This window comes from Pholcus phalangioides, unplaced genomic scaffold, assembly GCF_987345545.1.
Source record: "Pholcus phalangioides strain wild (caught in Gottingen) unplaced genomic scaffold, Ppha-v1.0 ptg000015l_1, whole genome shotgun sequence".
Lineage (NCBI taxonomy): Eukaryota > Metazoa > Arthropoda > Arachnida > Araneae > Pholcidae > Pholcus > Pholcus phalangioides.
This window is the reverse complement of record NW_028301608.1, coordinates 34,121,884-34,192,397: the sequence shown is the minus strand read 5'-3', so window position 1 is coordinate 34,192,397 and position 70,514 is coordinate 34,121,884. Positions and strand designations below refer to the sequence as shown.

At 37.5% G+C, this 70,514-nt stretch overlaps 31 non-coding genes across 31 annotated transcripts; all 31 read left to right on the top strand.

The window, feature by feature from the left end:
• Positions 1-35,285: 35,285 nt before the first annotated feature.
• TRNAA-CGC (transfer RNA alanine (anticodon CGC)) lies at positions 35,286-35,361 on the top strand. Its single transcript has one exon. It is a non-coding gene; the product is annotated as a tRNA-Ala (tRNA).
• A 141-nt stretch (positions 35,362-35,502) lies between these two features.
• On the top strand, positions 35,503-35,575 carry TRNAT-CGU (transfer RNA threonine (anticodon CGU)). Its single transcript has one exon. It is a non-coding gene; the product is annotated as a tRNA-Thr (tRNA).
• A 141-nt stretch (positions 35,576-35,716) lies between these two features.
• TRNAT-CGU (transfer RNA threonine (anticodon CGU)) lies at positions 35,717-35,789 on the top strand. The gene has a single exon. It is a non-coding gene; the product is annotated as a tRNA-Thr (tRNA).
• Positions 35,790-35,930: 141 nt separating this feature from the next.
• Positions 35,931-36,003, top strand: TRNAT-CGU (transfer RNA threonine (anticodon CGU)). The gene has a single exon. It is a non-coding gene; the product is annotated as a tRNA-Thr (tRNA).
• Positions 36,004-36,144: 141 nt separating this feature from the next.
• On the top strand, positions 36,145-36,217 carry TRNAT-CGU (transfer RNA threonine (anticodon CGU)). Its single transcript has one exon. It is a non-coding gene; the product is annotated as a tRNA-Thr (tRNA).
• Positions 36,218-36,357: 140 nt separating this feature from the next.
• Positions 36,358-36,430, top strand: TRNAT-CGU (transfer RNA threonine (anticodon CGU)). The gene has a single exon. It is a non-coding gene; the product is annotated as a tRNA-Thr (tRNA).
• A 141-nt stretch (positions 36,431-36,571) lies between these two features.
• TRNAT-CGU (transfer RNA threonine (anticodon CGU)) lies at positions 36,572-36,644 on the top strand. The gene has a single exon. It is a non-coding gene; the product is annotated as a tRNA-Thr (tRNA).
• Positions 36,645-36,785: 141 nt separating this feature from the next.
• TRNAT-CGU (transfer RNA threonine (anticodon CGU)) lies at positions 36,786-36,858 on the top strand. The gene has a single exon. It is a non-coding gene; the product is annotated as a tRNA-Thr (tRNA).
• Positions 36,859-36,998: 140 nt separating this feature from the next.
• TRNAT-CGU (transfer RNA threonine (anticodon CGU)) lies at positions 36,999-37,071 on the top strand. Its single transcript has one exon. It is a non-coding gene; the product is annotated as a tRNA-Thr (tRNA).
• Positions 37,072-37,212: 141 nt separating this feature from the next.
• On the top strand, positions 37,213-37,285 carry TRNAT-CGU (transfer RNA threonine (anticodon CGU)). The gene has a single exon. It is a non-coding gene; the product is annotated as a tRNA-Thr (tRNA).
• Positions 37,286-37,426: 141 nt separating this feature from the next.
• TRNAT-CGU (transfer RNA threonine (anticodon CGU)) lies at positions 37,427-37,499 on the top strand. Its single transcript has one exon. It is a non-coding gene; the product is annotated as a tRNA-Thr (tRNA).
• A 141-nt stretch (positions 37,500-37,640) lies between these two features.
• TRNAT-CGU (transfer RNA threonine (anticodon CGU)) lies at positions 37,641-37,713 on the top strand. The gene has a single exon. It is a non-coding gene; the product is annotated as a tRNA-Thr (tRNA).
• Positions 37,714-37,855: 142 nt separating this feature from the next.
• Positions 37,856-37,928, top strand: TRNAT-CGU (transfer RNA threonine (anticodon CGU)). The gene has a single exon. It is a non-coding gene; the product is annotated as a tRNA-Thr (tRNA).
• A 141-nt stretch (positions 37,929-38,069) lies between these two features.
• TRNAT-CGU (transfer RNA threonine (anticodon CGU)) lies at positions 38,070-38,142 on the top strand. Its single transcript has one exon. It is a non-coding gene; the product is annotated as a tRNA-Thr (tRNA).
• Positions 38,143-38,283: 141 nt separating this feature from the next.
• TRNAT-CGU (transfer RNA threonine (anticodon CGU)) lies at positions 38,284-38,356 on the top strand. Its single transcript has one exon. It is a non-coding gene; the product is annotated as a tRNA-Thr (tRNA).
• Positions 38,357-38,497: 141 nt separating this feature from the next.
• Positions 38,498-38,570, top strand: TRNAT-CGU (transfer RNA threonine (anticodon CGU)). Its single transcript has one exon. It is a non-coding gene; the product is annotated as a tRNA-Thr (tRNA).
• Positions 38,571-38,711: 141 nt separating this feature from the next.
• Positions 38,712-38,784, top strand: TRNAT-CGU (transfer RNA threonine (anticodon CGU)). The gene has a single exon. It is a non-coding gene; the product is annotated as a tRNA-Thr (tRNA).
• A 141-nt stretch (positions 38,785-38,925) lies between these two features.
• TRNAT-CGU (transfer RNA threonine (anticodon CGU)) lies at positions 38,926-38,998 on the top strand. Its single transcript has one exon. It is a non-coding gene; the product is annotated as a tRNA-Thr (tRNA).
• A 140-nt stretch (positions 38,999-39,138) lies between these two features.
• Positions 39,139-39,211, top strand: TRNAT-CGU (transfer RNA threonine (anticodon CGU)). Its single transcript has one exon. It is a non-coding gene; the product is annotated as a tRNA-Thr (tRNA).
• Positions 39,212-39,352: 141 nt separating this feature from the next.
• TRNAT-CGU (transfer RNA threonine (anticodon CGU)) lies at positions 39,353-39,425 on the top strand. The gene has a single exon. It is a non-coding gene; the product is annotated as a tRNA-Thr (tRNA).
• A 141-nt stretch (positions 39,426-39,566) lies between these two features.
• TRNAT-CGU (transfer RNA threonine (anticodon CGU)) lies at positions 39,567-39,639 on the top strand. Its single transcript has one exon. It is a non-coding gene; the product is annotated as a tRNA-Thr (tRNA).
• Positions 39,640-39,779: 140 nt separating this feature from the next.
• On the top strand, positions 39,780-39,852 carry TRNAT-CGU (transfer RNA threonine (anticodon CGU)). Its single transcript has one exon. It is a non-coding gene; the product is annotated as a tRNA-Thr (tRNA).
• A 141-nt stretch (positions 39,853-39,993) lies between these two features.
• TRNAT-CGU (transfer RNA threonine (anticodon CGU)) lies at positions 39,994-40,066 on the top strand. Its single transcript has one exon. It is a non-coding gene; the product is annotated as a tRNA-Thr (tRNA).
• Positions 40,067-40,207: 141 nt separating this feature from the next.
• TRNAT-CGU (transfer RNA threonine (anticodon CGU)) lies at positions 40,208-40,280 on the top strand. The gene has a single exon. It is a non-coding gene; the product is annotated as a tRNA-Thr (tRNA).
• A 141-nt stretch (positions 40,281-40,421) lies between these two features.
• On the top strand, positions 40,422-40,494 carry TRNAT-CGU (transfer RNA threonine (anticodon CGU)). The gene has a single exon. It is a non-coding gene; the product is annotated as a tRNA-Thr (tRNA).
• A 142-nt stretch (positions 40,495-40,636) lies between these two features.
• On the top strand, positions 40,637-40,709 carry TRNAT-CGU (transfer RNA threonine (anticodon CGU)). The gene has a single exon. It is a non-coding gene; the product is annotated as a tRNA-Thr (tRNA).
• A 141-nt stretch (positions 40,710-40,850) lies between these two features.
• TRNAT-CGU (transfer RNA threonine (anticodon CGU)) lies at positions 40,851-40,923 on the top strand. Its single transcript has one exon. It is a non-coding gene; the product is annotated as a tRNA-Thr (tRNA).
• Positions 40,924-41,064: 141 nt separating this feature from the next.
• TRNAT-CGU (transfer RNA threonine (anticodon CGU)) lies at positions 41,065-41,137 on the top strand. The gene has a single exon. It is a non-coding gene; the product is annotated as a tRNA-Thr (tRNA).
• A 142-nt stretch (positions 41,138-41,279) lies between these two features.
• Positions 41,280-41,352, top strand: TRNAT-CGU (transfer RNA threonine (anticodon CGU)). Its single transcript has one exon. It is a non-coding gene; the product is annotated as a tRNA-Thr (tRNA).
• Positions 41,353-41,493: 141 nt separating this feature from the next.
• TRNAT-CGU (transfer RNA threonine (anticodon CGU)) lies at positions 41,494-41,566 on the top strand. The gene has a single exon. It is a non-coding gene; the product is annotated as a tRNA-Thr (tRNA).
• Positions 41,567-41,707: 141 nt separating this feature from the next.
• TRNAT-CGU (transfer RNA threonine (anticodon CGU)) lies at positions 41,708-41,780 on the top strand. Its single transcript has one exon. It is a non-coding gene; the product is annotated as a tRNA-Thr (tRNA).
• Positions 41,781-70,514: the final 28,734 nt, after the last annotated feature.

Sequence of the window (70,514 nt, the reverse complement as noted above, 5' to 3'; positions counted from 1 at the left end):
ACTTCCATATTTCGAAGTGTAAATAAGCAATATATTCACTTTAAAATATGGAAGACAGATGGCAGCACCAGTATAACATGAAACATGCACAACTCTGGCAACATAAATACATTAGGGCAACACATTCGCTCACAACACACGTTCCAGCATGCGTCAATTCGTTGGAAATTATATTGAGGAATTTGTACGAGGTGTACGTTCGGTCAAGTAGTAGTACATAATATGTGATATACAGGGTTTCCCGTAAGTGCTAATGCTGCTTTTATCTCATCAATCACCCGTCGTAATGGTATGATTCCAATTTAAAAAATGCTCTAAAGGCGTTGAAAATTTTTCCTGCACCAGTTTTGAGAGTGGAAAAACAGTGTGCCACAAAATAAAAAATATAAATGTTTATACGCTCCCTTGTCCTCTAACTTTCAATAAGAAAGTTGTTGCCCTGTATTACTGGTGCCAACAAAAAAAAATCTTGTCTCTAAGGGCAATATGCGTTAAAAAAATTCATTCAAAAATCGGAGAAAAATTGAAAAAGAACAGCATAAAACAACGCTCCTTTCCCTAATTTATGCTGCCCTTTCCTCAAAACTTTTTGACTTTATTACTCTTAGAAACTTGAAAGTTTTTGTTGGTTCCAGGGAAAACAGGCGAACAACTTTCAAATTGGAAGTTATGAGACAGGGGGACCGTATTAAAGTGTACACTTTTCATTTTGTGACACACTGTATTTTCACTCTGAAAACTGGTACAGGGTAATTTTTAGCGCCTTTTGAGCTTTTTTTTTTTAATTGAAACTATACCTCCACGACAGTCGGTTGATGAGATAAAGGTCACATTAGCATATACAGGACGCCCTGTATAATGCACTTTATCCATTTCAGACTCTGATGCCACAAATGTGTGGGTTGCTTTTTCTCACTGTAGAATTTTTTTCTTTTTACCTCAGGAAGTTAAAGACTGACTTATAAGATTGTGTAGGTTTTTGAGTTAGGAATATGGTGAATACAAACTTTGGGGGCTTTCATCAGAGGGCAGCACTTAAAGTTGAACTTTCAGAGGGATTTTTAAGATGACTTCCAGGAGAAAATGTTTTCCAGGAAAACTTGGTTCATTACGTAAAGTTTAGCAACAGGATTCTGGAAAAAGTTTTGCATGTGAAGATGAATATTAACTGCATCATCTTGGCTGAAAAAATTTGAACGAAGTGAATTATTCCTTCACAAAAAAATAAAAATTAACAATTGGAAATTTCAAAATAAAGAAGTGCTGACGCGTTTGTTTTTTCAATGCATTTTCTGAGTATCAAAAATGCACAAAAAAAGCATTTTGAAAATTTTTAAATAATGAATGCTGGGTTATGAAAGGGTTGTAAGAAATTCATCTTTTTTCAAGTTATAATCTATGAATTATACGCAGGAAAATACGACTCATAGATTTATAAAAATTTATATCGCCAATGGGGGATGACGAAAAATAAGGAATTGGGAATGATAAGAATTCATAGATAAACATCGAAATAATCAACAACTTTATATATGCAAATCATACCCTAATTTTTACATTAACAGGTATATACATTCCATTGCACTTCGATCCTGATTACACCTTTGGGTATAATTCTAAAAATAGAACCAATTTCATTTTCTGTACACTATATACACACACACACACACACACACGTCAAAAATTCAACGCATACTCTACGGGAAAGCCGATGATTCGTTATTTTTTCATGTAGGAGGAGAGACATATATTCAGATGTATGTATAAGTGCTTATAGAGCGAATGAGGAGCTCAGTGAGCCGAAATATAACAAGGAATGGGGGGGGAGAGAGAAAGAAAGATTATGATCTTTTCTCGGGAAAAGAAAATGATTGCTCAGCTCACAATGAATTCTGAACAAATCTATCTACACCATTTTTCTTTTACCTTTTCCTTCATTTTTCTTTCTTTCTTTTGGCTTCCTCTTTTATTCTATCTCCGGAAAGAAATTCTTTTATTCTCTTCCGAATTCCTCCTTTCGAAGCAAAGAATTGTTAGCTGATAAAAAACGAAGACACAGCGTCATTATTCTACATCCAGGACTAGAATGAGATTATATGAGATGAGACTTCAGTTCCTCCGGATGATAATGCCACGAAATATATTTATATTCGTGTATAAAAATGATCTGATAAAGTGATAAGGCAATGGATAAAAAGAAAATATAGGAATAAAAAAGAGGTACATATATCCTCGCCTCCGACAGCGTTCATTTCTACAATATGTCAGGTTGATTTAGATTAGGTGGGAGGCCATTTGTTCAGGCCTCACAGATAAGAACGCGATGTACCGCAATGAATGACTTCGCAGAACGAACTCGAATAGAATTTTATATTGCTTTACATTTATTTCTCTTATACGTGGTTTAACTTTATTTGAAAATTTATTGAGATTGAAAATGTTCATAGTTTTATAAGAGAAATCTTGGGAATACAGTCAGTTCACGATTAGTCGAACTCCGATTAGTCTAATATCTGCTTAAGTCGAAGTTTTTACTCAGTCCCAGAACTTTTTCTGTAATTTTGTGTTGAAATTCCCCCTTAATTCAAAGTGTTTTTCTTTCAATTCGAAGTTTTCAGGAATGAGAGAAATGAAAAAAAAAATAGAATTTACCAAAAGAATCTGGCATTTATACAAATACAAACACAAAGGCCACAAGAGGACAATTGCCCAACGAGGTGGCTGAAAAAAGATGCGCGTAAAAAATGTGAATGCCAAATATAACCAAAATACAGAAACTCAATATAAAGCTATATCACGATAGAAAAACTAATAATTAATACTATGTAATATACTGCCCTAAAAATTATTATGGTGGTCTTAATCCAGGTACGGATAGCTTCTCGATCTATCCCACTATGTTTATCGTATTTCTTTTTACACGTGCCAATTGTGTGAGAATTTACTACCCCCGGGTGTAAGCTGTTCCATTTATTAACAACCCTACTCCCTGCAACACCACAACCTGTAATTATCCTTACTAAACGATACTACTAAACCTGACATGCACCTCGTCCATACTCCTCTGCGGAACTTCTAATGAATTGGTACGAGTTGGAGTGTGTGTGTGCTTATCGTGAATCTTCCGTGAAGTTTGTTTCTGTGTAGTGTTTGTTATGTGTATAGTGCTACCATCTGCCATCAATTTCTCTAACTATGCATTACAAACTGATACTAGTGTCTCCATGTCGAGGAAGTTGATTGACGGTGGTACTAATAACTCGGCTACCATCCTCAGGTGTTGAGCATTTAGCAATAGAATTTAGCATCAGAATTGAGCATTTAGCAATATAGCCAAAAAAAAATAATCAAAGACAAGCAATGTTGCCATTTACAGCTAAAAAAGTTATCAAAGAGAAATAATGTTGTCGATTACAGCCAAAAAAATAGTCAATGGTAAGTAAGGTTGCCATTTACAGCCAAAAAATTGGTCGAAAGTCAGTAAAGCCATTTACAGCCAAAAAATTGGTCGAAAGTCAGTAAAGCCATTTACAGCCAAAAAATTGGTCGAAAGTCAGTAAAGCCATTTACAGCCAAAAAATTGGTCGAAAGTCAGTAAAGCCATTTACAGCCGAAAAAATGTCAAAAACAACGTTGCAAGTTACAGCCAAAAATATTCAATGGCAAGTAAAGTTGTCATTTACAGCAGAAAATCTATCAAAAGCCTGTAAAGTTGTCAGCCAAAAAAGTTGTCAGAGGTTAGTAAAGTTGTCATTTACAGTCATAAAAATTGTCAAAAGTCAGTAAAGTTTCCATTTACTGCAAAAAAATTTGTCAAGGACAAATACTGTTTGCCATTTACAGTCAAAACAAATTGTCAAAGACAAGTAAAGTTTCCATTTACAGACAAAAAATTGTCAAAGACAAGTTATGTTGCCAGCCAAAAAAGTTGTCCAAGGTAAGTAAAGTTGTCTATTACAGGCTCAAAAAAATCATCAAAAGCAAGTAAAGTTTTTAAATATCGTTAAAATGTCTGAGAAATTGTCAATCGAGTGAAATGATGGGTACTTCAGGTCAAAACTTGATTCGCCACAACAAAAGGAAAAGATTGCCAAATGTGCGAGAGAATATTTTTATTTATTTATTTAAATACCACGCTACACACAGAAAACAATCCACTTACAACAAGGTATGACATTGAAATGTAAATACAATAAAATCAAACAGGATAGAATGTAATACACAGATATAAAATACAAAAAACAGAAACAAACACTACTCAATAACAAATAAGTGAAATGAAGGCCTGTATAAAATCACCAGATCAATTAAAAATGAAAATAAATAAATAAATAAAAACACACGACGATTAAAAAATTAAAATGAAAAATAAATTTTAAACAAAAACGAAATATTTTCACAGCCAAATACAAGAAATCATCATTTAAATAAAAAAAATCGCTGACCAATCGGAGAGAAGAAGCTCTTTGAATTTACCAATAGGTGTTGCAAATACATCAAATTCGTCAGGTAATAAACTATTATACAAAATACAAAATCTGTTTATAGCACAAAACAGACCAAACAATATCCTGAAGTCAGCTATATGAAATAATTTATTTGACCTTGTGTTGTAGCGTGTGATCAAGAATTCTATTTTAGATAGCAGAAAAGAACAATCGATATTACCAGTAGCTAACCACCATAAAAATTTACAAAAGAATGAAATTTCTTCTCTTTTGGAGACTGGTAATTAAAAAAATTAGTCGCGGAGAAAAGTTGTTGAAATTGTAATGTCATATGTTCCAAATTTCTTAAAATACAAATATCGCATGAATGAATTTTGTATAATTTCAATATCATCAATAGCATTATTATGACATGAATGTCGCTCTCCACTTGTTAATACAAGATATACGGAAGACTGGATGTTGTGAAGATATTTATTATTTTAGATGTTAATTTTTTAAAGAAGGAAAAAACTCATCTCTGCCTCTACCGGGAGTCGAAGGACCCGATTGATCGAGGGACCCGGGTTCGACTCCCGGTAGAGGCAGAGATGAGTTTTTTCCTTCTTTAAAAAATTAACATCTAAAATAATAAATATCTTCACAACATCCAGTCTTCCGTATATCTTGTAATAGCATTATTGTAATGAGGATTCCAAACAACAGATGCATATTCAAGTTTTGATCGTATTATAGAGTTGAAAAGAACAATCATTGTATCCAAATTGGGGAAATCTTTAGTTATTCTTTTAAGCCAACCGAGTCTGCGATATGAATTACTACAAATGTCGTTAATATGATCACGAAAGGTAAAGTCAGAAGTGTAAATTACACCCACGTGTCCGTAGCAGAATATCTTCTCTGTAAAATATCAGTTCCAATATAATAAGAGTATGTGGTAGGATTTTTCCTACGGGTGTAAGACATAAATGATACATATACATAATTGTGATAATTGAAGTCTAATAATTAAAAGTATCCCGTCATATGGCCACCCTTTACGCACTAGTTTCCTGCCCGCGAGTGGCAGAAATACCATATAGCTGGCTCGCGAACTGAAAAGGTTGTGCCCTTTTGCTGGTAGAGAATCAAAGTACAAATACTGGCAGTAAAAAATGCAAACCATCGTGCATGGAGATTTTTTTAAGACACTTTATTTATATTTCATTAAAAAGAACAATAAGTGTGTTTCATGAGAATTTCTAAACATCGATGAATGCATGATTTGACTAATGAAAAAAAAAAGTGAATTTTTTTCTGTTTTATGGCAGGGTGATTATAATTAAATTTTCGATTTTAAAATAGTCTGAATTAAGATCTTGTCAAATGTTTTGAACTTTTGAGCAATGAAATTTTTTGGTGAAGGAAAAAAATTCAAATTTGCCACAGAGGGACAATCGGTACTTTGTCATCGTAGAGAACAAAGCGGTGAACTTAAACATCTACGTGTGAAACAATAAATGTCCAATATATGCTATCCTAAACATTCTAATACAAGCTGAAATCTGAGTGTTTCTGGAGAGATAGTGTCATTATGATGTATGGTGCTGTCTTCAAGTTTCGCGAAATTTGTGATGCGTTCGTTAAACGCGACACTCTCTGACCCCCGAAAGCTAGGGTCCATCACATGGATACAAGCAGCCTTGGTGAATCGAACAAGCTAACCGTGGTAGAGGCAGATGGAGGCTGATTATTTTATCATTTCCGAACTGACTGTGATAAAGCCGTTTATTGGCGTTTCAAAATTATGCTGTAGAACAGTATTTCCAAAAGTGGGGAATATCTTTCCACATGGGGACGATGGAATAGTCAAAGGGTGATTGAAGCTACTGGTATAACATTGGATCCTATGGGTTCACTTGAGTGGGGGCGATGAGAAAAAATTCTGAAAAGGGGGAAGAGATGGGAACAAAAAATTAGGAAATCATGATGCAAAGCATTTTTATTCTCCCATCACATAGTGACATTTTAGGAATGAAACGTCACTGAAGTACTGCATTTGAATATGCAATTTCACAATATCCCAGATTCTACAATTTCGCATTTTAATGGTATGGAAACACTTAGGTAAGTTGTTGTATCTCTCTCTCTCTCTCTCTCTCTCTCTCTTTAACATTTACTGTATCATTCGTGAATGTTTGATACTCTTATAATTCTTTTCATCGCGGTAAAGCATAAGCATACATTTATCCATAGAAGAGTTGATCCACTTTGCCCAAGAATATTTAGAAGACACCAACGAATAAGGCAAATACATAAAAAAATAATAAAAGTCCTAATGCATTTCAACAAAAATGGGTGCCGTCTTCAGAGGAATAATTTAACCACTAGTTTCGCTGACCGAGTTTCCCATTTGGGTTGAATACCAAATCTTCACGCTCGGTTGCTCAGCAGAAGAAGTACGTCTGTTCACTTCAAACGTCGTGGTCATTTCTGACCACGACGTCCTCTGAAGACGGCACCCATTGGTGTTGAAATGCATTAGGACTTTTATTATTTTTTTGTGTATTTGCCTTATTCGTTGGTGTCTTCTAAATACATTTATCCACTTGTGGCAAATTTTCATTTTCCAATAAACAAAATTTCATTATATTGCGAGTATATTTGTAAAAGTTTAAATTCGTTCCGACCCCAGTGGTTTCATTTCAGATTATTTTGAAATCGGAAAGGTGTTTTTTTTTTTGCTTGAAACACAGGGAATCACTCTATACCAGTGGTTCTTTACCAAGGGTGTGAGCAAACATTTTTAGAAGGGTGTGGAGATGGAGAAAAAAAATGGTAATATGCTGACTGATTATCAGTAAAATTGAAATGATGCAAAAAAATTAAATTTTCCATTAAAATATTATGTATATTATTACCTTTATTCTTTAGCACTACATTTTTTAGCCTTCTTTCGGAGAAATGAGTTGCTCGAGTTCCTGGCTTAGTGGATTTTTATGACCCCATCTGGGAAGACCCTGCAAATGAAGATTTCATCGTGATCCATTGCTCAAGAATCCCTGTCCGTAAGTGGATTCGTACGACCCTTCTCGGAAGCCCCTGTGAATCAATCTTGAGTCGGGATCTCAGCGTTCCTGGTTGTTAGTGGATTTGGACTGCTGGGATTTGGACAACGACGCATCTCGAAAGCCCCCGAGACCCATATAGGCTAAGAACCCTGTTATGCTCATTAAAAAATACCCATCGTCACCTGATGTATAGGTAGATGTTACTAGAGACAACATCAGTTATGCAAATGCTCTAATTACTACAATATTATTTGATAAGGAAGGGAAATATTAAAAAAAAAGAAAAAAATAATCAAGTGTTACCAGAAAAGGAGATTTTCAAAGAAACGACACAAACTTCGGTGCGATAACTCGGCGTTAACGAGATTACTTGTTATATAGTGAAGTAGAAAACTTCACACTTACGAGATGCAAAACGGGAACCTTATTATACCCATGTAATGCTATTACACCAAGAAAGTACCATGCCATTACTCTTCTCACGGGGAAAAGCTTTTTTTTTCCGTTTTTCTTTCAAAGGTGGAATTATTATCTGGTGCGAAAGAAGAATTTCCACAAAAAAAAAAGTATTTTCACTCTGACGACCGATTCGCGTGCGAAAAAAAATATTCCACCCTTGGCAGCGAAACCTTCGCTTTCTATCCTAAAAGGATTACGTATCGTATATGTATAATACAGGGCGAGTACAACATTGTAATACATTCGAGGGAAGCGGCCATTGTGTTGTATGAATAAACTAGATTGTTATTAAAGATCCCGAATAAATTAAAGCAGATATAGACAAACGAAATTAACCATTTAACGAATATGTTTCCAATTGGGAACATTTTAGTTTTATTAATTACAATTTTTTTCTTTCTTTCCAAAAAAGCACTGGATTTTTATTCCCTATAAGATATGGGATTCTAAACTTAATTTAAGAAACAAAAATTTCATTCTTTTCAGCATTTATGAAATAAAATCAATTTTTTTTCAAAATCATCTATTTTTTATTTATCACACAACTACTTATAGTCAATATTTCTATAAACATGGGTGATTCCAGAAAACTAGGGCTGGTCTGATTAATCTCTCGATCAATTATTAATCGCAGTTGAAAATTTTGAGTAAATCGACTCGATTAATCCGATTAAAAGTAGAAGTTTTAATAAAAATTCATAATTTATTTTCATTTGTTCTACTGAACTGATTAGATGTCTTAAATTATAATTTTAGATGCAACATTTTAGGTGAGTGACCATACCTGAAAATATTTTAATCAATATTTTGATCGAATTTTTCGAAGAAATACAAGTCAATTCAAAAAAGTATTAGTGATGATTTCTGTTTTAAAGTGTTATTTTTTAGTTATTTTCAGTTTTAGAAGACAAGACTGAAGTTTGCTGTCTCCATCGTGAACAGAATTTTTCGTATTCGGGAAACATCAGAGTTCGCCCCCAGCACCCAGAATTTTATTTTCTGCAAGAATTTCAGATTCATAAATCCGTCAACAATAAAATTTCCGAAGAATTCCTATGAAAGTTCGGCTTCTATGTCTGTTTTGTGGAGTATCATATACTCGTACTACTTTCGTCTCCTCTAAGATTTACGTTTGGGATTTGACTATTATACAACTATAAGTATGGTGATCCTATAGAGTTACAGAGTAGATACTATCGATTGCCCAAAAATTACACACGTGATTGCTTGTAAAAAAACTAAACGGAGAAAAGTGTTTTCAGTTTTATGATTTGACCAATAATTATGGAGTTATAACGCATTAAGAACTGATGACGTCACTTTCGAATCCTGCTAAATTCAACTGGGCGTTTTTTAAATTGGTAGCGATTCTTTAATTCTGAGAGTAATCACGAGTTCAAGCTCTGAAAACCAGTTTTTAATTTCCTTGTCCTATCTCTCCAAAAAATGTAATTAACAGTGAAGGAAATAAGATTATCACATTTTGGTAATAATTTTTGTTTTTGGGAAAACAGTTTTTCCAATGGATTTCGTTTGTCTAACGCAATATCTCGTAAATAAATTTGTCATTATGGTGGCGTGATGTACTACGTAATAACAAAGTTAACATCACTCTAACCTTTTTTGTATATGTATATATATATAAGTGGTGGCAAGATATATACAATTGGTGTGAATAATAAACATGTAACTGGGTTGAAGGTGCTGTAACGCTTATGCGATATGGGAATATGAATCAACACATGTGAAACACAATACTGTACATCCTGCCAATGCAATGCATTAGCAATTGTCTAAATTTTTCTGAGCAAAAAGTTGGATATGTTATTTGACAGATTTTTTTCCTTTTTGTTTTTATTTAATTCATACATTCAGTTGATAAAGCGGAAGAGAAAAAATGAAAGTTATGTTTAAGCGAAAAAGTCTGAAGATGAAATTAAAAGTGAATCTCAATGTCTGCAATTGTTTTTAATCTCCATCGCCCCCCCCCCTCAACTCAATCTAACCCATAGGATCTTAGGTTACACCCGTAGCTTCTATCGCTCCCCCAGGGGGCGTTAACGCCCACGTTGGGAATCACTTTTCTACACGAAGAGGAAAAAGTGCCAATCGTGAAAGAAAATAATTAAACTTGGCTTCTAACGGGATTAAAATTTCAGTACATTTTCAATTAGCGGCAACCCACTGCATGGGGGCGGGGGGATTTTTTTCATGGGTATTTGGTGATTGACTCACCGTTAGAAAACGAAAGAGTAACAAAATTTCGAGACATTATACATTATAACTCCCTTAACACATTCGTCTGATCCTAAAATGGAAAACACTTCTCTATATTATTCTTTTTACACAAGGAATCGCGTGTGTTGAAAATACTTGAGACCCAATGCTTTTTTAAATTACTTTAACATCAAAATCTAACATTTTTTTTTTATAAAGTATTTTTTTTCGAAGAGTGCGTTATATGTAAAGTTTAACGCCATGTATCCGCCACCATATTTGAAGCATTAAGTCCAAAATTTGATCTAATACTATGTTCCAGAACTTGATAAATATCCTCTAGAATTTGAAATAATCAGCTTGATGGGAAAAGTTCAGTTTGAATGTTTCTAAAGAAAAAATTCTCTCTCAAAATACAACGACGGCAAATCAAATATCAAGTTGGGCTCAATTACTTGTATAAAAACATAAATGAAATCAACGACAAAATTATGAATAAAAAAACCTGATTTTTTTTTCAAATTCAATCAACATTTAGAAAAAAAAATGTAAGTGTCTTACTTTAATTTTTTTCCTCTACACCTACACAAATCTAGCTTCTTATAAATATTTATTTTGAATGGCGTTACCATAAATTCCATTACCTGCTACCGATGAAGATATCACCCAACGAGTGAGACACCTACTCTTAAACATGCCATGCAGTATTTACATTTCAAGTATTGAGATATTACATACTGCGATGCTTTCCGTAAAATATGAATATTTCAGATATTGTTTCATTTTAATAAATAGACTGAAATAAACCCTTACGATGACTTTTTTTTGCAGTTTACTTATTCCGAAAAATTTAATATATGGAATTAAGTTACGAAAAGATGTCAAAGCATATCCAAGTGACGAAATGAATTTGCGTTCGGACACGAAGGTTATCCAAAAGAGTAAAAACTTAATGAATGGTTCTGAAAATAAAGTAAAGTATTTAAAATTTTCCATCAAAAAGAGGGGTAAATAAGTTGTGAGAGCTTCTTCTTCGTAAAACTAAATTGAAGAAAACATTGAAATTAAAATTTTATACGTCCAATCAAAAAAAAAACCCCATTCACTGTTATAATTTCTATATTTCCTATATCTAATGTACCGAAAAAATTAATCCTGTAACGTGTGAATAAAAATTCAACGATATAGCGATGATCAAACTCTCAATTTTTATACTTTTTCTACGACTATCGTATTAGTTTTGAGACAGTCATATTTGCCATTAAAAAGTAAATCAAAAATTGCAATTATCGATATCTCGACGAGTTTTCATTAAAATGTTACAATATATCCACGGTTTCCGATAGAAATAAACGGAACACAAAGTTTGCCGAATAACATTTTTTTTTAATTGCAATACATATAAAAATTTTCAACTTCATATATTTTTCAATTATTATTTTATGATAATGAAACTATCACAGCTCCCAATCTCACAATTTCCTGCTTTTCTCTGAAAATATATTTTCCTACTAAGCACTAATATTGCAATACGCCATAGAGAATTTATATTTTTAATTATCTTCATGAAACTAACGGTTTGCGATTATTACAATGTTTCTAAAATATATATGATTTTATTCAAGATATTTAATTTAACTTTCGAATATCCATTTCATTTACCAGTGATTGAATATAATTCAATAAATATCGAGTACATAATTATCCTTTTTAGATGGTGATAGTTAAGGCTGGCTTAAATGATTGTGTAAGTTTTGAGTTAGAAATGTGGTGAATGTGAACTTTGGGGCAGCACTCCAAGTTGAGCGTTTAGGGGTTATTGGAATAAAATTCTGTAAATAATGTTTTATGTGAAGATGAGTATATATCATCTGCATCATGTTGCCTGAAAAAATTGGAAGAAGTGAATTATATTTCTTCACAAAGAACAATTGAAAATTTGAAGAAAAAAAAACAAAGGTGTTGAAAGAATAAAGATTTTCTCATATTTAATGCATTTTCTTTAATGCATTTTTGATACTCAAATATACAAAAAAAAAACATCTTGGAAATTCTGAAAGGGTTTCAAATTAATTCGCGATATTGGAAAGAAAACCTGATGAGATTCAATGTATGTCCATGATGTGTGTGTGTGTATCGATTTATTGTTTTTTTGTTTAAAAAAAGAAAAATTTCAAGTTGCATTCATTCGATTTCTGTAAGAAACTACCATTTTTAAGAATCAGAAGTTTTTAGTACGTATCATAAGTACTGGGAGTCCACAATTAAAAGACCCTATTTTAAAGTTGCCTACAGGCGAAACCAGTCATCAGAAAAGTGTGAAATTTTATGGAGGACTTTATGAAGTAATATGAATTTGTTTCAGGTAAAAAACAATTAGTTACACATGTTTCCACTAGAGGGCGTTTTTCTTTGAATACCTGTAATAAACGTAAATTTATGTAATGTCACGCAGCAGCTGGTACGAAACCTAAAAACAACATTCGGGGAGATCCCATTTCTCAATGTGTTTGCTGCTCACAATGACGATAAGTTTATGAAATCGCGCTTTCTTGATGAAATTGTTGTACCAAAACATTTCCGCAGTAACTGCTCTACGGAAATATCGGACTTGGAAGAGGATTCGAAAAGGTCCAATGAATGTTAAAAACCTTCGGAGTATGATAACGAAATTTGAAACCACAGGATCGTTGGCTGTCCGTCCTGGAAGAGGAAGAAAATTCGTTTCTATCACAGAGTAATAATACTATAGAGTGCGCGCGAGGGGTTACAATGTGAAGCAAAGATCCGGAGTCACGTGATTCCGGTCGAAAGGCTGGTCAGGGAATCTCGCTGGCAATGCTTTCCTTATGGCTACTCGTATGACGATCTACACGTGCTGTGTTATTTTTCATTAGAATGGTCTCCACGTGTGCAGCTTTCGGATGTTCTGAACGGTTTAGGAAAGGAGGAACATTATCCTTTCACAAGTGAGTACTTTTTTACTTATTCCCCTTCTTATAAATTAAAAATTGGAATATTAAATTGACGATGCAATGGATTTCTGACGTAATCTCAGTTTTTAACGACTCCATTTTGGATTTAATTCAGTTAAAGTTCCAAGTTTTGGTAAAATTCAAATGTCATGAATCATTATTAAATGTTTTAATAGAATTTTTGGCAATAAATGATTGAAATTGTGAGTTTTATGAAGTTTTAACTGAAATATACGTCTCCGCAAGATTTGGCGAGATTTGGCGAGCTAGTGAGTTCATTCGAGTTTTGCTCAACTTGGAAGAAAATATGCTTTTCAGAAGGAGAAATTTATGAAAAATATTCTATTTAAATAGAATGTGAGGAAAACTTCCCCCCCCCCCAGACATTGAAGTTTTGCATAAAAATGCATAACAACCTCTAAAAATAATAGTATTTTTACCCCTCTTCACACCTGAGATAAAACTATTACAGAAAAGAAATTTTTTTATTCATTAATTTATGTTTGTTGAATGTGAAATTGCCTCTTCAAACTAGAAAATTAATTATTCAATTGATTTTTTGAGTCAATATCTGTACTAAGACCTGAAGTCATATATTGTGCACCTCAGATGTTATCTTGAAAAATAATATATATATATATATATATATATATATATAAGTGTGTGTGTGTGACATGTGTAAATATTATATTATATATATGAAATATTATATCCTAAAATATTATATATATATATACGCACTTTAAATTATTAAATATATACTCTACATGGAATTTTAATTCTTATAATTTAGAGAAATTGATGATGAAATTCTGTAATTTTCTTGAGTAAAATCTATTTCAATCCTGAAATATTATGTAAGTGTTTACAGTTTTGTGTGATGAGGTTATAAAAGGTTTTTCAGGAATGTTAGCAATGAAACTTTTTCTTATTGTTTGAATATTATTTCATGACTGAATGGGCCTATGGTATGAGTGTGAATGTGTTACATTACATAACATAATATGATACATTATAATTAATTATGCATTAATTATGAGTATATAGAGTAATTGTAATGTTCTGGAAAGATATATTTTTGTTTTAATAACCCCTAGTATAAATAAATTTTCGAAATTAAAAGCGACAAAGTGAATGAAGAGAATATTTAAAAATATAAATGAATTAGGCTTTACAACATATACGATTTTCTAGCATTTATTTTTACTCCAACATGTTAAATAATAATAATTAATAATAATAAATAATAATTTTATTACACCAAACAAAGAAATAAATTTAAATGTATTGATACTATGAAAGAATAAGTGGAGTATAATTATAAACATAGTTCTTAGTTTTTTAATTGATTGAAGACTCAATTTTCATACCTCCACTTCCAGATTCCCTAAAGATCTGAAGAGAAGAGAAGTTTGGGAAAGAAATCTGCGACGACAGAATTTCAAAGTTACAGACCATACTTGCATCTGTTCACAGCATTTCACCAAAGATTCTTTCGACACAAGTAAATTAGGTGGGACTTGGCTGAAACAAGATGCAATCCCAACAATATTTGATTTCCCTTCGAGTTTTTTTAAAAAAGAAACAAAGCCGAGAAAAGAACCTAAGAAAAGAATGGAAGATGTTGCACCAACAGGTATGTAATATAATTATTTTGTGCCATCAATTAAAAGGAAATTATAATGAAAGGAAAAAGTTAAATCAGATATTGATGTGAGAGTGATATTATATAAGAGGGTAAATAATTGTAAACATGTAATTGAACCCATACTTTAATAATTCAATAATTTAATTGTATTTAAGGCAGATAAAATTATTGCCAGTACCCATATTAGTAACAAGTTTGCTAACATATATATATGCAGGGTATCCTGTCAGTACTAGGTGGACTTTTATCTCATCAACCCTTCATCATGGAGGTATGATTTTAATTTGAAAAATGCTCAGCAGGCCCTCACCCTGTTGAGCTGAGAAAATTACCCTGTACCGGTTTTGAGAGTGAAAATGCAGAGTGTGTAACAAAATAAAAAATTTAAATTTATATAGTCTCCCTGTGCTCTAGATACCCTGTGTATTTCGTTACATTTATATGGATATTTATTTCTTTATTGCAATTATATATATTATATATATTTCTTTATTGCAATATATCTTAAGTCTATGGTTTCTATAGACACAGTACAGTGGATGTTTCGCTTCAGGTAGAAGAGGACAGAGCTTCGAATTCTCGTGGTAGCACCAGTATCAGTCGTGTAGCATAGGCGTTGGATAGGCCACGTGCAACTGTCCATAAGATCATGCGGAATATCCTTTGATATTATCCGTACAAACTTCCACTTATGCAACGGTTGCTTTCACATGATTATGACGCTCGACTCCGGTTCTCACTATAGTTTCTAGCTCGCGTTGAGGTCGATCTCGCCTTGGAATATCTTCTGGACAGACGAAGCACTTGGATGGGGCAGTCAATACTCACATCTGTCAATACTCACATCTGTCAATACTCACATCTGTCAATACTCACATCTGTCAATACTCACATCTGTCAATACTCACATCTGTCAATACTCACATCTTACGTCATCTTAGAGGTTCCGCGGCATTCACCAAAAGTGACGGTATGGTGTGGATGTACTGCATCATTTATTCTCGGTCCTTACTTCTACGAGGAGTTACGTTCTACAAGTCCGGTGACATGTTTGATCACCGGGAAGCGATGTGCATTGCTGTTACAGAACGAAATTGTTCCTGCTCTGCAAGCACGTCACTGCCTTACAGGCATAATATTTATGCAAGACGGAGCTCCTAAACACATTGCAGTGTGTATTAAGAATTTTCTTAAAACATATTTTACTGAAAAACGTGTCATCAGTCGGCACTTCCCGCCTCCTATGGCCTCCTTGATCCCCGGATCTTAATCCATGCGATTTTTTGGCTTTGGGGGCATTTGAAACGTCTAGTATGTCGTGACAATCCAAGAACTTTCCCTGACCTTAAAGGCAGCATTTCACGCCACGTGCTGAACATTTCGTTCAGTTGTGGAACATGCCATATTGCGATTTCACATGGTATCTGAAAATGATGGACATCATGTGGAACATGTTTTGTTGCAGTAACAATTGTAAAAGTTTTTAACAATTGTTAAAATTGTAAACGTTTGCCTAAATGTGTCTTTTGTCATTTTTCAATAAAATCTTGTCATTTTTCAATAAAATGCCCTCTGGTGATGACATGGCAACTGATTTCTTTCCCCCGAAACAAATTCCCATCACTTCATGAAGTCCTCCACAATAATTCACAATTTTCTGATGACTGGTTTCGCCTGTAGGCTACTTTAAAATAGGGTCTTTTAATTATGGACGCCCTGTATTTTTTGAATTTATTTACAAATAAATTTAACTCATAGTAAAGTTCCCCTCTTCTTCTTATCGGTCGTAGGTCCTCGGCTGTACCTCCACTACGATTCCAGGGCGAAATAACTGGATTCTAGACTCCCAAAAGGAAGAAAACAACACTTTATTTAATTTATTATCCAACACCTCCACGAAACCGTCCTGTCTCTTCGGTACAGACTTTTACACTAACTCTCTTTTCGAATGTCTCTAATCGTTCTCGTTTCTCTCTCTCGCGACTCCTGTTTCTCCTCGGCCTTTTTCCAACCTCTTTTCTCCTGAACCTTACACGTCCCATCATCGAAAAGCACATCCATCATTTTTAATTGATGATGATGCTTCAAGAGCGTAACTCGGTTTCTCACGGCTACCGTGACAGGGCGTCGGCATTACCTTGTATATCCCCCTTCCGGGTCCGCCAGGCCAACGCATGACGCTATCCGGTAGGCGAGCGTTGTATCGTTCAGCAGCAACTACTTTGGCGGCCATACCATCCTTGAATGGCAAATAACGGTTGTTCATCCCAGAGTTCATGGGGTGGTGGTCACCACAGGCATAAGAGAAGGATGGCCTTTCCCTGTCTTGATTCCTGGGCACGCCGTTGTTGGCGATTGAAGATTTAGCCGGTTGGCTTCTGGTTTTCTCGGTCTTCGACTGCCGGTTCGTAGCTCTGTTGATTCCTTTGGCAAATGGACACGAAAACAATCGCCAGTTCGATTGCTTGGACGTTTCCTGCCTAGCCGGGAACCGGTTCGGTGCCGATCTCCTCCCTTTGACAGCATGATCATCGTCGTATCGTTTCGAGTTCATCTTCTTGAGCTGCGAGGCCTTGCCCTCGGATGCGGACGCGACCCGATTGGTCTTGCACTTGATGAGGGCGAACGTCTTCTTCACCATGTTCCCGTTGACGTAGAGACAGCGTCTCGTACAGACATCCGGTATCTTAGATCCTCGATTGACGACTGCCACGTCGACGACTTCTCCAGGTTCTGATATAAACTGCGACACTGACTCGGGTGTCATTTCCTCGAACGGCATGTTGCAGACCAGGATCATTTTTGCGCATCTGGTCTCGAAAGTCGGTACTGGCACAATCCGGCGCACTTTAGTGCCTCCTCCGTTGACTTGGAGTTTGTTCGAGTTCCTGAGACAGTACCGGATGACCCTCCAGTCCTTGGTCAGGGTCTTGACCTTCCTGAAAGATGATACCAACCTCAGGCTGATGTAGCCCTCCTTGTTTCTCTGGATTTGTTTCAGCAGAAAGTTGTTCTTCATGATGTTGAAGTCGGTGAAGTAGCTCTCGACTTGGGATATGATCCTCTCTTCAAGTTCTTCGTTAGGTATGCAAAAATCGTTGTTATTGCCGTCGTTGGCCTTCTGTTTGCCATCGGCAGATGAAGTACACACACCGTCCCTACGGCTTGGCTCATTGATCGGACTTGGAATTAGTACATTTCCCAAGAGTGCGTCGTACGCCGTCGGACATATTAACATTTCATTTATCAAGCGACTCGACACTGCGCAAGAAATCGGCACGTACCCGTGTTTGCCGTCGCTGATCTTCATCATACATATTTTCAGAGGGGCTATCTCACTTTCGCCAAATGCGGACTTGATCCTTATTCTGCCCTCGCCTTCACTGTCGTCGATCTCGACCAAATCCGATCTAACGACTGAGATCTGGGTCCCAGAATCGACCACGCCTCTTATTGTCTTCTGACCATATTTCAAACTCACGGTCTGCGGTGTGTCTATGTCCGCACCGACACCAGCTGCCGGCACAGTGATATGTGCTGTTAGGACTGTGGTTTCTTCAATCATGTCCCCCTCTTCTGTCTGGACAGAGTTCGCCTGGGCCCGACTCAAGGGCTCCTGCTAGACTCTTGCAGGACAAAACCTTGCTACATGGCCTTCTGCTCCACACGCATAACAAGTGACTGCTGCTCTCTCTCTGGTATTCGAACCCATCGTCGCTTTAGGTGGGAAGGACTCACCCTGAAGTCTCTGGTTCTCGCTGGCTTTCCATCTCGGATTTTGATGAACCGGTCTTGGGGTTCTCGTTCTGTCACTAGGGAAGGGTGTCTTCAGAGTCCTCTTCACATCATCGAACCTATCTAGTTTCTCCGATAGCTCACTTGGAGACACCATATCACTCCATTCGTCCAGATAGTGTTCCTTAAAATCTGCTGGGACGCGTTTTTTCATTTGATCGCTGATGATTAAATCTCTTAGTTGCTCATACGTCGTGACCTCCAAAGCCGCCGTCCATCCATCAAAATAGGTACACAGTTCATGGTAGAAGTCTCTCCAGGTGCCCTCTTGGTTCTTGTGGCACGAAGAAAACATCTGTCGGAACTTCTCTGGGGTGAGTTTGAATCTCCGCAATAACAATTCTTTAACTTGGTTATAGTCCTGTACTTGCTCTTCCGGCTCGCGGGCAATTAACTGGTTCATCTCGTAGGGAAGAAGTCCCAAGAGCTCAGCTAACCAATCTTCCCGTGCCAGGGTCGCGCGACGAGCTTGCCGCTCGAACAGCACCAGGTACAGACTTATGTCTTCTTCCATTCTGAACTTTTGCATCATGTTCTGGAAATCCCGGCTGGGGGTTCTGCCGCGCCCAGCTTGATTATTCTCCTCTCTTCTGGCTCCTGTCTCGATCCTCAGTCTTTCGAGTTCATGTTCCATCTCCTTTTCTCTACGCCGCTCCTCCATCTCCATCTCCTTCTCTCTACGCCTCTCCTCCATCTCTTTCTCTCTACGCCTCTCCTCCATCTCTTTCTCTCTACGCCTCTCCTCCATCTCCTCTCTACGCCTCTCCTCCATCTCCTTCTCTCTACGCCTCTCCTCCATCTCCTTCTCTCTACGCCTCTCCTCCATCTCCTTCTCTCTACGCCTCTCCTCCATCTCTTTCTCTCTACGCCTCTCCTCCATCTCTTCTCTTTCTTTCCTATTGCCTATGATCGTTTTCAGCATCTCTCTGCACGTCGCTTCGTTGTACAGTTCACTTTCCTGTATGGTACTCACTAGTTGCATTAAGTTGAACTCCGGTCGGACTTCTAACCCCAAGTTGGCGGCCATGGTCTCCAGATCCTCCTTGTTCCCCTTGGCCAAATACGCCATCTTTATTTATCGTCTCGATACCGCCGTACAACACTTGCGCCTTTTTGCCTGGGCAGGATTGCCCCTCTCAGCACCGGTTGTCGGGTTGACTTCACGAAAAAAAAACAAAACAGCGTGGGTGCTTGACGCTGCTACTATCCTTCTATACGAACCGGGTGGTTCCACCGTCGCTAGGACACTCTTCTTCGAATTCAGCTCGCAATCTTGAGTCGTTGAAGCTACGACCTCATCCTGCCGACTGCGCCAGTAAAGTTCCCCTCTTCTTCTTATCGGTCGTAGGTCCTCGGCTGTACCTCCACTACGATTCCAGGGCGAAATAACTGGATTCTAGACTCCCAAAAAGAAGAAAACAACACTTTATTTAATTTATTATCCAACACCTCCACGAAACCGTCCTGTCTCTTCGGTACAGACTTTTACACTAACTCTCTTTTCGAATGTCTCTAATCGTTCTCGTTTCCCTCTCTCGTGACTCCTGTTTCTCCTCGGCCTTTTTCCAACCTCTTTTCTCCTGAACCTTACACTCATCTAAAAATTAAATTTTCAAAAATTTTATTCTGATTTTTGATTTAGATTTTTTTCCTGTCTATGAATAGAAGTGTTTTATTATAAATAGAAAACGTAGCTTTTTTTCCATATGGTAATTTAAAAGGTTTCACGTCATTGTAATTACTAATTATTTTACTCGAATAAAAATATTTGGAAGGTTACATTAATAGAACAGACAGACATTAAAGCACTAAATTAATGTCTAATTTTAATTATTCTCAAATATGTTGTTCAAATAATCAGTAATCTTGTAATTGAAAATTTCCCAATGCTATCACAAATTGGAAGAGTAGTCAAAACGGATTTGTCGGCTTTGTCTAAATCAGTGTTTTTCAATCTTTTTTCTGCTGCAAACCAGTGAAAGCAGTTCAACACTTTTACTGACCGGATAAAATGAGAGAAATTATTTGAGGATCGCAAAAAAAATGAATAAACGGGAGAAATAATTTGCGGACACCAGCAAGAAATAGATGAATAAATAGGAGAAATAATTTGAATTTTGGCAAAAGTAAATAGGAGAAATCTGTGCTCAGATGGCAAAGTGTCATAAGCCATTTTTCCCCAAAAAATTGAATTGTTTGCATTCCGGAGTTTCGTTTGTTAAAAGTTTGGTAGGTGGCAAAATCTTATCTTTTTCTTTCAGCTTATGAATAAACAACGGAGGCAAACTGCAATAATTCAAAAAAAAAACCACAGTATCTCATATTGGCGAAATATTATTTACAAATTTGCCATCGTGAAATTTTTTGCTATCTGAGCACAGATGGCAAAAAATCGGTGGACCGTAAAAAATAACTACCGTAAATTATTTCTGTTAAGAAAGAGAAATAATTTGTGTGCCCGCCAAAGAATAAATGGGAGAAATAATTCGCATGACGGCAAATACAAAAATAAAAGGCTATATAGAGACGGTATAATATCTAAATTAAATTTTCAATATCATGTAGAGCTATGTGAATCGGTCGAAATATTTCGTGGACCTGCAGAAAATTCTCACGGACCGACCAGCGGTTCAAGATAACAATGATTTATATAAATCGATATTTGCTTCAAATTATTTGATGCAATCTGTTCAACTTTTGAAGGACATCGCAGAATCCCGTAGTCGTAATGGACCATGTTCTCGATTTGACTTGCGTCGGACCCGAACGCGTCTTGCTGCGTCTGGTCACGAACCACGTGTCGATTATGCTATGCAATTCGACATGCATTTGAGATTGTATATGTGCGTGCGCGCTTTGTTAAGTGGCTGGGAGCAATTAAAGGACTGCCTACCACAGTGTCTTCTTCTCGTTGCTGTAATGAGAGCGAATCCGTCTAATGACTCGCTCTATATGCGTGTAAGTGATTACATGTTTGGCAACGTGTAATTCCGGTGGTGAGAGGTTAATAGTAGTAGTAGTGGTAGAGAAGGGGAAGTTGAGCTAACGGACGGCTGAATATAATGATTGCTATATACCAACTGATCAAATGATCAGTTCGGTCATTTGGGTACGAAACGATTTGTAAAGGTTGTCCGTGCTGTTGAACAGGCTCGTACAAAGACAGAAAGAAGATAGAAATAGATTTTCGGATAATTTGAATAACTAATCAAACATTCCACTGATTCTTTACAAATGTGTGACGAATTACTGATGATCATGAACTCTTATTTACGATACTCAATGCAACTTAATGCTGTACTGCGCGGAAAAGGGTTTAGTATTATTCAAGTGGGCCAGCGTTTCTCAAATTTTTGACATGAATAGATGTTTTAAATCATCTGACGATACTGAGTGCATTCACTGGAACTTGTGTCACGAAATAATTTAAACGCCCTCAAGAAGTATTCAGAATATACCACAGTGTTTTTGATGTCTGTGGGCATATCTCGTTATTTATATGATGCTACTATTTAATAATAATTAATAATAACTATCCAATACCTCTTCCGATCTGGGCAGCAAGCTAATGGTGTCGTCTGATAGGCATTTTTGAGATAAATCCAATGATATCACTGGTTTTAATATCTTTTCTAGTCCTGGCACCAGACCCGCGCGGCCCGTATTCATAGTGGAATCGTTTTACGCTATATCTCGGGAGGTTCTCAACGCAAGTGAAAAACAATCGTATCGTCTGTTAGATATTTCAAAGATAAGTTCGATGATATACCCTACGTTTATTAATAAGTATTCCGGTATGAGCACCAGACTCGCTGCCTGCACAACGAAATTGCTTTACGTTTTATCTCAAAAAGTTCACAACACGAATAGATGAAATCGGTATTATCTGTTACCTATTCAGAAGACAAATCCTATGATACTAATTTCATTATGTCAGTACGCGATTCAAAGCACATCAAATTACAAAGAGCATCATCAAAACTTGTGGTCGTGTCTATAGCGCAGCTTGCCCGAAGTTTTTGAACTAGCGGGAAATTTGCAGCATATTACATCGAAGTAAAATCCTTCAACTAATATCCATGTTCTGGGATGTAGGGGAACGGCTCAAATAATATCTATGATCACGCAGAAACTATTCAAATATCCATAATATATATGCAGGAACTCTTCAAATAATATCCATGCTTATACATATCTCCTGCATAAATCATAAATTAGCCCCCCCCCCCGATGTAACGCTAGTTATGAAGTCCTCACTTTCTACGCAAATACTTTCAATTCTACTCTGCTAACCCTTTCTGCAACACCAGCCTATCTATCGCCATAAAGCCAATTTCCTACTGTTTTATCCTCGAAGTCAGAACTGTGTTGCCTTTGTCGAAACTAAAACTACAGAATCCATGTTTGAATCTTTGAGTTACGAATTTTTGCGCATAAATGTGTGTGTTCAAGAGATTCTGGTACCTACCTATCAAATTGGTAGTTAGAAACTGCCGAATAAAGTGAATATTCTTCTTCGTGTGATTCAATATCATGATCATTCTGCTCGTTATGCGATACTTCTTTGAAGTAAACACAGGCTCAAAATTTGCATCTTTATGCTCGAAATTCTTTTTTTCTGACTACAATATTTTCTCATTCAACACTTTTTCCTCCTGAAACACTGGCTAAGAAACACTGAAGACCATAGAATACAAAATCCATGTCCACAAAAAATATTTCGTTTTTATTAACCCCTACACGTACAGGCATTGGGCAATAAATTTGGACGATCTGGATTTGAAGTATCGGTGATAAATCTCGAAAAAATATTTCCTTGTTCGCATGCTGAAAATAGGAGGAAAGGTGAGTCAGAGAGTAGATTTCTCTATCGTAATTTTTTAGGGGAAAAAAATCGTCACGCAGAAAGAAGCACGGCTCCACAAAGAAAGACGATAAAACGGGGAAATTTTTTTGAGGAGAACGGGGAGGGGAAAAAAAACAACTTCACAGTTCATAAGGTTACAATGAAGCCCCGAAGATGAGAAAAAAAGATACTGAAAACGAGAGGGAGGTGGAATGAACTTATTTCATTTGCATTTTGGCGAGATATCTCGTTCCTGATCTTCGGAATGGCGTAAATTAAAATTAAATAAAATAATCATCGATTGGTTTTGAGTATGGTTATCTTTATTTGATAATTACATTTCGGCAATTTTTCTAATTAATTAATGTATCAATTTATTCTAGACTTAGGTATATTTTTCTCACTGCAAACAATTCACCTTATTTATTATATCTCTCTCGAGAATCAAACTGATCTTTACCTGCCTGAAATCATAAAAAGGAACTCCTTCGTTTGGAACTCCAATGCATATTTAATAGTTTTCAGTGATGCCCCTATTTAGAGAACTTAAATGTGTCTCTAGAGACTTGTTTTCAAATCTGTAGTAAGTTGAGACAGACGCTTCTTTATATACAGCAGCATGTAAGTTTGTTCGTGACATTCAGCATGAAAGAGGGTGTATCCTTTTATGAACTTAGTAGCAAAGCGGGTCTTCTGTTATATCCTACCCATCAAGAAACATGAATACGTATCTTTAGAGACTTCACAAACTTTCAAGTTTTAACGCGTCTCCGTTTTCAAGGATTCGTCTCGTAAAAGGGCCAGTGCGTCTTCGGTAATTCGTAGGTTGAGTTTAATGGCGGAGGCGAGTGTCTTTCCTCACCTTTCTTAGACGAGCCTGAATTAAGTATGCTACACTCAGAAGGAAATGAGATGTACTGTACTTTCACGTGTCTGGCTTTTAATATAGCTCCAATATACAGGCTGTTCTACCGTAATTGACCGAAAGGAATACAAATTCGTCTTAAAATTCAACAAAAATATGAGAAATGATCAGCAAAGAAAACGGAATTAATCTGTGACAGTTGTCCCCCTACCCACCCGAGAAGTCATTATTGGGGGAAATACAGAAATTAAAATTTGTATACGGCCTCTAACCTCAAAAATGTGAATTGGTAAATTTTGTGACTTTCTGTATCAATTTCAAGGAAATTTACCCCGTAAAATTTGGATCAAAATCCATCGACACATTGGAAGTCGAAACTTAAGATTTTTTTAGCGTTTTTCAAAAAAATGTCGATTTAGTCTTTGAGGAGCCGCTCCTAAGAATAATAACGCTATTAAAGAACTTTCCAACAGTAACAGGGAAATATCACCAAAGCAAGAGCCAATGAAACTTTCTCATAGTGGCATTCGTATTCATCAGGTCAAAATCGTTCGGGATTGTATATTTACATGTCAGAAGCACATAATTTCATTTTTGTCCAGTTATGTTATGAGCAGACCTACAACACGATACTGCCATAACATGGAAAATTCAAGTATTTCCATCTGTACTTTAGAAAATAAAAGACAGATGGAAGCACAAACACCGAACAAAAGCAACTGGACGACATAAATACATGAGTGTCACACACACACACATTCCGGCATGTGCCGATTCATTAGAAATTCTTTAAAGGAATGTGTACGAGGTACATATACGGTAAAGTAGTACTGGTGCTGTGTTATGCGCATTGATTCATGATTCAAGAAAAAAAGAATACAAATAATCAATAAATAACAAATTATTCATTTAAGTCAGAAAATCACTTTTTTCTCATTCATTCTACCGTAACAAAATTTATCAAAATAACAATAGCTCTCCTAGAATAGCGAGATCACCGACTTGAAAACCATTTGTGCATTCTAATGTTCTGGCCGCTATATTAAAATCAAATCCATCGAATATATTCCTGAACATTACAAAACCCCACAAAGCCATACTCACAAAAACAAAAAAAAAGTCATAAAATGAATTCATATCAACCATTATTCCAAATATTGGAAATCTTTTTCCTGTTCCAGATTCGCAATCTAAGGATAAAAAAAAAAATCTTCTAAACCAATATTCATGACTGAAATCCGGAACTCGTCTCGACTTCAAATAACAAATCGAACTCGACACAATACTATGTACGTACGCATATAACACACGAGACTATATAGATAATTTAACGATAAAAAAAGTAGAAGGAATCCCCCCTGATCGTAAAAACTTCTTATACAACAAAAAGATCCCTTACCATATTTTGAAGTCCTCGGAGTGAAAACGTTTTCATACGTCTTCATATTTTATACTCACGTATATGTTGTAGCAATTTTTATAGCTGAATTTCAGAGATATCTTCTCTTATGTCTCCCGACAGGAGGAGGAAAAGAAAATTTCGGGAAAATTCTCTAAAATCGGCTATTCCACGACCATATTTATACGTTATTTTTATCCAATTTCCACTATCGCTTTTTTTTTTTTTAGTGATCCTGTTGCTGTATATACTGATATGTATATATTGCTGTAAACTTTTATGACATTAGAAAGGCAGTTAGTTCACTGTATCCGTTTCCGATACACGAAGGAAGAGAACGAAAATAAATAAATAAATAAATAAGATAAAATCCATGAACACCAAAAAAATAAATAATATAAAAGAGAACGTGATATCTGTTGCCATTCCCCCTCTGGGTCAATATTCCGTTCAAGGAATGTATCGATCCGTTTGCATAATGTAGATTGGTATAGTCAACAGATGCCAGTGAAATTTCACATATAAAGTTCGAATATTTCGTTCTTCCCCCTCTTTTTTTTTTTCAAATATACATGTAAATATATTTGGTTTTCTCATGTTTTATGAAAGCAAATATATATACACGCTTTTCTTTGAAATTTCTACCGAAATTTTCTCGAATATATGTTTGCAGTGAAAGAGCAATCTTCAGTAGTTAATGTTTGGACAAGAAGATGGTAAAAGTAGAGTTAAGTTTAATGTTTGGGAAAAATTTTATTTTCTCGAGTGAAGGGGAATTTATCCAAAAAAAAAAAAAAATAAGGAATTTCGATATTTTTTTGGTTGGAATCCCAAACGTCTTTTATCGCCTTCACGACTTCTTTTGTCAATAATAAAATAATAAAAAGAGAGAGAGAGACTCTTCTTGTGAGAAAAGCTTCTTGGAAAGTGAAGTGACATAAATATGCTAAAGGGGAGGGGGGGGGGGAGAGAGAAACGCTGTTAACAGTATCTTTGAAAAGTCTTGTATTGGGGAAATGTTCAGGACTTTTTCTCCCAAGGAATTTTATATGTTTCTTTATTTTCTTTTATATACATATATTTTTTTTTTCTGTATGGAGCTACATAAAAGTATCGGGATACTCTTATCTCGAAAATTCGTTCAATATGGAATGTGTATGTGGATAATGCCTTTTGATCCGTGAAGATAATTACGTACAAACGGCTTGCATTTTTTAGTATTGAGAATTTGGTGGTTGTTTTTTTTTCCCCCCAGATATTACTCAATTTCTTTCTTCAATCCCCGTTTACGCGTATTATTTGAGATAAGTTAAAGAAAAGATGGTGTCATTTCCCAATTTTTCCATCAAACAAATCACGAAAACTGTACGAGAGGAATACAAATTGTGCGGTTGATTCGGAAATTGAAATAAGATGTGAGGACAATATTTCAAATAAAGAAAATTAAGTTGTTATTTTTACTCCCGTTCAATGATAACACTGGACGTGAACAATATCGTGCGCGATATGAAAATATAAAATTCCAAATGGGTTTAACCTGCTGAACACGAATATCACCATGAAAAAGTTTTATTGTCTTTATTTTGCAAATATTACCATTTTAACAGTTAAAAAGTACTTTTCAAGTGTTATTATAAGGTTAAAAAGGGCGGGGGGTTGGTAAGGACCATAGAGCCGGGCAAAATGTTAAATAAATGTTGTGGCTCTGTACAGGGTGTCCTGTAAGTGCTAGTACGGTCTTTATCTTATGGCCATGGCTTTATCAAGGCTGTGCTATCACTTACAGAACGCCCTGTGTAATAGTGAAGTTTCTACATATTTCTATTGTTTTGAGGTACATTTATTTTGTTTTCCATATACTAATGTTGCCTTCCAATGCATTGTTATTATATACGTATTAAACCGTTTGAAGGGTGGTGGGACAGATGGTGTCCCAAATATTTATATGTTTTTCTATAGGTTGTAGAAAAATGTCTGTCCTTGAAAGGATTAAATGCGCAATTTCAGAGAAAACAGAGGCCGATCCAGCTTTTTTCCCGGTGGGATTCGTGTTCGGTACGCCGAATTGCATAAGAAATCATTATTTTCGTTTCGACGCAGAAAATTTGTCAAAATTGTTGTACAGTGTAATTAGGGTAACAAATAAATTTTGTACGGCTTTCGACGAAGAGATATAAAATAGTGAAATTTGCGTCTTTCTCTATTATATCAAAGTAAATTAATGTCATAGCATTAAAAGGGAATTGTTGTGGCAACAATGTTTGGAATGATTTTTGCAACTTTTTATGTGTTTTATTTCTTAAAATTGATCATTGTGGCACGCAAGAACTAGAGAAAGAATAATTTCAATTCACTTCCAAATTCCATCTAAGTGTTACGAGGCGAATTTCTTTCGGTACTGCAGGGGAAAAAATCAAAAAATTTCATAAATTGACTTTTTTTTTTTTTGATTCGGGAATAAAAATTTCAATCTTATCACTTCCTTAACTATCATTTTACAAGTTTAAAATCTATTACAGTTCAATTTCCCTATTCTTACTAATACCCTTTCATATTTATTTTACTTTGATTCAACAATCAGTATGTATGCATGCCATGTACGTCTCGTCTGTATGTTATTTCAGAAGTGCTGCCATCTTCCTTTCGAATCTTGAGTGAGAAATTGACAAATGAGAGTGATTTTTGTGTAGTAGTCTGCGTCTCTTGTTGCACAATCTCGGAAGTAGATGCTCAGTAGTAAACTGCCTCGTATATATGTTACGGTAAATTTGATAAATCGGTTACTATATAATAACTGGTTATTATATAGTAACTATGTACATTTATAACACTATTGTATTAACTATGCTATCATACTACCAATCATGGTTAGCTAGATAAATTCATCATTGTTACTGGAGAATATCCATAAGAAAAAAGTGTCGCTAATAAAGGAATTTTATAAATACTTGAAATTTATTGCCTTATCTGTGATTATGCATAATACCCTAGTGTATTTGATTGGTAAATTTGATAAATATGAAAAAAAAACAAATGTCTAGTATGTGTGATAAAAATATAGTCGGACCCCCTTGCAACTATAACAAATTTTAACGATAGTACACCGACATAATGATAGAATACATGCACGAATTATCATGTATAGTACTTTATCATATAGTACGATTTATCATGTATAGTACTTTATCATATAGTACGATTTATCATGTATAGTACTTTATTATATAGTACGATTTATCATGTTTACGAACGACGTGATGCTTGGTTACTATGCATAATCACCGCTGAAAGTTATAATTTTTTAGTACATTTTTAATTTACTAACGACATTTGGGTACTACGTACAATCTCCGGTAAAAATGATTTTTTTTTTCAAATTTATCAAACTTACCAAAATGTTCGGCAATTATGCATAATGACAACACCACATACAGCAGAAGGCCCCCGCGCGAAGCTTTGACGTCACTGAAGAAGTCCATTTCACCTGTAGCCATTGGCGTATTAGCAGGCCGAGACGCATGCGATACCTTTATCTTTTCTTTTAGTATATGCGATGACTGTAGGTGAAATCAACTTCTTCAGTGACGTCACGAGCTTCGCGCGGAGACTTTCTGCTATAGCTGGTGGTTATAATAACCGGTTATTATGTATAATAACCGAATTTATCACATTTACCGTCATAGCATATAAATATAACAGATGTAACATATATGTTTCGGCAGTGACGCCATCGTACAAAAAATTTTATCATCTTTCCGACCAACGTATTTTTCCTTGTTTTTTATTAAAATACATTTATTACATATTATATACTTTCCTTCATAGAGAAGATTAACATTTTCATTTTATTTGTGGCGTCTCATTAAAGGGCAAAGATTCAAGATCAAATTAATAGTTAGCGGAAACCATTTCTTTTCCATCGCTCGTTATATTACTTTTTTGTATTTTTCCACGTGTAATGCATTTAAGAGATCAATCAGTCTAACATATCTTCAAGCTCCTGAGATATTCTGAAAATAAAGATTAAAGAAACACCTAAATTATAGGAATAAATATAATTCCTAAGAGATTCCAACAAGAAACATATGATTAAATGTCCTCTATATTCAAGCAGCGTATTTTCTTACTTCGCTTGGTAGTATCTTTTATACGATGGCGTTTCTTGAAGATAATCTTGTAATAGTTTTCTTTTTCTAAGTTATCATCTTGTTATTATCTTCAGACTTGCTCATCGATGAGCAAGTATATTTTCCAATATGGCGTTATTACATTTATGTTTGTCGCCAATTTGTTAATTGAATTGTACAAACCCTCGACTTTGAAGTTCGTCTAATAAGAGGATTATTATGTTCCGTGCAATGGTAATTCTGTTAAAACATGAAATGAAGTAGAATATTTTATAGTTGTCAGATTAATTGAATTGACTTGAATCTTCTGGAATTACTTTGAACTATATTCCACTTCGACTAAAAATTTTCGAGCTTTTTCTTTGTTTTTTACCTGTTTAATGTAAGCCTGTATCTTGTGCGTCCAGATATAGAAACGCAGCAATTCTAGAATATGATGTATCAAGTACGTCAATATAATACTATTAGTTAACTGATAAACATTTCTCTGGAGATTGGCAACTTTTTCACAACAATTTTTCAGGGAAACAGAAACTTTTTGTATATTATGCCGAGGTGAACTGGGAAAGAAAAGTCACCTGGTCTCCTCCGGGACTCGGACGCTGGCCACCTTGCAAACCGGGCAGGCATGCTACCATCTACACCATTTGAGACACGCCCTGCTTTCCTTATTTCATGCAATGTGGCGTGAAGCGCTGAAGTACAGGCATTAGTAGCCAATCTTAACTTCAGCAAATACTCCCCCCCCCCAGGTGGGACGGTAGATAGACAGCTTTTTTTTTAGCCCAATATATCAAGGAGTGTAGAAAATTAGAAATAGCTAACTAGAAGCTTTCTCTGAGGAATTTCTAATGAATTGGTACATGCAGGAACGTATTGTGTATGTGTGTATGTGCGTGGTCCTAACGTATTTATGTTGGCAGATTTATGTTTGTTTCGTGTCATACTGGTGCTGCCATCTCTCTTCCATATTTTTGAGTGAAATTTCGAAATCCTGAATTTCCATTCCAGTATCGTGTTAAAGGTATGTACAATTAATGACAAAACATATTGGTTTTTTTACATGTTTGTAGAACAGCATTTAAAACTTTAATTGAATGTCTATGAAATTGTCCACTAGTTACACGTATTACCTATAGATGTCACTGAAACAGTCCGTTACAGGCAGGCACTTTCCACTTCTTCCTGAAATTGACTTGCCGAGCTTATCACAATCTTTGCCCCTAGAGGGCGCTAATGAAAGTGAAAATTTAAATAAGTCTTAACATGCTTCATGCAACAGTAATGTGATATCTATAGATACTGTACATAATCTGGTAATCCAATTTCATAGATATATATTATAGTTCAGCTACATAATCTATCTAAGAACTAGATTATTTTTATTCCATGTTAAAAAATTTCAAATAAGAGATTTCCAAAAAAATTTCCAATTTCAAAAAAAGTAATAAGTCAATCAAAAAAAATTTGACTCTTTTCTGAGAAAAATTTGTTTCTACTTCCCTCAAAGAATGTTTCTAGCATGTCAACCCCTATCAGAGATATAGGTGGATACGGGGGGCGAATTGGCAACCGTCCCCATCCGTTTTCCGAAAAAAATTTCATTATTAGCATAGGCGGCAAGTGGAGGTGGAAAATCCACCCGTTCGAAGAGCCTGTATCCGCTTATGATCAGAGACAATCATATCTCGGCGGAGATTGAAAAATATTCTGCTATATTTTTTTCAAATGCGTCCACTGGGGATGTCCCATTGGCATCGATCATTTATTTTATTCAAGGGGTTTTGAAATTGTGACATTGTTGTATATTTATTTCCACCGATGTGGCAAGACTTTCCTTCCCTTATAGCGCACTTGCCTGAATTGCAAGAGGAGCGGGGTTCGACACCTGGAGGAGACCTGTACTTTTTTCCTCCTAATGCATCTCGGCCTAATATTCAGAAAAACAAAGTATTTTTCCTTGATGTGCTGAGGCTGAGAAAAACTATCTCACTCTGACAAGATCACGTTTTATTTTTAGCGTTTCCAGTCATACTTTTCGATAATGTTCATTCTGGGTGTTCCCTATTTCAAAATTTCTACGTGAAGTTTTGAACCACCGATGAATATATAGTTCCTTATCCTTCCCAGAAATACTTTCCCTTTCGATAGGAGAGTATATATAGGAATTTCCATGGATTTGTGTATATTTTAGATCGTCATCCCCCTGAAAATGTTTACACTCGTGGTTATACTATATTTGAAAATTTCTCGTTTCCCTGGGGAATTCTGAATTTCCCTTCAGCAAGTCTGAAGAAATTTTTGTTTGTTTGATCTTCCCGAAATGTTTGGGACACACCTGATTCCAGAACTTGATTCTCGGAAAAGGAAAATAGCGTTTTTTGTTTTTTTGTTGTTTGTTTTTTGAGTCGTCGTAAAACACCGACAAAAAGTCTATGAAATTTTTTTGACCCGACTCGGGCAAAATTGTATATGGTTTACGATGGGAATTCCAGGGAAACTTATTCGAAAAAGTCGGTGGCTGCTATACGTCGGTGGGAAAAAAATCACATAGTGTGTGTGTGTGTGTGTGTGTGTGTGTGTGTGTGCGCGCGCGCGCGCGTGTGTGTGATGTCACACACAATAGCGGCTCGACACATCTTCTATTTAAATTTTTGGTTTTATTTTCTGATTTTTATGATAAGAATATGTTTGGGCGACTAGAAGCAACTGTTTCAGCGCCGTGCATTTGGACAAGTGTCGTTTAGACGCGGAACATTTGGATAAGTGGCGTTTAGAGGCATACATTTGTCCCAGTGTCGCTTGGACGCTGAACATATGAATCAGAGCCCGTTTGGATGCCACCGTTTCAACGCGAGCAGTCTGATTGGAGGAGAGGAGGACCATACAAGCCAATCTTGGAAGACGATTGCGTATATATGTCAGATACCACACCACACCTGAATCACATTTTGATTAAATCAAACAAAAATCCAAGCATTTTTTAGTAAATCAGTACAATCAAATGTGATAGCAGAAGTGCCGGCCAAAATTGGCAAATCTAGTGTCCAAATGGCAGCGTCCAAACGTCCTGTTCCGTGGCATTAGTGACCAGCTCACTTGAGATATAATTTTTAGATGCCGCATAGATGACGCATGAATATATATTTTGATTTTTTGTTCTGTTGTTGTTTTTTTTTTTGTCATATTTCTGACAGGTTTGATTGTACTGTGGTTTTTTTTTTTCGATTTCATTGGATCTATGCGACTACTGAGTTGGGTTGTCATCTATCTTTCACAAAAAGAAACTAAAAAGAAATCTTTTCGTTTGCGCAGAGGAAGAAGTTTCTCTCCGACTACTTGCGCAGCCATAGTGTTAACTAGGAAAAGAATGGAAAACTTGCTAGACAATCTGCCTATAAGGACGTACTATTGCGCCTGTGGAATAAAGTCAAACAAGCTCTCTCTCTGCTTTCTTTCTGCACTTCTCAGCACCGTAAGGCTTTGTTGTAACCCTACGAAGTTGTTGTTCTTTTTACCTTCCTTTTATTTCTATGCAATTATTACTGACTTTTTCCCCGACATATGATGTAACCTTCTATTATATACGTATAAGAGCAAAGGAAAACTGGTTAGGTGAGGGTGAAAAGAGAAATCTAATTTGTATATATAACTACACTCTCTTTTCTCTATCTCTTATCTGCACTTATGTATTATATTGTGTTCTTTCCCATTTGTTTTTTTCCCCTTCAACTTCTTTATCTTTCTCTAGCGTGCGGTCAGGTTAGGACGTGGTTACATATTTTTCAACCATTCATTAAATAGAGATCACCCGAATTTCTCGCCAGTAACTTGTAAGCGAAGCGGTTAAAGTATCACTTTCACAGACGAAAGATTCATCGGTCTTTATTTTTTTTTTCCTATTGAATAGCTGAATTATTTTCCGGATCTAATGAAATGCGTTTTTTGGTTCTGATGATGCGTAAGTCTAAAGTGCATGGGCTGAGCAACTTTAAAAACTATTTAATATAGATTGTGTTGATCATTCCCTTTAGGGATGTTAGCGCGAATGCAGAGAATTTTGTGCACAGGATACAATTCCTATCCGAGGATGATGTTAAAAACCTTTGTATGCAATTTCTAGTCTACCAGAACGGTGGTTACATTGAACATGAACTCTAACATCCTATATAATAAGGTAGGTTTCTGTGTAATTCATTTTTCTTTCCATTTTGAGTCTTTAAGAACTGTAAAGTGCTACATTTTTTTCCTTTCGGCAAAATTTTGGGACGGCAAACTATTGCAATACAGTCAAACCTCGTTAATGAGTCACTTTTGGGAGAGCAAAAATATGACTTAGTAAGCGGAGTGACTCGTTAAACGGAGTAAGCCATAGCTGTGCCAATTCCTGTCTGAGGACAATTGGGACTTCCAAAAAGTGACCCGGTAAGCGGAGTGACGTGTTAACCGGGTGAAGCACTAACGAGGTTTGACTGTATACGTATTATAATTTCTGTGCCCTTACGAGAAAGAAAATTCCGTGCCAATCCGAGCAACAAAATTCCGTGCCAATCCGAGCAACAAATGGTTTAATGTTGTGGCAGTTTAATTAGTGCAATCTGCATGTAAAATACATACCCCTTTAGCTAGTGGGTGTATTTTATCAGTGAAAATATAACATTATTGACCGCAGTCCGACTAATTCACTATATATACCGAACTAGACCAAACATGAACGATAGGCCAATTTAAACTTTATCATGACTCGGCAAACATGAGAAATAGTAAAAAAAAACTGTACGCCAGCAGTGGTTTCTCTTCTGCAATAATGGCTTTCTCAAAGAGAAAGTATGCTGCATACAAATAGTATGTTACAAATGTATATATATATTTCACTTTATTCATTCATTGTACAGAAAGTCATCAAAATAACTCTATTTCTACTAACATAGTATATTTTCAAAGGCTGTATTAACTGATGCATAAAAGCAAAACATATCAAGTGGCAATCTCTCCATTTTACCAATTAACTTTTCTGTGATTTTATACACATTATTCATAAAACACGTGTTTCTATCATTATCGACGTGTCCTTAATTCGTCGACGTTAGTTCGACTGTCTATTTATATTGCCAATATTTTTTCAAGATAGTACGTGAAAGTTTGTGAATTTCTCTCCAGGTAGCGTTTTAAATAGTGTCATCATGGCCCTCTCTACCCATATATTACTATACCACTAGATTACTACCATCACTGTGTTCATAATTTCAGAAGTTAATCAGTTTATATGTGAAATTACCGATGTGTTTTATACTTCTCTAAATATTTATCTTTGTAATCTATTGGTCGTAGGTTCAAATCTCACAGTTATGGCCGTCTTGAAAGCACTGATAGTCTATATTTACCCAGGCCGGGATAATCACTTCATAACTCTGATCACAGAATGTACTTTGGATTTAGCTCAGCCTTGCGATATCACCACAATCATAACTCAGTGGTTAGAGCACTGGTCTCGCAAACCAGGGGTCGTGAGTTCGAATCTCACTGGTGGCAATGTTTGCGACTGTTCTGTTTTGAAATGAATGGTATGGTTTATGTTTTTCTATTCCGGAGTAATCACTTTACTAGTGATCAGCTTTTTGCAACTTCCTTAGACAATCTACTTCGGATTTAGCTCAGCGTTGCAGTACCGCCGCCATCATAGCTCAGAGGTTAGAGCACTGGTCTCGTAAACAAGGGGTCGTGAGTTCGAATCTCACTGGTGGCAATGTCTGCGACTTTTCTGTTTTTAAATAGATGGTACGGTTTATGTTTTTCTATTCCGGAGTAATCACTTTACCACCCATCAGCTTTTTGCAACTTCCTTAGAGAATCTGCTTCGGATTTAGCTCAGCGTTGCAGTAGCGCCGCCATCATAGCTCAGAGGTTAGAGCACTGGTCTCGTAAACCAGGGGTCGTGAGTTCGAATCTCGCTGGTGGCAGAGTTTACGACTGTTCTGTTTTGAAATGAATGGTACGGTTTATGTTTTTCTATTCCGGAGTAATCACTTTACCACCCATCAGCTTTTTGCAACTTCCTTACAGAATCTGCTTCGGATTTAGCTCAGCGTTGCTGTACCGCCGCCATCATAGCTCAGAGGTTAGAGCACTGGTCTCGTAAACCAGCGGACGTGAGTTCGAATCTCGCTGGTGGCAGAGTTTGCGACTGTTCTGTTTTGAAATGAATGGTATGGTTTATGTTTTTCTATTCCGGAGTAATCACTTTACTAGTGATCAGCTTTTTGCAACTTCCTTAGAGAATCTACTTCGGATTTAGCTCAGCATTGCAGTACCGCCGCCATCATAGCTCAGAGGTTAGAGCACTGGTCTCGTAAACCAGGGGTCGTGAGTTCGAATCTCACTGGTGGCAATGTCTGCGACTATTCTGTTTTTAAATAGATGGTACGGTTTACGTTTTCTATTCCGGACTAATCACTTTACCACCCATCATCTTTTTGCAACTTCCTTAGAGAATCTACTTCGGATTTAGCTCAGCGTTGCAGTACCGCCGCCATCATAGCTCAGAGGTTAGAGCACTGGTCTCGTAAACCAGGGGTCGTGAGTTCGAATCTCGCTGGTGGCAGAGTTTACGACTGTTCTGTTTTGAAATGAATGGTACGGTTTATGTTTTTCTATTCCGGAGTAATCACTTTACCACCCATCAGCTTTTTGCAACTTCCTTACAGAATCTGCTTCGGATTTAGCTCAGCGTTGCTGTACCGCCGCCATCATAGCTCAGAGGTTAGAGCACTGGTCTCGTAAACCAGCGGTCGTGAGTTCGAATCTCACTGGTGGCAATGTTTGCGACTGTTTTGTTTTGAAATAAATGGTACAGTTTATGTTTTTCTATTCCGGTGTAATCACTTTACTAGTGATCAGCTTTTTGCAACTTCGTTAGAGAATCTACTTCGGATTTAGCTCAGCATTGCAGTACCGCCGCCATCATAGCTCAGAGGTTAGAGCACTGGTCTCGTAAACCAGGGGTCGTGAGTTCGAATCTCACTGGTGGCAATGTCTGCGACTATTCTGTTTTTAAATAGATGGTACGGTTTACGTTTTCTATTCCGGACTAATCACTTTACCACCCATCATCTTTTTGCAACTTCCTTAGAGAATCTACTTCGGATTTAGCTCAGCGTTGCAGTACCGCCGCCATCATAGCTCAGAGGTTAGAGCACTGGTCTCGTAAACCAGGGGTCGTGAGTTCGAATCTCACTGGTGGCAGAGTTTACGACTGTTCTGTTTTGAAATGAATGGTACGGTTTATGTTTTTCTATTCCGGAGTAATCACTTTACCACCCATCAGCTTTTTGCAACTTCCTTACAGAATCTGCTTCGGATTTAGCTCAGCATTGCAGTACCGCCGCCATCATAGCTCAGAGGTTAGAGCACTGGTCTCGTAAACCAGGGGTCGTGAGTTCGAATCTCGCTGGTGGCAGAGTTTGCGTCTGTTCTGTTTTGAAATGAATGGTACGGTTTATGTTTTTCTATTCCGGAGTAATCACTTTACTAGTGATCAGCTTTTTGCAACTTCCTTAGAGAATCTACTTCGGATTTAGCTCAGCATTGCCGTACCGCCGCCATCATAGCTCAGAGGTTAGAGCACTGGTCTCGTAAACCAGGGGTCGTGAGTTCGAATCTCACTGGTGGCAATGTCTGCGACTATTCTGTTTTTAAATAGATGGTACGGTTTACGTTTTTCCATTCCGGAGTAATCACTTTACCACCCATCAGCTTTTTGCAACTTCCTTAGAGAATCTGCTTCGGATTTAGCTCAGCGTAGCTCTACCGCCGTCATCATAGCTCAGAGGTTAGAGCACTGGTCTCGTAAACCAGGGGTCGTGAGTTCGAATTTCGCTGGTGGCAGAGTTTGCGACTGTTCTGTTTTTGAAATGAATGGTATGGTTTTTGTTTGTCTATTCCGGAGTAATCACTTTACTAGTGATCAGGTTTTTGCAACTTCCTTAGAGAATCTACTTCGGATTTAGCTCAGCATTGCGGTACCGCCGCCATCATAGCTCAGAGGTTAGAGCACTGGTCTCGTAAACCAGGGGTCGTGAGTTCGAATCTCACTGGTGGCAATGTTTGCGACTGTTTTGTTTTGAAGTAAATGGTACAGTTTATGTTTTTCTATTCCGGAGTAATCACTTTACTAGTGATCAGCTTTTTGCAACTTCCTTAGAGAATCTACTTCGGATTTAGCTCAGCATTGCCGTACCGCCGCCATCATAGCTCAGAGGTTAGAGCACTGGTCTCGTAAACCAGGGGTCGTGAGTTCGAATCTCACTGGTGGCAATGTCTGCGACTATTCTGTTTTTAAATAGATGGTACGGTTTACGTTTTTCCATTCCGGAGTAATCACTTTACCACCCATCAGCTTTTTGCAACTTCCTTAGAGAATCTGCTTCGGATTTAGCTCAGCGTAGCTGTACCGCCGCCATCATAGCTCAGAGGTTAGAGCACTGGTCTCGTAAACAAGGGGTCGTGAGTTCGAATCTCACTGGTGGCAATGTCTGCGACTTTTCTGTTTTTAAATAGATGGTACGGTTTATGTTTTTCTATTCCGGAGTAATCACTTTACCACCCATCAGCTTTTTGCAACTTCCTTAGAGAATCTGCTTCGGATTTAGCTCAGCGTTGCAGTAGCGCCGCCATCATAGCTCAGAGGTTAGAGCACTGGTCTCGTAAACCAGGGGTCGTGAGTTCGAATCTCGCTGGTGGCAGAGTTTACGACTGTTCTGTTTTGAAATGAATGGTACGGTTTATGTTTTTCTATTCCGGAGTAATCACTTTACCACCCATCAGCTTTTTGCAACTTCCTTACAGAATCTGCTTCGGATTTAGCTCAGCGTTGCTGTACCGCCGCCATCATAGCTCAGAGGTTAGAGCACTGGTCTCGTAAACCAGCGGACGTGAGTTCGAATCTCGCTGGTGGCAGAGTTTGCGACTGTTCTGTTTTGAAATGAATGGTATGGTTTATGTTTTTCTATTCCGGAGTAATCACTTTACTAGTGATCAGCTTTTTGCAACTTCCTTAGAGAATCTACTTCGGATTTAGCTCAGCATTGCAGTACCGCCGCCATCATAGCTCAGAGGTTAGAGCACTGGTCTCGTAAACCAGGGGTCGTGAGTTCGAATCTCACTGGTGGCAATGTCTGCGACTATTCTGTTTTTAAATAGATGGTACGGTTTACGTTTTCTATTCCGGACTAATCACTTTACCACCCATCATCTTTTTGCAACTTCCTTAGAGAATCTACTTCGGATTTAGCTCAGCGTTGCAGTACCGCCGCCATCATAGCTCAGAGGTTAGAGCACTGGTCTCGTAAACCAGGGGTCGTGAGTTCGAATCTCGCTGGTGGCAGAGTTTACGACTGTTCTGTTTTGAAATGAATGGTACGGTTTATGTTTTTCTATTCCGGAGTAATCACTTTACCACCCATCAGCTTTTTGCAACTTCCTTACAGAATCTGCTTCGGATTTAGCTCAGCGTTGCTGTACCGCCGCTATCATAGCTCAGAGGTTAGAGCACTGGTCTCGTAAACCAGCGGTCGTGAGTTCGAATCTCACTGGTGGCAATGTTTGCGACTGTTTTGTTTTGAAATAAATGGTACAGTTTATGTTTTTCTATTCCGGTGTAATCACTTTACTAGTGATCAGCTTTTTGCAACTTCGTTAGAGAATCTACTTCGGATTTAGCTCAGCATTGCAGTACCGCCGCCATCATAGCTCAGAGGTTAGAGCACTGGTCTCGTAAACCAGGGGTCGTGAGTTCGAATCTCACTGGTGGCAATGTCTGCGAATATTCTGTTTTTAAATAGATGGTACGGTTTACGTTTTCTATTCCGGACTAATCACTTTACCACCCATCATCTTTTTGCAACTTCCTTAGAGAATCTACTTCGGATTTAGCTCAGCGTTGCAGTACCGCCGCCATCATAGCTCAGAGGTTAGAGCACTGGTCTCGTAAACCAGGGGTCGTGAGTTCGAATCTCACTGGTGGCAGAGTTTACGACTGTTCTGTTTTGAAATGAATGGTACGGTTTATGTTTTTCTATTCCGGAGTAATCACTTTACCACCCATCAGCTTTTTGCAACTTCCTTACAGAATCTGCTTCGGATTTAGCTCAGCATTGCAGTACCGCCGCCATCATAGCTCAGAGGTTAGAGCACTGGTCTCGTAAACCAGGGGTCGTGAGTTCGAATCTCGCTGGTGGCAGAGTTTGCGTCTGTTCTGTTTTGAAATGAATGGTACGGTTTATGTTTTTCTATTCCGGAGTAATCACTTTACTAGTGATCAGCTTTTTGCAACTTCCTTAGAGAATCTACTTCGGATTTAGCTCAGCATTGCCGTACCGCCGCCATCATAGCTCAGAGGTTAGAGCACTGGTCTCGTAAACCAGGGGTCGTGAGTTCGAATCTCACTGGTGGCAATGTCTGCGACTATTCTGTTTTTAAATAGATGGTACGGTTTACGTTTTTCCATTCCGGAGTAATCACTTTACCACCCATCAGCTTTTTGCAACTTCCTTAGAGAATCTGCTTCGGATTTAGCTCAGCGTAGCTCTACCGCCGTCATCATAGCTCAGAGGTTAGAGCACTGGTCTCGTAAACCAGGGGTCGTGAGTTCGAATCTCGCTGGTGGCAGAGTTTGCGACTGTTCTGTTTTTGAAATGAATGGTATGGTTTTTGTTTGTCTATTCCGGAGTAATCACTTTACTAGTGATCAGGTTTTTGCAACTTCCTTAGAGAATCTACTTCGGATTTAGCTCAGCATTGCGGTACCGCCGCCATCATAGCTCAGAGGTTAGAGCACTGGTCTCGTAAACCAGGGGTCGTGAGTTCGAATCTCACTGGTGGCAATGTTTGCGACTGTTTTGTTTTGAAGTAAATGGTACAGTTTATGTTTTTCTATTCCGGAGTAATCACTTTACTAGTGATCAGCTTTTTGCAACTTCCTTAGAGAATCTACTTCGGATTTAGCTCAGCATTGCCGTACCGCCGCCATCATAGCTCAGAGGTTAGAGCACTGGTCTCGTAAACCAGGGGTCGTGAGTTCGAATCTCACTGGTGGCAATGTCTGCGACTATTCTGTTTTTAAATAGATGGTACGGTTTACGTTTTTCCATTCCGGAGTAATCACTTTACCACCCATCAGCTTTTTGCAACTTCCTTAGAGAATCTGCTTCGGATTTAGCTCAGCGTAGCTGTACCGCCGCCATCATAGCTCAGAGGTTAGAGCACTGGTCTCGTAAACCAGGGGTCGTGAGTTCGAATCTCGCTCGTGGCAGAGTTTGCGACTGTTCTGTTTTTGAAATGAATGGTACGGTTTATGTTTTTCTATTCCGGAGTAATCACTTTACCAGTGATCAGCTTTTTGCAACTTCCTTAGAGAATCTACTTCGGATTTAGCTCAGCATTGCAGTACCGCCGCCATCATATCTCAGAGGTTAGAGCACTGGTCTCGTAAACCAGGGGTCGTGAGTTCGAATCTCACTGGTGGCAATGTCTGCGACTATTCTGTTTTTAAATAGATGGTACGGTTTACGTTTTTCTATTCCGGAGTAATCACTTTACCACCCATCAGCTTTTTGCAACTTCCTTAGAGAATCTGCTTCGGATTTAGCTCAGCGTAGATGTACCGCCGCCATCATAGCTCAGAGGTTAGAGCACTGGTCTCGTAAACCAGGGGTCGTGAGTTCGAATCTCGCTGGTGGCAGAGTTTGCGACTGTTCCGTTTTGAAATAAATGGTACGGTTTATGTTTTTCTATTCCGGAGTAATCACTTTACCAGTGATCAGCTTTTTACAACTTCCTTAGAGAATCTACTTTGGATTTAGCTCAGCTTTTCGCAAGCGCCGCCATCATAGCTTAGAGGTTAGAGTGCTGGTCTCGTAAACCAGCGGTCGTGAGTTCGAATCTCGGTGGTGGCACTGACTGCGGCTGTTTTGTTTTGAAAGAAATGGCGCGGTTTATGTTTCTCTATTCCGGAGTAAAAAATTCGCATGTAAAAAAAATATTTTTGTTGTTCCAGAGAGAGGTATGGAAAATTTCACGGTATTCAAAAAAGGAAAAAAAGTCTGAAGTAAACTTCTGCTCACAAAAAATATTTGGAATGTGGTTAATGATAGTCCTTCATCACCTTTGAAGCCATTTGAGTAAAAAACAATGAATTATCATGTCACGCAAAGTTTAAATAAATTTACAGTTTAAACCATAGGTTACTGATGGGGGTGCCTTTTCACCCTCGCCCCAAGGATCAACGGGCTTTTAATGGAGGAGTGTTTCAATTTTATAATTATTAGAAAAAAATCAAAACTAAGTTGGAGTTGAAAAAATATAATATAAATTACTTGAAAAGAAAAAATTTAGTTCAATTAACAAACAAGATCACCGTTGCAACGTTGGTAGACAGCAGTAGTAATATTGTTATTATTTGACAAAAATTTTTCTTATGGTGACAAATTTTAAATGTTTTTATTCAATGAGTCAGTGCATGGTGTTTGTTTTAGTGGATAGGACTTTAATATTTGTCACCGGATATTATAAGTTTTAAATTTTGCAAATTTTTAAGAAATATTTTTTTACTTTAGGAGTGCACACCCTTCGAAGGGCACAGTCCGAAGTTCAAAAATGGCATCACAAAAAGCTTTTATCCAATTGCAAATCAAATGAAAAAATTCCCACGTCAATCGGTTAATTTGTTTTTTTCAAAATAGATGGAAGAAGTAATGAATTAACTGTAAATGGATAAATGAAAAATACTTTGAACGCAATTTTCTCAGATTTAAATTTGTTAAATTCATCCGTAAGATTAAAAAAAAAATTCTGAAATTTTGAAGAATTGTTTTATCGGCGTGTGTTAATAAAATGGACAAAATGACCTTGGACTTTGATATATGGCCATTCGTTAGAAATTTATGGATTTTTAAAGTTTCAAAAAATATGTTTCAAAAATCTAAATTCAACATTTTTTAAACGCTTCCCATGAGTTACATATGAGGTTCATTTTGCGCATTTTAACGCATGTCGAATAAAAATTTCTACAAAATTTCAAAATTTTTAGGGCAGTAGGTTTTTTTTTTTAATCTTACGGGATGAGCTCGAAAACTGCAATCTGAGAAAGTGAAGTTCAAAATGTTTTTTTTTTGTATACATTTACACTATAATTCATTAATTTTTTCTTTTATTATGAAAGAACAAATTAACCGATTCGCACGAAATTTTTAATATTTCATTTTTGCAATTGAATGAAATATTTTTTGAAGCATTTTTTGAATATTCGACTTCAGTAGTCGTGACACCCTTTAAATGAATTTCAAGACAGTAGAGGAACCTTTGAAACATTTTTTTGTGTTTGCAAGTTTTCTCTAAGACAGAATAAGCTTTGGACGATACGAATAGAGCCAACCGATTTATAGTAATCATTTTGCATCACAAAGAACAGTAATGGTTTATATTATCATCTACTTTTAGAAACACGATATATTAAAAAAATTATTCTGATAACAACCAGCCACGAAAAATTCAAAACCTTCATTATTATTATTTTTTTCATTAAGCGTTCATTATGATAGTATATCGCCCCGTGTTTCCCTGATTTTAATTTCACGAGACGAAACTCATTTGAGGAACTAGAAATGAATTTCGTGCACTTGAAATTAAAAAACAACTCAAAAAGACGTGCAATAATAATAATACTTATAGGCCTTAGAAATGAATTCAGCAACAATTCTAAGTTCTAAAAGTTCTTATTAAACAGATTTCCCAGGCGAATTCGTTTGAGATATTAATGTGAAAATATAGTTGACGGTTTCCTCGACGAAGTACAAACCTAATCTAATTCCGCTTTTAGCAGAGGTCTGCAATGAACATGGCAATACATATGCGGAAGAGAAATCGTCCTGACAGCAATGAGCGAGTGATATATACGTATATCATAGTATTCTAGAATCTTCTCCGTTCCTTAAGCGTGAAATTTAAACTCGACTCGGCGTATCTTTATTCGTAGAATCAGCAATGAATAGGATGCGAGTTATTTTCGATCATCAGAACTCTTCGATCAATTCCTTCAAGTAGAGAGAAAGAATTACATTCGATTGCTTTCTAATTAATAAGCTTTGATTATTAGTAAATATGAAACTTATTTTATCGAAAAAATATTTTACAGCGAGTATATTCTATTTCGAAAATCATTTCAGAAATCTAATTATCATTTACGTATAATATATAATTCTGATTATAATTTTAATTGCATTCAGTACTAGATGTAAACATTCGTTATCGATTGCAAAAGTTTTCAAATTTTACATGGTTCTGATCTATTTGAATGGTTATTTGGTGGTTTTTAAAATAGTTTCGATTTATTTTTTCAAGTGAAGTTTTAATTTGATTTTTGAATGAAATTCGAATATGGTTTTTTAATGAAATTTTGATTTGGTTTTTAAAATAAAATTTGAATTTTTTTTATTCAAAAGAAATGTATAATAGATTCCCAAATGGTATGTTGTGAGATCGGCCAGTGGGGGAGAGACGTGAGGAATTTCAGGGATAAAACTATATTAAACGAGGAATAGGGCTATGACTTTTTTGAAGTGAATAATGGTGGATTTTAAGGAGTTGCTGAGAGATTGATTTAGGTTGACTTCAGCCGCTGTGTTGGTCGAATAGTCATGACGACGGACTCGCATCGCGATGTCCCGAGTTCGAACCCTACTGTCACCACAGTAGTTGTCGGCCAAATTCGGTTTTTGTGGTTCCCAACTTCAAGGCACAAATGCGAACCGATCTCCCCGTTAAAAAGCCTCACCACAGAGAGCAACGGGCTTACAAACGGTACAAATACTCAATCATTACATTTCACTTCGAAAATGTAGATGGCAGCACGGAAAAATCGGACATAACACAAGAGACGCACTCAGACTGTTAGGTACTTACACTTCCGCACAACTCACTAGGTAGCAAATCGCCCATCGCAATACATCTGAACTGTGCTCGGTTTGAAAGAAAGAAAGGGGGTGACGTGAGAGATATTTAGAATTCCCAAGTTGGTCGTCATTGAAAAGGTTTGATATCCTCTGGTGGAATTTAGTGCAATATTTCTAAACTTTATTGAAGAGAGTTGAAGATGACTTGATCTTACTTATTACTTTCACTAGCTACTGGATCAGTTGAGAGATGCAATCATTGTTCATAACATTCGTTAAATATTGATTCTTTCTTAAATTCTACGTAATTGGTTTGTATTTCAACTGCACATTGAAAAATTTACCAATTTATAAGAACAGAATCAGTGAATTAGTGGATTCGAAACAATAGAATTTGACTTGTGTATAAAATAAAATTGTTTGTGTGCGTGGTACGTATTGAAGCGTATATATACATTAGCTCGCCGATCTTGTAACGTACGACCCCCTAGCAGTGGTTCTAATCCGTTGTAAACTTCCTTTACGTTCCTTTACTTTTCTTTGTGTTCGTCGAAAAAACCGATTTTCGGTGGTCGAATTCACACAGCTCAAGAATCGTTCACAGCACCGTATTAAATTACAAAACAACCGATTGCGAATGCTTACATTACATGATCCGCACGCTAATTTATACGCGCCTTATAACTATTTATAAACGCCTCATAACTGTTTCGTGTGTTCTTGCTTTCCTTTTTTTTCCCTTTCAACGACCGTGTTTTTGATGGTGCTTCCATGTGGCTCCCGTATTTTGATATCCCTGACTACAACTAAATGTGTTGAAGTGCCTGTTATGTGTTCAGTGTTGTCATCTATGTTCAAATTCAGTGAGAATTCGGTTTAGTGAAGTTGACAATTAATTGAGGTTTCTATCAACTGCAACGAATCATACAAATGTTCTTCTTTTGGAGTTCTGTTAACCCCTAAAAGCAGCATTTCGGAGCAGTTATACTTGCGATGCACATTAAATGTTGTTGAAAATGTCTATTAACTCTGTAGCAACTCTTTCAAATTATTTCCTTCAGGAAAGACCATGAAAATAATATTACAGAAAACCTTTGGATAAAGCAACTGCTGTATAATATATTTCGTTATTTTCATTGTCCATGATATTTATAACAGTAAAACCCATCTTTTTTTCTATATCTTGCTTCATATAGACAGTAAAATAGTGCCTATTCAAATGAAACGTTTAAAAGCATTTTCCTCTCAATTTTTTACATATCCTATGAATATCTCTCAAAATAACGTATCAAAACCGTTTACTTCCACAATTTTCATTTACTCCCTTCGGAAAATTTATTCACTTAATAAATAAATATTGGATTTATTCTTCAAGAACATAAGAATTGGTTTGGAACGAGAACACCGCATAATCGTTGTTCATTTCAAACACAGGCATGCGTACAGCTGGGTCAAAAGGAAATCTCAACGGGTTTTGTGGAATTTTTCCACGACAACAATCTTAAAAGCTTGGTAATGGTATTTCTCGGAATGAACGCTTCTGTTTGGTTACCAGGCAGAGAGAGGACGAGACCAAAGTATCCCAAGAGATCGAGAGTGCATTTAACCTTTAATTATTCGTATTTGCATCCTATTGATTCTCAATTTCGGTGCATGTGCTACCGCTTGGTCCACTGTGAACATCGCTAACTCTAGAAATTACCAAAACGGGGGTGCAATAGTGACAGATCACGTGAAATTTGTGTATACATTGTGTTTCTATAATTATATCAAACTGTGCGCCGCGGCGTCCTTGTGCGTCTCCAACCTTTGTCAATGGGCACCTTGGAGCGGTGTGATCCTGACAAAGGTTTCCCGAAAATATTCTTTGTTAAACAGCTCTGGGGAGCCGGCGGAGCTCGCGGATAAGCATTGAATAGAGTAAAAGGACACCGTGAGTTGGAAAAATTTTGAGAACCCCTGAGAATATTATATATTATATGACACCTTTAGAAATCGCAAAAAAATGATTGACTATTTCCGAATAATTCCCGAACCACTTGACAAAAGAGAGCGCTGAGCACACATACTTCCATCAAGATTTGAATTTCAGTTAGTCCAGCTTCACATACGTGCTTACCTAGCAAACGATTAGTGCAGTAATCAATCATTGTTTATTCCAGTTTAATTAACTAATCCCAGTACAAAAAATGCTTGGATCCCTACATCTGGTAAGGGCTGCCCTGCCTGTACGCCACTGACGTGGAATAACATCGAAAATGAAGTTGGCAACAACTTCGTAAAGTTCCCTTCTATTTGTGTGATGTTTACACATTTAGTTTCGCCTACTCCGGAACAAGGGATCGCAGCAATTGCGGAGCGTGCCGAGGAAAATTCTCTACAGCAGGGCCAAACGGGACAAATTCCCAGTGCACCAAATTTTACAACAACAAAAAAAGTGTCACTATATACGTATATAAAATCATTGAATTTTATAGTGGTGGAAGCCGCTGTGGTGGTCGAGTGGTCATAGTGACGGACTCGCATCGCGGTGACCCAGGTTCGAGCCCCCCAGTGGTGGTCGGCTGAAGTTGGTTGTCTGTGGTTCCCAACTTCGAGGCGCCAATGCGAGTCGATTTCCCCGTTAAAAAGTCTCGCCACAGAGAGCAACAGGCGTACAAATATACAGTCAGTACACATCACTCACTTCACTTCTGAGATATAGATGGCAGCACTGAAAAATCATACACAACACCAGATACTCACTCAGACTGTTAGGTACACACACTTACAATTCCGGCACAACTCGCTAGGTAGTAAATTGCCTATGGCTATAGACCTGACTAGTGCTCGGTATAAAAAAAAAAAAAGTGGTGGAAGCGACATAACTATGTTTCCCCCCCCCCGCAAATATTTTCGTACCAGGCCCCGCGTGTGGTGGGGAGGGGGCAGCGGACCGTACGGAAATTTAGATTTTTCATTTTATGCCACACTATTTTTCACTCTCGGAACTCAAAACAAAACCTCACCAACAAAAGCTTACTTGAATTTCTATTTTTAGCCAAAATCAATTGAGACTGTTTTCATAACTCATAAATTATACTATAATAATTATGATATTGTAACTATTATAAATAGTACCATATGAAAATATCCATTTCACTATCCCACATAATTATTAAAAAAGTTGAACGTTTTTTTCGTGAATGCACTTTTTACCATATATTTTAATCCACTGCGATTTGCTTTATTTCATGTCATTGGCGATTTTTAAGTGATTTCTCTCTCTCTCAGTGAAAAATTACGGCTTTGCTTGCGTTCAACAACTTTTTTTGGCGATAATCGGTGATGTCCCGTATTTTCCCTTGGGCATTCCCGATTTCCGGTTATTTTATTGATGAAATGTGGTCAACTAATGAAAAATATAATACTGTGTCGTGTGTTGATACTTTTCCACCGGACACTTTTCGTGAATCGGATGGAGCCCCACAGTGGGCCGGAATTTGTACACCCCTGCTATACAGCAGTGGTTCTCGACGTTTGGAGGCCGACGGCCCCGTTAATTTGACTTTGTGAATGGAAGGCCCTTTCATGCACACGACTGATGGAAAATAAATGGGAATAAATGAGCCGGTGAATTACTCACGGTCCGGTTCGACTGATGTGAGGGGCCCGGAAGTTGATAAACACTGCTTTACAGTATTGCCTATTTAAAATTGAATTATTGCATTAGAACAGCCTATCCCAAAATACATTCAGTCGTGGACTCCTCCTCAGGAAATCTGGGTGACTGCCATGGACGCCCCTCTCCATTTATAGCAGTAGAAAATACTGCCATCTTTCAGCGAGAATGTTCTCGAACAATTGAGGACACCTAGCACTAGTAAATGTGTTGCGATAGCAATGCCATCTGCTGAACTACAAACGAACTGAAACACGTTTCCTACGCCTATCGACAGATGTCACTACAAGTACACAATTTTTGTCAGATCATAACAATATTACTACTGCAGCCTACCAACGTTGCAGCAGTGCTTTTGCACGTTAACTTAATTAAAACTCTTCTTTTTTAAAAAAAACAATTTATTGACATTATTTCTTCAATTTTGCATTATTATTTTTATAATTCTACTACTGGACCGTGGGTCCCAGGGTCCAGACAACCCCCCCCCCCAATTGAAAACCGCTGCATTAGAACATTGAAAAGTCACTCAAAACATGGATAATACACATGCTGCTCCTGCAAGTAAGCAATGAACGAAAGCTCGTGCATGAAATACAGCTGTTATTTTCCGATAAAATGTTGAAAGTATCTATTTCTTTTGTACCTGTGCCTCAGTTCTCAAACGCCTAAGCAGGGAATCAAAAATCATTTTACATTCTATCAATACCGGTTGTTGTAATGATCAAAAACCAGTGTCATAAGTGCATTCACATCAAAAGAGCCCAAAATATAATTCAAAGGGGGCAAATACAAAAGTTAATTCCTCTCTTTGAGGATCAAATCAAAGCTATTATACAATACGAATTCATCTTCAGCATCAAATGCGTAATTAATAACTAATTATGTGATAATTAAAGGCCCTATATTTATATTCGTATATCTGCTGCGGGGGAACTCTCCTATTATATTCCTTTATATTAATACGTATTATTAGATTTTTTTTGAATTGGGATGAGAATACGAAAACAATCTCTCTACTTGAAAGCCCGATAAATTCATAAAGTATAACAATTTTTCGAAAAAATTCTCCATTATCTCTCATTATCTCATTACAGAATTCGTATGAAAGAGAGATCGGATGACAATAATTCTCCCGTCTTCAAACTGAATTCATCTCGCATGAATACGAACTATCGGGGCTGTAATTTGATATTCCGTGATCTGCAAGTATTATCATAAATTCTATAACATTCATTCACCCTGGTAAAATGAATACAACACCAGGAACAAAGAATGTTATCTGAAATCAATAATATTTAAATTTCATCAATGGAAAGTAATTAATTTTAATATTTTCTACTATAATTGCATTTGTCTTTCTTTTATGATTATTAGATGTATTTCATTTCAAGAAATGTAATTATGAAAGCAAAAAAATTGAAGAAGAAAAATAAACGTAATTTGAGCATTAATGGTGTGGTAAGGGCTTGGAATCAATTACATTTGGGATAATGGTTTTCAAAAATAATTATTAGAGAGAGAAAGAGACGCCTCTGGAAATGATATGCACAATGATAAGTTCTTATTACGATTATTTAGGTTTCAGTTCAAGTAGAATAGCCTTTCGTAGAGCTGTAGTTCTAGGTCTAATAACCGACGTCTGAATATGCGTGATGCGATAATATTAGTCATTACAAATGAATGTTACAGTCGGACCCGCTTAATCGGATAAAATATTTCAAGCATAGATACATTGTTAAAGTTTCTCGTTCAATATGATATTTCTACGCCTTTACCCGCCTAATCGGATAGGCGTCAATAGTTAATACAGATCAACCACTACACACATAATGTTTTAATTGAATGAAAACATTTGGAATTAATAGAAATATGTTACCAAGTTCTTAAAAAAAAAAGATTTTAAAAAAATTTAATAATAGATACTCACCTCCAAGTATTAAAGCTGTCTTCAATACGTACATTTAATAATTTTATTTTTCATCTCTTTTGAGCCAATAAAGGGCGCTAAATTTCTTAATTAGAAGTAAAAATCTTACGTTTGTTATAATTGTAACTAAATATAATTTCCATTTCATTTTTTATGTCTGATATATTCGAGCAGCTCTATTAACATTGATCCTTTAACATCCATCAGTTTTCAATATACAAAGTATACTAACGTTGTAAAATAGCGATTGAATTGTTGTCTGCATAATCGGATATCCCGCTTAATCGGATAATGTGTGATGGAATCGTTGATATCTGACTAAGCGGGGGGCCGACTGTATTTCAATTGAAAGAAACCGATGGAATTTTCTAGAATGTTATTTTCCTAACCCGCAACACACCTCAAAGATACTTCCTGTACGTTAGAGCTCAGTTGAATTTTAGAAGAAAAAAAAGAATTTGTTGTCACCATCAAGAATTGAAAACTGGTCCTCGCAATCCGTCCTTACTAACCAATACAACACAGACACAACGGTTTTTTACTTTACATCACGCACAGCAGCGTGATGCACTGAGCTTAGACAATATGGCCTACCACTGACGTAGAAGAACGCTACTGTCTCTACTCCCCGAATCATACTACTGTGCTCGTTGTAAGGAAATACATAGCAGAGTGTCTCTGTGTTATAGTGGTTTGTACACGGACCAGAATCGATTCCCAGTAGAGACGACAAACTTTTTCCATAGTTCGTCTCAGCCTTAATATCCAGAAAGCATCTTTCTTTGATGTGCGAGGAATGTTCCAAATTTGAATTTCGCGTAGAGATAACCGAATAGGGAATACCCATAATACTTCGAAATAGAAGGATCCGCATTTTCAAACTAATACTACGATTTCACCACGCACCAATCATATTGCTATACGCAATTTACTGCAGTGCCGTCTTAACGCATGGGCCCCACCCAGGCACTGTTCGGGAACCCCAAGAGAAGAGGGACCTCACAAAAATTAGATTTGGTTGAGATTTTCTAGAATTGACCCGGTAGGGACTCAAAATAACCACTTGGCCCGGGGGCCCATGATGCTCTTAAGACGTCCCTGATTTACTGCCGTTAACGAATTCGGTTGGACATGAAGGCGCAATCTAACTGTAGTTGCCTCAAGCTCGTTAGGCAAAATATCTTGTTATTTATATATTCTTCTCCCTGTTCAAATCTGGGACCTAGTGGCAATCTTAAGGGTGGCTGACGAGCATCTTACCATCGCCACGCCATTCGGATGCTTAAACTACTACTACTACTACTACCACCACTACCACCACTGCTACCTCCACTACTACTACTGCTACTGCTGCTGCTACTACTACTACTACTACTGATACTTAACCGCATATGCACCCCGTAAACATTCCTCTGGGGAAATACTGACGAATCGTTACAACCGGAACACGTGTTCTGAGTGTATTCTGTGGCCTTCCATCAGTCTTAAATATTTTCAAAAGTGACATTTTCAGACTACCGTAGCGCATAATGGAAAGATCAAAAGTATGGATGCACATGCGCAGCTTGCCGGAGAATAACTTATGAGCAGTAGAAAGATGTGCCTATTCATAGTTCAGTATGAAGCAATATCACAATGAGAAGTGTGCTGGAAAATTGTTCGAGGAATGGGAAGTGCGTACCGTCTTACTTGGGCGATTGAGAAGTGAGTGATAAATATCCACAGCTTTTATGGTGATGACGTTAGGTCCCGTCAAATAGTCAAGCAATATTGTGCAATGTTCGTTTAGGGAAGCAATGCGGATATCCAACAGGCAGTTGTGAATTTTTTCAAGTCGCAGGGCACGGTTCTAGCCACTGTGGTGATCGAATGGTCATAATGACGAACTCGCATCGCGAGGACCCAGGTTCGAACCCCACCGTCACCACAGTGGGAGTCGGCTGAAGCTGGTGGCTCCCAACTTCGAGACGCGAATGTAAGCCTATCTCCTCGTTAAAATGTCTCGCCAGAAAGAGTAACAGGTCTATGCAAATCATGGCCCACGTCTCCTGAGACGAACCAGCTTATATCCCCTAGGGGGACAGAGCGGGAGCCATGGTTGGTCTGGAGGCCTATGCAAATCAAGTACGGACCGCGACTGATAGCTCAAGAATTCCTAGTTGTAAGTGGGTTCGCACGACCCATCTCGGAAGCCACCGCGGATGAAGTTTGGGTCAAGACCCATAGCTCAAGAATCCCTATCTTTAAGGGAATTTGTGCGAACCATCTCTGAAGGCTATACGAATCAAGTTTGGGTCGTGATCAGTATCTCACGAATTTCTTGAGCCTTAGTTATAAGTGGGTTCGAACGACCCATCTTTGAAGCCACCGCGGTTCAAGTACGAGTCGTGACCGGATAGAGCTAAAGAATCCTCCCTGTCTGTAAGTGAATTTGTACGACCCATCGCTGTAGCCTATGCGATTTTTAAAAAAAAAAGAAAACTAAATCCTCGCTCTCAAGTATCACACGGGGGAAAAAAAAATAACAGTTTGCAATTACGATTTGCGTCTCCATTCTAAAAACATAATTGAAATGCGGATCGAGTTTGAATGCAAACGCCCAACAAGTGTTCAAGACGAGATTGAATTTCCATTATTGAGTGGAATGTTTAGAAATGAGACGTTTGTTCGAGTACTGTCTAGAAAAATTTCACGAGCACCGACAACATTTCACTCCATCTATGACGGGGGTTCTTAACCTACGGGTCACGACCCAAATTTGGGTCACAGAGGCTTCCGAGATTGGGTCGTTAAAATTCACTCACAATCAGGGATGGTTTTTGGTTTCGACCCAAACTTGATTCGCATAGGCTTTTTTTTTTTTTTTTTACTGTTTGTAGGTCTGTTGCTCTCTGTGGTGAGACTTTTTAACGGGGAGATCGGCTCGCATTTGCGCCTCGAAGTTGGGAACCACAGAATTCACAGTACGCACTTCATCGTATAGGCTTTTTTTTTTTTTTTTTTTTTTTAACCGAGCACAACTCTGGTCTATCGCTATAGGCAATTTTCTACCTAGTGAGTTGTGCCCGAAGGGTAAGTGTGTGTACCTAACAGTCTGAGTGCGTATCTAGTGTTGTGTATGATTTTTCAGTGCTGCCGTCTATATCTCAGAAGTGAAGTGAGTGGTGTGTAGTGACTGAATATTTGTACTGTTTGTAGGTCTGTTGCTCTCTGTGGCGAGACTTTTTAACGGGGAGACATCACTCACTTCACTTCTGAGATATAGATGGCAGCACTGAAAAATCATACACAACACTATATACGCACTCAGACTGTTAGGTACACACACTTACCCTTCGGGCACAACTCACTAGGTAGAAAATTGCCTATAGCGATAGACCAGAGTTATGCTCGGTTAAAAAAAAAAAAAGCAAAAAAGCCTATGCGAATCAAGTTTGGGTCGAAACCAAAAACCATCCCTGATTGTGAGTGAATTTTATCGACCCAATCTCGGAAGCCTCTGTGACCCAAATTTGGGTCGTGACCCATAAGTTAAGAACCCCCGTCATAGATGGAGTGAAATGTTGTCGGTGCTCATGAAATTTTTCTAGACAGTACTCGAACAAACGTCTCATTTCTAAACATTCCACTCAATAATGGAAATTCAATCTCGTCTTGAACATTCGTTGGGCGTTTGTATTCAAACTCGATCCGCATTTCAATTATGTTTTTAGAATCGAGACGCAAATCGTAATTGCAAACTGTTATTTTTTTTTCCCCCGTGTGATACTTGAGAGCGAGGATTTAGTTTTCTTTTTTAACGGAATATTTCAATCGTTATGATTCTTTTCACGCTACTTTTTCTGAGTGTACTTCATAAGACAGTGCACGCCGCTTAATGTGATCACAGCAGGACTCGGGGAGGGGGGTTGATAACAATAAAACAGACTGATAACTATATCCGAAAAGATCACGTTATTAGGTAGGGTGAACACGTGTCGCGTTTGGTCGAACGGAACTTCGATGAAACTAGTTTATAAAAATGCTTTTTTTGCCTTGTTTTATTGTTTGTTTTTTCATTAAAAAAATGGTTTTTTTTTCCTTTCTTCTAAAATAGAATTTCATCTTTTCTCTTCATTCATAAAATTGTGAGGAGTTAGAATGGAACTCTGTTTCCCAACGTGAGGCCCACTGCCCACAAGGGGGCAATTTGAATTTTTCTATGAAGACTTTGAACCTTCCGAACACTCCATTCGTTTTTTTATATCAGTTCAAATTTTTGAACAATATTTTTCGACTTTCAATGGAAGAAATTTGACTGAGGGTTCTTAATGCTTTTTGTGTTCCACGGAAAATTTGTGGCAGTTGATGAAGTCCCCGGACCTCCCCCCCCCCCCCTCCCTGCCAATAATATGAAGAAAAATGAAGGTCACGAACTCCTTTAAAAAATAATATTCTGTATATAACAATGTAGAAACAATGTGTTAATTTTTTTTTTCATCCAAGTTCACAGACCCTACGAAGTCTTTCCGAGGAATCCTGATTAAGAGAGAGAGATCGAGAGAACCCAGGGCCGGGGCCCTAAGCACTCAAGTAATTTTGGTGCCCCGTCCATTTTACTTTTAACCATAACGCATGGCCCAAGATCTCGTGACAATTTTAGATGTGTTTACAATTTTCGAGAGTAAGTACGCAAATTGGTAAGCAGGTATTTTTAGATGGGGGGTTAAGAAAAATCATTTTGCTCGGGTTCTATAATGCCACGTCTCGAGTGCCTCAAGTGAAGAGGAGGCCTCATGAAGGGCCGTCTTAAGAGAATCATGGGCCCCCGGACCAATTGGTTTTCCTGAGGCCCTACCTCGTAAATTCTAGAAAATTTCAACCGAATCTCCTTTTTGTGAGGCCCCTCTTCTCCTGAGGCCCCCGGGCCGTGCCCAGGTGGGCCCATGCGTTAAGACGGCACTGGCCTCATGGCAATTTGATCTGGTTAAAATTTTGGAATGAGTCAGCTGCAAATTTGTAGACAAGTATTTATAGCTGGGAATGGGGGAGGGGCCTTCGAATTTTTTTTACCCGGAGGGACAGACTATGATGCCGCTCAGACGGTTCGGGGCTTACTTAATCGAAATTGAACGAATCTCAATCCAAAAACTGAATATTAGCGCAAGTTCTTGCTAGCAATTAACTTGGTTTCTCTGCTTTTGTGTTTGTGTTTCTCAAGATTGCAACTAGAAACGAAAATTTAATTATTCTCTTGAGGGTCTGTATCTATTTTTGCTCTTCGTCCTCGTAATTTTTAAGAAAAAGAGTGTGAACTCAGTGTTCCTTCAGGTCCAGCATCCGGGGCACCAGAACTCCCCCCCCCCCACTTTCCCTCCTGCAGTTGCGGCCCTGGTCAACCTTTCGATGACGATCTTCAACTTCAACTGTGTAATCAAGTGCTTTCAAAATTATAGGATTTTCTACCAGATTGTTGATGCTGTGAAAAAAATTTACATCAAAATGTACTATTTGATCATCATTTTTGAGTGCAAGTGTGACGTCAGTTGTATCGCTATAGTCGATCGCTGTTCCATATCCTGCTTATTTTTTAATAATTAAGCGTTTGTAGGAGTGGCAAAACCAGTTTGTGCAAAGATGGAGGACCATGTGTCCACCCATTAGAGTAGGGGTTCTTAAACTATGGTCGAGACCAAAACTTGGGTAACAACGGCTTCCGAGATGGGTTGTTCAAATCCACTAACAGCCAGGGATCATGAGCTATAGCTCATATGGAGCTATAGCTATATGGATCACGCCCCTTCCGATTCGCAAGGTATTTCGAGAAGGGTCGTACGATTCTACTTACAATCAAGGGTTTTTGACCCAAATCCATCACGACCTAAACTTGGTTCACAGGGGCTTCCGAAATGGGTCGCACTTACAGCCAGGGATTCATAAGCTATTTATCACAACCCAAACTTGATTCCCAGGGACTTCTGGAAAAGAGTCGTATGAATCCAGCCAATGACTCTTAAGCCATGGGTCAACCCAAACGCGCGACCCAAACTTGATTCACGGAGACTTCCGAGACGGGTGGTAGAATTCCACTCACAGTCCTGCTATAGATGGACTTATGCGCCACTGGTTTTAGAAATTTCGAAGAGCAAACAGTCCCATGGGTTGCAAAGCCGATCTAGTTGTGTATTTTGGGTCACGGCTGAAAAAGGTTAAGAACCCCTGCATTGGAGGTAGGAGCAGGAATTATGGGCCCCCTGGACAAAAAAATGTTTGACACCATGTATCTGGCCGGAGAAATACCTATCTACAGTTGAACAAAAGCTGTATCTCCGAGAGATCCCATGCTTTATACTGCATATGGCATGGATTGCACTTAATATATAGGCCTACATACGTCTTCTAAATTTCGAAAACTTATTATGGACGACGGTGTTTGAAACTTACAGTAAAATTGCAACAAAACTGAAGTTTATAAATTTGTTTTGAAGCAATTTATTTTCAATCCCACAATTCATTCCCGATATTCCTTCTCCAGTTGACAAATAAATGGAAAATAATACTTCCTCCTCTCTAATGGAATTTTTCTTTCTTTGGATAATGCTTGATTGGACGTGACGTTAGTGTTTGCTCAGAGATAGATTGAAGAGCGTCATCTACCAAAGGAAAAATAAATCGTTTGTCTGTCCCGTAACGCTTTTTATTTTTCATCAATTACTGTTTTCCTTTTTCGTCTGGACAATACGTGATCATTTCTTTGCTCTCGACGCAAAGACACGGCCATAAATAAAGAATGACGCAATGCCCGGCCAGAAGGTTCGTCTCCTCAGTTGGTCAAGAGCTATTTGAAGCTTTAGTTTCATTGAAATTGATTCCATGATGGATTTGTATCACAGTTTCAATCATTCTTTATCCTATTTATGGTACTTGTCTGAAGATTATTGCGACTTAAGAATTCGTATTCGGTCTACGAAAGAGATGTATAAACGAATACAGTACTTATACAAGTAATACACCGATTTCATATTTCAATCAATTAAAACTAGAGAAACTGCGAGACACCCAGGCTCTGGCGCAAGAAGCAAAGTAAGCACTTCGCTCTCCCCCCTCCCTTCCCCTCATTGAAAACCGGGCATCTATGGCAAAACCAAAATTTATTGATACGTTAAAGATTACATATAGCGCATCGTAATTAAAATTATGTAAATTGAAGAATCAAATCAATGAAGTGAAAGTCAAAGTGCAACGGGCACCGATTGGCGTCGATACACGTCGCATGTCAACGACGAATGCCGGATCATGTATAGTGACCACCACCGCTATGGTGGTCGAGTGGTCCTAGTAACGAACTCGCATTGCGAGGACCCTAAACTGACCATGACGCCTACTCTATCCCCATAGGCGATGATATAAACTGGTTTCCCAGAGGGTTTGGGACATTGTGGAAGAGCGATGTGACGCCCGAAGCACTGAGCATCGAAAGACCTTCAGCGGGAAGACATAAAATTGAGGTTACGTCGGGGTGGTGCTTACAAAGATACGCACGTTGCCAGCAGACTTCGAAGGGGATCCACGCAAAAATATATATGCTACATGCGTATATGCATGTAACAAGCAGATGCAAAGAGATATATAGAAGAGCAAAATTTAACATGATTCAGGACAGAACACTGTACTAGTGCAGTGAATTAAGAACTGCGGCAGAAATACGGGAAACATATGAAAATATTACATATATATATATATATGACGAAACTTGATGCTGAAAATACACAGAATACTATGGTATATGATACTGCAGAAATTGGCATTGACATAATGCTAAAGACTACTGCTTATATTTTGCTGATACGATAGAACGGAAGGTATGAATGAAAGACACAAAGTAGTATGTTGGAGCACTTATTGCAACAAAAATAGTAAAGTAGTATATTACTGATACAATGAAGAACACAAAATGCATTGTGGGTATAGCATGATACAAAAAATGGTTGTACTTCGCAGAAATTACGTAACTCAATTAATATTACACAACTCTGCAATTATATTTGGAGCACTCAAAGCGTAGTATGAAATATAAATCAAATCAATACAAACATAGTGCAATGAAATAAAAAGTTTTATTGTCTTTATTTTGCAGATATTGCCATTTTAACAGTTAAAAAGTACAAGTGTTATTATATGGTTAAAAGGGGGGAGGTGGGGGGGGAAGGGGGGGAAGGACCATAGAGCCGGGCAAAATGTTATATCAATGTTGTGTCTCTGTACAGAGTGTCCTGTTAGTACTAGTATGATCTTTATCTCATCAACCGTCCGTCGTAGAGCTATGATTCCAGTTTAAAAAATGCTCAAAAGGCATTCAAAAATTACCCTGTACCAGTTTTGAGAGTGAAAATACAGTGTGTCACAAAATTCAAAAATCTAAATTTTTATACGATCCCTCTGTTTTCTAATTCCTGGATAAAAAGTAGTTGTCCTATCTGTTCTGAACCCAACAAAAAAAATTCCGTTTCTAAGTGCAATATATTCGCTAAGATATTTGAATTCAAAAATCGGAGAAAAGTTATGAAAGAAGAGCAAAAAACTAACGAACGACGCTCCTTTCCCTCATTTATGCTGCAACAACAGAGACAGAGAAACAACTTTTTAATTGGAAGTTAGAAGACAGGGAAGACCGTATAAAAATTTAGATTTTTATTTTGTTACGCGCTGTCTTTTCACTCTCAAAACTGGTACATTCTTGACCGAAGCTATACCTCTACGACGGACGGTTGAAGAGATAAAGCTCATATTAGCACTTGCAGGGAACCCTGTATAGCGCTCTTTCACGGATGCCGAGAGGACTGACATTCGATTTTCGGCGGAAACCAATAGACGTTTCTTTTCGAATTCAACTTGGCGTAATACAGTCGCCGTTATAAAGAACTCCAAGAGACCACAGAAACCCCTCGGTATAACTAAATTTCCTTACAAAGGAATTCCAGGTTTTTGCATTCTTCCTATGTAAACTCATCTGGGGGATCAGAAAAGTGTTCGTTAAAACGAGATTTTCGCTGTAACGGTATTCGTTAAAGCGGGATTCAACTGTATCCTAAAAAAAAAGTCTCTTCCCTTGATATTATTGAGCCGAGAAAAACCACCTCTTTCTCTCCCTCTATTGCTTTTTAGTGTTTTACAGAACTTATCTCTAATTGTTGGGCCGAACCCCGAACGAATTGAACGAAATTCCGTAGAAACATATGGGAAATCGCATTTCGGTTAACAGAGATTCCAGCAAACGAACAGGATTCAAGAATGAATTATCTTCGTTAGCCGAGGTATCGCTGTATTGGTATATCTTGTCATGAAATTTACTTTAAATGCATATATATATATAGAACTGGCTTTAGTTTCTGGTCTAATGAGCAGCGAAAATTAATAGATAGCTATATATAGATTTCATATTCCTGACAAGAGATTCAGTGAAACATTCGCCTGAATTGCGTGCGATCCGAGGCCAATCAAACTAGATAGTTATTCCATGACCACCGGCACCAATCAATACAATGGGACTCGTCACAATTAACGCATTCGTTACGAGAGGGGATATCAAAAACTCTTAACACTGCAGCTCACTTCAGAGTTTCGTTATACCCGTCGCACGTGCACGTAATCCGAGAAGACAGTTATTCGACAAAACGAGTCGAGATTTTAAATTTATTCATAGAAATTTTCGGACTTGATTAATGAGTTCCGGTTTCCTCCAGAACCGTTATTTATGGATGTCAATACTTCTGTTCCCGGCGCTCGGGCTCTAGGATTCCGTCTATTTCCAAGACCTTCCCTGGGAGAATTAGTGTGTATATTATCCTTCTCCTTCTCTCTTAATTTGCTGCCGAATTCCCCAAGGAATTCAACCGACGTTTATCCTAAGAATCCACGATACATGTTTTCGCCACCTCGACATCGCCACTCGCTGGACATGCTTCTGGCTTTCACACAGACTGTTCTGGAATAATCGTTAGTAGTAACGCCACTAAACTCACCCCCTCCAAACTTCACCATTGAAGCTATGAAAATGTGCCGTGACAAAAGCCTCGCTTCGTGACCGATAACCACTGCTAGCGAAAGCAATACATTTAACCAACCAGTAATTGCGGGACAAGATAGACTGTCTGTATGCATGCGTGCCTGCCTGTACGTGAGAGCGTGTGTCCATTTCCGATCCTCCCCCCCCCCCTCCTCCCTCCTGTAAGCTGACCACTCGATTGGCCGTTAGTTATGGATGAGATTCCCCCTTGATTACTGTGTATCTGTGGTGTTTTCGCTTTAGCTGGACTCTGGTTTCGGTTTGTATTTTCACTTGGGGGGGGGGGGTTTCCTTGTGCACGGGCACCGTGAGTAAAATAGTGGTGATGGTGCTTTTATCGGAAAATTGTGGCTCATTTCTCCAGTTGATTTAGAGTGCATGGTTTGTGGGATTAAGGATCTCTACAGTTATAGCTTTCCTCTCTTTCTATGTAGTTACCTCAAAACAACATCACGGACTACCCCGCCCAACCATTGGTTCAGCAGATAATAGTGATTACTAGGGCTAGGAGTTTTATGGCCTAAAAACCGACAGCATATGCTCCATGAAAAATGCATTTACACCCTAAAATAACTTGAAATATGCCGTAAAAACATATCCTTTGTATGTCCTTTATAAGTATTCCCCTAGGAAATTCCTGGGAATCGACAATCATTGTTCAAAATAATAAGAAAGGCACGCAAATTAAATTGTCAATTGTTGCTAATACCTCCGAAAAATCGCTAATTTTTGCCAAAAATGATGCCAAATTTAAGTAAAATTGTCAATCATTGCTAATATCATCGAAAAATTGCCAATTGTGGTAAATGAAGCTAGAAGTGGGTGAGCTTTGGGGGGATCCCCGTTTCATTGTTTTGGTGAAATATGAAAAATAATGCTCGCAATATTCGCACGCAAAAGTTGTTCTGGTAGAAAAGTATCAATAAATACCTAGGATGACCATATTTCTTTCATAAAAATAAGTTATTTCGTCAAAAAAGTTGTCAAGATTGTAGACAAGTTGTTTACTTTAATTGCCAAGTGTGGGTGAAAAAATTGTCAAAGGCAAGAAAAGTTTCCAATTACTGTCGATCTAATATGATTAGAAGCAAGTCAAGTTCCCACCTGTTACTGAAATTGCTGAAAAATCATGGAAAATGATGGGTACTGGAAAGTCAAAATTTAAATAGACAAAAAAACGTATAGAGTGAGATAGATGGCTTTTTTCCCAGCCCGAGATATCAAGGAAACAGTTATTTTCCTGATATTTTGCTGAGGTGAACTCGGAAAGAAAAGTCATCACGTCTCCGCCGGGACTCGCACCCAGGCCCTCTTGCATACCGGCATGCTACCATCTACACCACTGGAGACCCTGCCTTCCTTATTTCACGCACTGTGGCGTGAGGCGCTGAAGTAGAGGCATTTGTAGGCTCTCTTAACCGTCCCACGCGGGGGCCATTTCCTGAAGTTAAGAGAGGCTACTACTGCCTCTACTTCAGCGCCTCACACCACAGTGCGTGAAATAAGGAAGGCAGGGTCATGTCTCCAGTGGTGTAGATGGCAGCATGGTTACCCGGTACGCAAGAGGGCCTGGGTTCGAGTCCCGGTGAAGACGTGATGACTTTTCTTTCCGAGTTCACATCAGCAAAATATCCGGAAAATAACTGTTTCCTTAAAAAAACGCACGTTTGGGAAATATATGAGTTGAATATATTTATTTTACTATAATTAATTATAATGGAGTCATAATTATCATAACATAGTTTTTTAGTCATGAATATAATCTCAATTCTGAATTTCAACAATTCAACTGAGCCTTCTTGAAAAATGGGATAAAAACAGGACATTCTGTAAAACAAGTTGGGATGGCAAAAATTACGGGAATATAATTACAGGTCATATGGTCGCTCTTAACGTAAAAGATTTTGGCCCTCTAGCGACAGAAGTACCGAAAAAGTTGTGCACCCTCATGTAGGGAATCCTGTATGTGCCTCCACGATGCGAAGGACATATAATTGGAGTAATCACGCAAAAGATATGGTCTCGTGCTTATTTTTTCCTACTTTTTGTTTAGTAAACAAACAAAAAATTCGAATATTAATTTCATTAATTTTTGATTTAGAATCATTGATTTTTTTTTTTTACTTGGCGTCTCGCATATAAGCATCTCAAAGGAAACGAGAGGTAAGAGCTGATCCATGCTTTAAGCTAAATTTATTCGTTCGTACCCATTTCTCATTCAAGCTCCAGTTTTCATGATATATGGCTTTTGAATTAGTTCAACTCCCCATTCGTTTTCCATCCATCAAGGCTCACGAGTCGAATCCATCAATCCAATAGATGAACGCAGCCTAGTTTTAGTGAGGTCAGTTGTGGACAGAATGGATCGAGAATCAGTCCTTTTAGAAAGGAAATGACTTCTGTAAATAATAAATTGATCTCGAGTACTAACTTTCGAGAAATAATCTCAGACATTTCGGCTGATTTCAAATCCTCTCTCTCGTCATTATTTTATAGATATACATAATTTATCCTCTCTCTCTGCGATCCTTAGTCACATAAAAACCAAACTTGGGTCATTATCAAAGGATTTTCGATGCATGGAGTACGGATGTTCTTGTGATTCTACAATGAAACGTATATTTTGTTGTATATATATATATATATATTTTTTTTAAACTATCCCGTTACTTACAGACGGGCGTAGCAGGCTCGTAGGAAATAACCGAAGGTGGAATGAAAGAGAAGAGAGATGGACATGAATATACCGGGTGTTGCCTGGATATGGCAATATGCATATAAAAATGTGTATATAGCAAGTGTTTTGTGAATAGTGACAAATAGCATGTTAAAATTTTGTTCATTTTAATTTTTGAATATATTCATGTTATTATAGGAATTTTATTTATCCATGTCGTATTACTTGAATAAATTTATATTATTTCGAAGTGGTTTGCGTCGGTATGTTCCAGTCAATGTTAGATAATATGAATGGATCACATATTCAACATTTGGGAGACATAAAACGCATGTATATTAATGTATATTTATTAAAGCAATAATGACGTATAAATAGTGCCTCGTGTAATAACCTCTGGAACATCAAATTCCTGCTTGCGTCATGTTAATGGTGCTGCCCGAGGTATAATGTAAGCTATAATAGTAGTAGTAGTAATATTTTGTTCAGTAATTATAATTGTAATGCAATGTAAATTTTTTGTAGGGTGAATTGTTAACTTCGGGGGCCAATGGTGCTCTTGGGGGTAGAATGTATATATATTTATGGTTTTTTTTTTTAATTGAGAAAATAAATGTTCCCTCCAGGAAACCCCCGTATGGCGAATCACATTCGCCGGGCCGGGGTAAATAACTCATACAGGGTGTCGCCTTAAAGTGGTAACAAACTCAGAGGGGTGATATTAGGCATCAACAAGAACAAAAAGTGCTATAGAACATGGTATCGCAAACCACATTTAGTTGGTGAAAATCGAAAACAATCGTTACTCAGTCGCTGGTCACCTCCGCGGCCGCAACTTCGAACAACTACTGTAATCTTTTTTTTTTCGTCTACTTTCTGACATTGAACTGTGCTAGCTGCACAGACTATTATAATCATGCTGTCCAGTAAATGGTTTTTGTACTTATTTATTTTACTTTTTTTGTACTTATTTAATATTGTACTTTATACACCACAGACTGTGTTGTAATCATTCTGTCAAATAAAGTTTTTTCTACTGATTAATTGGCCTTTTTTGTCCCACCCGACGTTGCACCCTTCACAAGTATTTCCGTGGTTTACACCGACTAAACGTAGTTTGTCCCGTGGATTTCGTTTTTTTTTGTTCCTCTTGATGCCTAATATCACCCCTTTGAGTTTGTTACCACTTCAAGGCAACGCCGTGCATAGGTAACAGCGCGTATGCTATTTTACTGGGTGATCCATTGATCTTAGAGACATTTTTCTACTTCCAAGTATAGAAAAATTATCCAAGTAACTTGTAGTACTCAAATATGTCATTCATATTGCAAGGGGTTGTATAGTTATTAAAATACAAAAATCAACTTTTCACACCGTTCCCGTGTGCCCAAAAAACCCAATTAGCATGTTGCTGCCCTGTCTCTCCTGACGCCCACTAAAAAAATTCACATTTCTAAGCGCAATATTCACAGAGAAATTCGAATTCAAAAAATCAGAGGAAAGTTGGAAAAAAACAGCATTGAATGTTTTCAAAACGGTTTTTACCCATGCACCCTGCATATAGCTGTATATAAAAAAAGGTATAAAACTAAAATTTAAAATATAAATTGTATTCCAAAGCGAAAAGAATGTGTTAAATATTGTTGAGTCAAGTTTTGTACTGCTCCAAGGTATACACGATGCTCTATTATAAAGTATCTTATTTAGTTTTTATAATTGCATTTTTTAATTGGGTTACTGTATTTTAAAAAGATATGACATCCACATATTTGTTATGGGCATCTTTTCCGCAGCTACCACGTTGCGCATTTTGCCTGTTTTGGCCTTGTATTTGTATTCGTAAAAATATTTATAACTTTTTTCATAGTGCTTGGTATGGCTGAGCACTTGGTACGATTTATCAGGAGAGAATGCGTAGATTATAATTACTAAATACTGTTGACTAAACTTGAAACGTTGAGAAGAACCACAGAAAAAACAAGAACACAATTTTTTTTTACTTTATGTGCCTACTTGTAAAAAAATCTCTGTTAATGAAATAGAAAAAGAGCTAAAACCACGTTCAGTTTAAAGGTCGTGTATTTCGAATATCTTGCACTCCAAAAACATCAGCTAGAAAGCAATACTGTCAAATTATTTCAAGAGTTTTTCAAGGTTTACTTGGCCAAGGTACAACAGCTTCCCTACGTATAACATACATTGAACATTGAAGGACCGCATAGACCCCGCTTCCCATCTCAAGGAAATATCGAAGCGTTCCTACATATACATTTAACAAGTAGCTACATATACATTCAACAAGCGTTCCATACCAGAAGTTATATATTATGGCAGATTTTTTTACATCATGCCAGCTTGCAAAATCTCCTAATTCCATCTCAGTACTCTGATTCTGATTCCCAGTCTGAGGAATTCGTCAACGCCGGTGAAGTATTTCCACGGAGTGTTGTTTTTTTCCCCCTTGTGTAACTTATCTTTGATTTAAGTTCTCAGATAATCAACAATGTGAACGTGGAATGATAGGAGATGCCTATCATTATGCAACATTTCAGTACTGCAAGTGAAAATAATTTGCAGCTTTGGAGAAGAAGCCTGCTTCGAGATACGAATGCAGCAAAAATATTGGTGACCCTTGTCTAATTCTTAGAAGGAAACTTAAAATACACAGTCCAATCAGTCTCTCATTTGAAAAAAAGTGTTTCTGCAAAGAGCAAGTAGAGGCTTTCCAACGCGAACTTACATAACGAGAAATTTCAAGCATCTGCTATTTTTGATTCAAAATACGGAAGACAGGTGGCAGCACCAGTATAGCACGATTGCTATATTGGTTGCTATACCGATGCATTATTGCAAAGTATATGCAATAATTAATGTATCAAGATGCGTGTGATTGTCATTTTTAACAAGGTTGAGAGCTCAGGTTTGGTGATGTTGGTCTGTTCTCTGACTTTTCACGAGTGACGTGATGACAACCCTAAGCTGTGAGATAAATTTCTCGATGTGCTTCGTGGGTGGGATATATAAGGTGGTGGACTACTGATATAACTTACGGTGACATACTCTGTCTACAATGCCACAGTTTGAAATTTTCTATGACATTATATGGGATGTATATGGTTTTCTCGTCTTGTCTAGTCAACAATCAATCATAGAATAAGACTATTCCAACGAAGCCGGACCAAGCCCTGAATAAACTATACGGATATCTCATCAAGAATATCCGGACATCTAGACGTTTCAAGTTACCGAACTATACACTACTATTACTACTTAACCGTGCATGCACCTCGTACACATTCCTCTGCGGAATTTCTAACGAATCGGTACATGCTGACCGAGATGTGTGTGTGTTCTGAGTGTATATTTGGTCCCTCATGTGTTTATGATGTCCGAGTCGTGTTTGTTTCGTGTTCGAGTTGGTGCTGCAACATGTATTTTATCTCTACACACCTACACAGCAGAAATTAATACTGGGTGGATGAATCTTTCACTGCCACTTTCTCGGGAAGGCTATCCTCTAATTTTCGGAAGATTGGAGCAAATCGCGCTGTTCTTCAGATTTTAGCCGTTGTGGCCTTCAACATTCCGTCAAGACTGAAAATGTTTCGGCGCAGAATAAATATAGAGTTTCTGCCGAGCAGAAGAAATTCATTTGTATGCAGAAGCACGCTATTTTGTCATTCCGCAAGATATCAAACTATTGCGTGCAGAGTAACAACAGGCCCTAATCAGGTAAAAAAAAAAAAATTACTTCAGAGGGCGCATCTCGTTGATTCTATATTTCAGGAGTTTCCAACTGGTGTTCTCTGGCAGTTTTTTTAGGGTTCCACATGATCAAATACCACGGAACCCTTAAAAATCCCGGATCCCGGAGAGCTTTCAAAGTAGAAAATTTTCTTGTTGTTGATATTCGCGAAGCTGTTTTTTTGTTTCGAATTTTAACAAGATATTCAATGACTAACCTAGAGAATATGGAAGCATGCGAGTGATTAAAACAGTGCGCAAGCATGTGAATGACCAAAAGAATGACTTGGTGAGCGATGGACGAAAACAGTGACCTAGAGGGAGCATGTGAACGAACGAAAGATAGTGACACACAGACATATTTACGGTATGGGGTGGGGCTAATCAGGTCCGCGGCTGTTAATTTAGAAAATTAGAAAGCCCACAATGTAATGTTTTGATACTCAAAAAAAGCAGTAAAAAATTTCAGCAAATACAGATTTTTTTCAAATCTTTAATTTGTTTTTCCTTTGTTTGGGACGAAATAATTTACTTCGTGCAAATTTTTTCAGCCAAGTGATGCAGGATATATATTCATCTTCATATACAATTTTTTTCCAGAATTTTTCTGCTTATAAATCGCACTTTTTCCGGATGCACTTTCTCCTTGAAGCCATCCCTCAAAGTTCATATTCACCATATTTCTAACTCAAAACTTACACATTCCTTTAAGCTGGGGCTTAGCACCCTGACGTCAAAAGAAAAAATTCTACAGTAAAGAAAAATCAGTCCCCCCCCCCCTCCCATATTTTTTATACCATGGTCTGGAAGAATTAAGAATCCCGCAAAATTGTTGGATGCCTTTTCTCCAAAATGTCCCACCAGTTCAAATTTCTTACGAAATGACCTGCTTAGAATGAATATCAAAGCAGCAACTGGATACTTGGTCAGTCGGGCAAGCATCTGTTATGACACCGCTTCTCACGTAATGTTGAACGGAAATTCACTCGAGCAGTTATTGTAGATATTCAAAAGCCATTACGCGAAATATCCTTAACATTCCGAAACAGATTCAATAAGTTTCGTATGTTTTAAGGATTATTCGATTTACAATTGCTAACATGTACTATAAGTATCTAAAGGTTATCCAGAAGTAATCATTCAAGGTGGGGTGGGGGGGGGGGCGCTAGAACGATCATCTACAATCACAAACGGAAACACGCGAATACAAATATATACTCAATAACATCCGACAAATATGTTTCGACCTGAATCATTTGACATAATCTTTTCGGACAATGCATCCTGACAGATCGATATCTTCGGTCCAGTACAATGGAATCGAAAATGACCCCCCAACCAGTGCCGTGATTGATGACTCGACGACGACTTCCCCCTCCTTCTCCGCGCATTTCTTTTCTCCCAAGGAATTGTTCAATAGACACGAGACGTATGTAATACACCAAAACTTATTGGTCGTTCATGCGGTTTCATACATATATAGATAGATGGAGAGACTTTCTGGATAGGGAGGGATCCAGTTGTGCCGTCACAATTGACAGCCCGATGACGTATGTTCTTGGGAGGGATGAAGTATTCAATTTCTTTTATGTCTGAGATTTATAAAAGGTTCTCTGATGAAACTCTCGATCGAACGTGTGTGCGTGTGTATATACTGTATATGTACGTAAAAGACCAATCGCGACTTCCCTTTTTATCAGGGGGGATGATCCATCATCAGATATGGGATCAACAGTGAATATACTTCATAGATGAAATCTTTTTAGGCAAGAGGGCTGTCAAGGCCCTCCTCTACGCGCCACAAATCTATTTTTCGTCCGTCCCAAAGTTGAAATTGATTCGTGATTCATTGCCTGGAGAGTACTTTTGTATGAATTATGAACGTATATTTTCACACTGGGAGAGAGTAAGAAAAAAGGAACTTTTCGTCACAAGAATTCTATTATTCGCACCAATATGACTTCTTTGGGCTTCTTTTAGATGAGACATGATGTTTTCAGCTGTGTTGTACATAACTAAAGTATTTAATTTGCTTGATGATATGTGAAAATAGTCTTGAAAAAATTCCTTTGTCGCATTGACTTGAGATAAAAGTTTATAATTACAAATACAAACACAAAGGCCACAACAGGCTGGTTGCCCAGCGAGGTGGCTGAAAAAAGATGCCTATTAAAAAATATAGACGTAAAATACAGGGTGTGCAAAAAGTCCGTAGAAACTTTAAAAATTCATAAGAACCGGAAAAATAACCGAAATATAAAACGGTTTGCAGGGTTAGCATCACTAGGTCACGGAAATTTAAGTAAATTACAAGTAAAAGATATCTACTCTAATTCAAAAATGAGTGACGACAGAAATCTAATTTCTAACTGTAAATATTAACATTCAACGACTCATGAAAGAAAAAGCTCCGTTTCAGAAAATAGTTTAGAATATAATGTAGAAATGCATTACATCACATGATTTCAAAATCAATTTTATTTCACTGGAATTAAAATGTTCACAATTTTCAAAAAAAAAACTCCATTGATTCTATATAACTTACAGAAGAATGTGACACACATCGAAACTTTTGTAATTGAAGAGAAATTGACACTTCAGAAAAAGTCACAAAATTACAAGAATTTTTCAACTTGGTTCAAAAAAAATTTCTATAACGTCACAAAGATTATAGCAAAAGTATTTATTTTCTTTAAAGAGGAGTTTACAAATAAACATTCCTCCTCAGCAAGTTGTAAAAGGTATAGAAGAAGTTCTAGAAAATAAATCCTTCCCATAAAAAAAAAGAACTGGCTTTTGTTAAAGATTGAAATGGAATATACTTCAAAAATAGCTGGTCCAGCAAAACTCTTATTTTCTCTTCGGGAACTTATTATTTTTCTAATAAAGTGTACTAGTTTCTGTTAAAGTGAGGTTTGCTCTTGTTATTTTTCCTTCTGTTTGTGTTTGCGTCCGAACAGTGACCATAAAATCAGTAATAGGCTCTCCCAAATTGGACTGAGTAAATGTATCTTGAATAGAAAGACATCTTATTGTGTCTTTTTCTATGGCAAAACATTGAAAAAAATGTCTTATTTTTAGACCTTGTTTTTGTCCTCAAACTTTTGGAGGAAAACACTAAATACTTGGAACATCAATGATTATTTGAAGAGGTTTCCCCCTTTTGGACTATCCTTACCCTAGTCTATGATCTTAAATGCGTCTTGATAACATTTCGTGAAAAGCCTATAACGATTAAGTTGTGTATTTCGTAAGGGGGATGCTTCACCCCACGTCATACCATGGCTTCAGTCTAACAATATCATCCTACAACCCCGGTATTCCAGGCACTCGTATAAATTCCATCCAGCAAACAAGGCTTCTTAACAGCATTATGGGCCTCCTGCCCAAGTGATTTTTCTGAGGCCCTACCTGGCAAGTTCTTGAAAATTTCAATCAGTTCTCATTTTTGTGAGGTCCCTCTTCTCTTGAGGCCCGGGTTGGCCCATGCGTTAAAACGGCACTACCAACAAATCAAAACGGTCACCAATAATGCTCTGAACAAGTCGTCTGTACCATTGGCTCAAACTGCCATTTTACCAGAAAAAAATTCTTACAGATTCACAAAATATATACATACACAAATATTTGCAGATGGGATAACTGTGTATACCATACATACTCGACTCGTAGCTTGAGGGCCA